General features: G+C 39.3%; 1 protein-coding gene across 6 annotated transcripts; it reads right to left on the bottom strand.

Moving 5' to 3' along the window:
- Positions 1-24,873: 24,873 nt before the first annotated feature.
- On the bottom strand, positions 24,874-43,184 carry NR4A2 (nuclear receptor subfamily 4 group A member 2). Of its 6 annotated transcripts, none has more exons than XM_081051601.1 (8): positions 43,068-43,184; positions 31,111-31,234; positions 29,767-30,632; positions 28,828-28,957; positions 28,271-28,434; positions 27,152-27,354; positions 26,589-26,767; positions 24,874-26,446 (listed from the first exon to the last, which is right to left on the bottom strand). In XM_081051601.1, exons 3-8 carry the CDS (start codon positions 30,628-30,630, stop codon positions 26,190-26,192), a joined length of 1,797 nt encoding a protein of 598 aa, XP_080907727.1. In that variant the 5' UTR covers positions 30,631-30,632; positions 31,111-31,234; positions 43,068-43,184; the 3' UTR covers positions 24,874-26,189. The 6 variants fall into 6 exon arrangements, with proteins under 6 accessions (XP_080907727.1, XP_080907725.1, XP_080907724.1 ...); XM_081051599.1 differs by lacking the exon at positions 43,068-43,184 and adding an exon at positions 42,884-43,024; XM_081051598.1 differs by lacking the exon at positions 43,068-43,184 and adding an exon at positions 32,933-33,173.
- Positions 43,185-72,089: the final 28,905 nt, after the last annotated feature.

Consider the following 72,089-nt stretch of genomic DNA (forward strand, 5'->3'; position numbering starts at 1 on the left):
TTTAGTAGTTATAACCATGTAGGACATAGCATAAGGAATATATTCAATTATATTGTAATAACTATGCATGGTGTCACAGGGATACTAGATTTGTTGGGGTGATAGACATGAGGTGGTTGGAGGGCAGGGTGTAAAAGGTAAAGGGATTAAGAAGTACAAATTGGTAGTTACAAAATAGTCATAGGGATGTAAAGTAAAGCATAGGGAATAAAGTCAATAATAACTATGTATAGTGCCTGGTGGGTACTAGACTAGTCAGGGGAATCGCTTGTTAAATTACACAAATGTCAAACCACTATGCTGTAAACCTGAAACTAATATAAAATAATATTGAATTCCAACTGTAATTGAAAATTTTAAAAAGGAGGGGAAAAGTGAAGGGGAATAAATGTCCAAATTTTCAGGTATAAAACAAATAAGTCACGGGAATGTAATATACAGCATGGGGAATATAGTCGATATTGTGATAGCATGGTACAGTGTCAGATGGTTGCTGGACTTATCGTCATGGTCACTTCTTTAGGTATATAAATGTTGAATAATTATCATGTACTCCTGAAACTAATATCATATTGTATGTTAGCTATATTTTGATGAAAATCTTTAAAAAATAAAATAAATTTTAAAAAGAAAGAAAAATAGGTCAAAGACCTGAACAGACACTTCACCAAAGAAAATATACAGATGGCAAAGAAGCCTATGAAAAGATACTCCACATCATATGTCATCAGGGAAATGCAAATTAAAATAATAATGAGATACCACTACCCACCCGTTAGAACGGCCAAAATCTGGAGCACTGACAACACCAAATGCTGGGGAGGATGTGGAGCAACAGGGACTTTCATTCATTGTGGGCAGGAATGTAAAATGGTACCGCCACTTTGGAAGACATTGTAGTGGTTTCTTACAAAACTAAACATATTCTTACCATACGATACAGTGATTGCATACCTTGGTATGTACCCCAAAAAGCTGAATACTTATATCCACACAAAAACCTGCACATGGATTTTTTTAGCAGTTTTATTCACAATTACCAAAATTTGGAAGCAACCAAGTCCTTCAGTGGGTGAGTAGATTAATGAACTGTGGCATATCCAGACAATGGAATAGTATTTAGCACTAAAAAGAAATGTGCTCCCAAGCCATGAAAGACATAAAGGAATCTTAAGTGCATATTACTAAATGAAGAAGTTAGTCAGAAAGGGTAAATACTGTATGATCCCTATCTATAAGACATTCTGGAAACGGCACAACTATGGGACAGTAAACAGATTAATGGTCGCCAGGGGTTGGGAGGCAGGGAGGGATAACCAGGCTGAACACAGAGGATGTTTGGGGCAGTTAAAATATTCTGTGACATACCATAATGATGGGTACATGTCATTATATATTTGCCCAAACCCAAAGAATGTATACCCCCAAGAGTGAACCATAATGTAATCTATGGGCTGTGGGTGATTATGATGTGTCAATGTAGGTTCATCGATTGTTTCAAATGTACCACTCTGGTGATGTTTATAATGGGAAGTTATGCATGAATGTGACTGGTGGGTATATGGAAAATTTCTGTACTCTCCTCTTAATTTTGCTGTGAACCTAAAACTGCTCTATGAAAAAAAAGTCTAAAAAAATAATAAAAAATAGAAAACTCTGACAAACAGCACTGTACTATCATTATAAATATTTGATCAAAATTAGGCAGCACCCTGTGACAGGTTCAGGATACCCCAGCTGAGAACTTCTAGAACAGAGTTATTACATTTCAATCAGTGATCAGAAGGATTTCAGTGTTCAAGTTCCTAAATGTATCATCTGAGCTGGATAAGTAAAGGCAAAATTTATTTCATTTCCAGATTAAATGCTCAGGTGAGTCATGTTTGCAAATAAGCGTATAGGAAATACTGTTTTCGCCAAAGTAGACTAGAGCAGATTGTCCAGAAGACTAAGATGTCACTGGATCCAGTCTCTCCATCAAAGGATTCCCACCCTCACGCTGAGCCCTGGAAGGCTGGCCAATGCAGTTCAGCACCAATGTTTTCCGCCACAGAAAGTGTGTGAAGTCGAGGGCTCCCATTCCCCTTAAAAATTCACTTGTCCAACAATGAAAAATAAAAAGTGCTTTTGTCTCATGTGCTTTCCTCTTAGGCCCCCAAACTTGTTTAAGCGACAACTAGATTACAGTAATATAATCCACGCTCATGTGATAGTGCATTCCGCAAATTTACTGTTTCCACAGCAAGATAACAATTTGCTTGAGAGGTACCCTCTAGAATTAATCTGCCTCATCTCAAAGGAATAATTTTTGTGGTAAAACTGTCAGGCTCCACAGCAAGTCTCTGAGAGCAATCTGGAAATAAGTGGTCTTTTGTGATCGTCAGATTATATCATGATCATAACAATCTAAACTTTAGAATTTGGAAATCTGGCATTCAGTATAGTGTATTGATGAAGAGCAATGGTGACCATGGCTTAAATGCTGGCTCCAATTTGTTGGCTGTGTGACTTTGGCAAGTTACTTAACCTCTCAGTGCTTGTGTTCTCATCTATAAAATGAGGAACGTAATAATACCCTCTTCACATGGTTGTTTTGATAATTAAATGAGTTAATGCATGTAAAGGATATCATAGTAAGCACTCCATCCACAGTTGTAAATAATTATTCATTCATTTGTAAACTAGCTTGTTCCCAAAAGGTTTAAACAAGACAACTGAACATGTAACTTGATTTATGTCTCTAAATCAAGTCCATATTTATGATGTTATCTTTTGAGGAACAATAAACAAAGGAAAGCATTGCTGAACAAGGGGGGGAAAACAGTGTCACCCATAACTACTAATTATGCTCATCTCAGATTAGATTTTTGAAATGACTCATTACTGAAATTTAACAACTACTAAGAAGGAAAAACAGCAAATTCACCAACTAGAAAAACACAATAGAGTTGCCTGTTGAGTTATCTATATTTCCCATCAGATTTTGTTTTCTAAAGGATCTAGGACTATGTCTTGCTTTTTATTTTAATTCTAAGCTTTAGCATATTGCCTGGCACATACTAGGTGCTCAGTATACGTTGAAATGAGTTAATAATAAGAATCTTGAGTAGCAAAGTATATTATGCAAAACAATAAATTTATATTTGCCTCAGTAATTCTTCCTATGGAAGGATTTTCAACATAGTTATTCTCTATATCAAATTGTGCTAATATCTGAAATGTTCTAGGCCAACCCAAAACAATGGAGATGTGAAGCCCATGTCAAGTTCAGGTGTATAAACATTGTTTCTAAGAAAAGTCTTGTATGTCTTGTAAAGATTGCATATACACATAAAACACTATAAGTATTAAGTAACTTCTACAAACTTACTTGTCCAGAAAAAAATCATTCCCCCAGATTATTTTTCATTTCCTAATAATGTTAAATAAACGTCCTCTCCCTGTGTTCCAGTAATACAATGTACACATTTCTAGCCTAACACTGCTCACTATATAGTGTATCTGTGACTTTTGTGAAAGTTCCATTAGAGAGTAAGCATTTGTGTATTTCATTTTTTATATCTCCCATGCTATCTAGTACATAGAAGAAACCTAATGACTATTTCTTTAGTTAATTAATAACTTGTATCCTATATGAATTTCTTCCTCAGGCATATTTGACCCCACAGAAAAGTCACTTTTACCTAAGCTATCATCTTCAAATAAGAACGATAGCATCTCTTGATATTTTGTGTCAGTGCCTCCCCATCGCTCTCAGGATGATGTCAACACTGCTAGTAATTTCCTATGTGACCCAGCTCCTTCTTATGTCTCCAGACCCATATCCTGTCAATCTCTACCTCACAATGTCACTTCAGCTCTGAGCGAGCTGCATTTTATGAAGTGGCTAACCAGGACTTCTTCACAAGAATCAAATAAAAACCTCAAGACTCTAGTGAATCTATTATTCCAAAGAATAAGTCTAGGTAAAAATTCTTTGTCTGGTTGTGATCAATAAGAAAGAACGCAGGAGCTTCAGTGATGGCTCTTTTCTCTGATTTTTGATTGTTAAGTTCTAAACATAGTATTATCTTCTTCCTGAATTATAATTCATTTTGATTAGAAATTGATTCTTTCTTTGGTAAATATTTATAACTTTGAAATAGACACATGGACAGCTACAAATAGATGATTTTTAACAATAGGCATTACATTTGTTTTTACCATAAGCTTTCGATAAAATGTAAATATATAAATAAAATGCAAATGAAGTATGAAAGTATATGATTTTCATACATATATTTCCATCTTTCTAATCATACTTGAATGCTTTGCACACCTGCAGTACTGATGGTTAATGCAGACTTATTGTTTTAAAGGGTAAAATTCTTACTTTTGCTGAATCTATTGTGCTGTCTACTTCTTTGAAAAACAAATGCTTATTTTTAATATGAGCAATATCTTCATATGTATCAACATTTATATACTCTTCCTCTAACATAAAATATCATAATTTAAATATATCATTTCTTTCCTTAGAGCATGTATTTCTCTTTTTAATTTTTATTAAATTTATTAGGGTGACATTAGTTAGTAAAATTATATAGGTTTTAGTGTGTAATTCAATAATACATCATCTAGATAGTACATTGTGTGTTCGCCACCCAGACTCAAATCTCCTTCCATCACCATATATTTGACCCCCTTTATCCTCTTCTACCAGCCTCCTCCTCCTCTTCCCTCTGGTAACCACCAAACTGTTGTCTGGGTCTATGAGTTTTTGTTTGTTTCTTTGTCTTATTCATTTGTTGCTTTCAGTTTTATATCCCTCATATGAGTGAAATCATATGGTTCTCAGCTTTTTATTTCTGACATTTCTTTTTTTTTCAAAAATATTGAGCATTTACATTACCTCACTTGAAATAGAAGCATGGTATAAATTGGACATTTCTTGATGGATAAATAAATAACTTTGGAATAATGATGACTTTTCTCCCACAAGCATCCGCACCCCTGATTTTTTGTTTAAATTAATAAAAACTTCAAAAGGACAATCATGATAAGCAAAAATAAAAAGAGGTCATATTCCACAAACATCTGTCTGTAGAAGAACTCATAGCCTTCAAGTGGACCATGCAATTTGATGCTCTGAAATGCGACTTGTACACTCAGACTTCCTTCAAAATAAGAACACATCATTACATTGTGGTTCCAGAGCTACCTTCTGCATATTTGTCAGAAGCAAGACACACGACAAATCTGAGACTGAACTTAGACTCTGAAGCTGAGAGTTGACACAGAAAATCCTGAATGCGTCTCTTCTTAAAGGAACCAGGTAACATCAGAACCAATGTTATCAACAAGCAATTTGTTATGAGAGGAAAGAATACCAAGATCCAATAAAATTCTTGTCTCCTTGATACATGTAAGTTACAAAGAAAAGGTATTTTTTCCATGACCCATTATTAAACAAATTTGCATTCTTTGCAGCAGTATATATTTTTAGTTTAAATATGGTTCCTATTTAAATGAGCAAATGTTCTCCTTTTTATAAAGTTTTCAAAGGTGTTACAAATTTGAAGTATTTGTACACTATTTATTCATACATTATTTATTGTCCTGCAGCATCACAAAAATCAAAGAAAACTAAATTAGTCATTCACATGGGAAAAAAATGGACTCTTGTTCATAGTTTGACTCACATGTATGGTAGATGATTTATTCTTCTTTGCTTTTCTCTTCTCACTAATGAAAATAATTATCAGTCATTCCTTAAGACTTACAGCCAAAGGCTGTTGAATCAATCTTGATAGATGATTTTCTTTGTACTCTGTACTCTATGCATTCTTCAAGAAAAATGTTAGAAAATACTAAATGACAAACATATTTTAATTAATAAAGCATAAAACAATCAGCAATAAAATACAGCTTATTGCATTATAAAACTACTTCTCCAACTAGGATATTCATAAGTTTCAAGGAATAAATTAGAGTAATAGAAAATATTCAAACCACAAAATTAAAATGAGAATTAAAATGAGGGGTGGATGTCTCTTAGTTAATTTGATCTGATGGTGAGAAAAATTTAGTTGTTTTGTTTTCTAATTTGTGAACCTCATACATGAGAACATGGTACCTAGAAAAATAATATAAATGCAGAAGTATATATAATAAAATAGGAAAGTTTTCTACACCACCTCCCAGGACTACTCCCCTCACCGTAAGTAACCATTGCCAAATGGGTGATATACAACATTCCAGAAGGTTGTCTATACATTTACATTTATGTATAAAGTATTATATGTAACACATGTATAGAATAATATCATGTATAAATACATGTACTGAGATCATATTATACATATTACATAACTATAGATATTATTTTTAACATTATATCCTAGAGATTTATCATAGCCAGATTCATATAACTTACCCCATATTTTTTTTTTACCAATTATATTGTACTCTACAGTTTGAATAGATCATAGTTTATTTAATGATTTCCCTAAAAGACATTTTATCTGTTTTCTGGCTTCACTCTTATGAACACGGTTACACTAAGCATCAATGTGCCTATATCCTTTGCTTAAGGAAAATGTTTCCAGGAGGGATACTTAATTTTGAAAACTATTGTCATACGTACTGCCAAATTGTTTTCCAAAAATTCTATCCCTATTTATACACCCACCAATAGTTTTAGGAGAAGGCTTATTTCCCCTCACCCTCACCAACAAAAGATATTGCCAATGCACTGGATTTTTACTAACCTGTGCTTGAAAAAAATTGTCTCTGATTATTGCTTGTTAGAAATAATACCAAAAAATGTTAGATTGAAAGATTCATTCAGAAAGTCCAAAATCCTTAGTTTTCCCACAGGATTTCCCAAAAGAAAGAACAAAGAATAATTAAAATGTATTTGGGTGACAATCGTTAGTAAAATTACATAGGTTTCAAGTGTACAATTCTGTAAAAAGAGGAAAATTTTATCAAAGAAATAATTGAGGGTATTTTCCTAAAACTAAATGGCATTCTACATTGAGAGGTCCCACTGAACACATAGCACAGCATAATAAATTAAGAAAGACCCACACTATAGACCAGGATCATAAAATTTTATAATACTAAAGGTTAAAAAAAAATAATAAGATGCTAAGACCTTCCAGCAGGGAGAAAAAGAGACCAAATCCCAAAAGAAGACCGTAAAAAAAAAACAAAAGAAAAAAGCATTAATCAGAATAGCATTGTCTCTCAATAGCAGCGTTAGATGTAAAAGAAAGTATAACAATGCCTTCAAGGTTCAAAGGGGGAAAAAATATTTTTAACCTAGAATTCTATAACCAGCCAAACTATCAAACAAGTGTTAGGATAAAATAAAGATATTGTCAAACATACAGTCACAGAAAATTTACTTCCATGGATTTTTTCTTAGAATGTTACTGAAAGATATGCCACAGCACAGGAGAGTAGAGTCAAGAAAGAGAAAAGCATGAGATCAAGAACACAGGAGAAGCGGCAAAGTAGACCATTGAAGGGGAGGCCCAGGATGAGAGCTGTGTCCCAAACCAAGCAGAATTCAGTCTAAACTAGAATAAAAAGTCTGGGACAAAAATCTCCCTTGGTGAGGGGGTGCGGTGATGTGATTATTAAAGAATTTGGAACAATATTTAAGAATTTAAAAAAATTACAGAGTGCAACAAATCTGAGCACTTAAAAAAAGTAGTGAGAAGGAACACAGGAAACTTGGTAAATGAGTAGTGATGGACAACGTTGAAAAACAAGCAAACAAAGACAAAATAAAAGGGCAAGACAAAATTTGTATGAAAAAATAAATCATATTTTAACTTTAACTCTATAAAAGTCATAATTATGTGCTGTTGATTGAACTAAAATTATGATGTAGCTACATTAAAAGAATGGAGGAAGTAGAAATGAAAAGAAGCAGAGAGGAGTAGAAATGGCTTGGAAGTCAGCAAATTCCTCACTTATCGTAATGGGAAGTTAATAAATAAGTGTCCAAATTTGAAAAATAAAGAAATAATAATAATAATAATTAACATGATTTTAAAAACTGCTGAAAGTGGTTGCCTCTAGGAACAGAGATTAGTGTCATCAAGAGACTTATAAGTCGTTTAATACTATTTGTTTTCTTTGAAAATATATAAGCATATTTCTTTAGCTAAAAGTTATATTTAATTTATATATTAGAATATTGCCAAATACTGTTTTAAAAAGTGTATCTTGTAAAATTGGTGGGGAAGTTAATTGAAGTTTCTACATTGCCCAGTACAGATCATAAATTAGAAAACCAAGTTGGGGTATTTAAAGTTCCTAATAACTACTCTCCATCCATAGCATCTATTGACACCACTCTAATGCTCAAACCTAAAACCTGAGAATCAGATTATACTCCTCTCCTTTTTATCACCCACAGCTAGTCCACTTCCAAATTATTTCCATGCTTCCTCTAAAACATCTCTTGGATGCATTCTCTTTCCCAGTTTGCTCACTGTCACTGCCTTAATTTAGGTACCCGGTTTTTCTCTAGATGTCTGCAATATTCTCCTTGGTGGTCTCCCTATTTCTTAAATCAACATTTCACCCTCATTCCATCCTCCATCTGTAGCCAGAGTGATCTTTATAAAAACTTAATCAAATGAAGTTATTTCCTAGTTGGGATTCCATTAATTGCTCCCTCTTGCCTATTGATCAAAATATAAAACATAAATTCCTTTGTGTGGCTTTGCAGAATCCAGCTTCTGAATATCAGTTTAACATCATCTGCCAATATTGAATTAACACGTTGATATTCTAACCTCATCTGCCCTCCCTTGAATTTCAGATGCCAGCATTTATAAAACAACAACAACAAAAAAGCAATAAAAAACAAGCCTTTTCATATTCTATGCCTTTAATCTTGCATTCCCTTTTTGTCTTAAAAGTAAACTACTTTTTCTGCAAAAGAGATGTTCCCAGCATTCTCGGGTATTCCATCCCAACATATGACTTACAAGTCTCTGTTTAGAGTTATTAACATATGGTGCTTAAAGTGTTTGTTTCCATGGATGTCTTTCTCATTAGACTGTAAGAGACTTGAGGACAGTGACTATGGATTTTCTTCTTTATATTTCCAGCATTCCTACACTTGCACATAGAGAATTTGCTATCATGATTGGTCAGCTAAATGAACCTAGAAGCCCTTCACACTGAACAGCATTACAAACCACCAAATACAAATGCAAAATTAATAAGAAAGGAAGGTTAAATGGAAATAAAATGTATTTGTATTCTTAGCACTTAATAATATAGTAGTAATAGAAATAATAATAATAATAATAATAATAATAACAACACCTTACAAAGGATATCTTGTGCCAAGATATTTTTCTCTCATTTACAGGTGAGGAAACTGAGGCATCAACAGGATAGGTAAATTGCCCAAGGTAGCACAACTAGTAGTTGCCAATCAATGCTCAACAAACATAGGTGTTCTGTTGGTTGCCAATGATTGTTACTTTTATTTCAATGCTAACACAGAGTGTCAGGAATCTTAATCTGTCTTGTACATGATACAGTACATTGGAGTCTTGAGTTATGCAATAACTATTATCTTGTATAGTCAACTCCTTTTTTATATCCAAATCTTCAGGACTATTCTCTAGTATACTTTTAAAAGATTCTAAAGTTACCATTCCACTGGAGTCTGCTTCTTCCCTCTGTTTTTCTAAAACAGGTATAGCTTTAAACCAGGCAATTAATTTAAATTCTGAAGGGCTCCTATTACCAGCACAAACTAGGTTAATTCTTCCCTTAAAAACTCCAAATAGAAAAGAACAATGGGAGCAGGATGTATACACTGAGTATTGTATACACCTACAGAAAATGAAAAAGCTCTAAGACAAGGTTTTTGTCCTATTGAACATGTCATCACATCCTATTTCCACATGCCTCCAGACCCTACACTCTCATTGGGAGTTCAGTGTACTTAGGATGACGCAAAACTGGGCACTATATATCTGTCTACAGGCTTTTGTTTTATCTATCTGACCTAGCTTGTTTTAAGCAGATGAACTTGGAACCTGCAAATAAATAAGTTTTATTTTAATTACCAAACAGATGTTTTGCTTGCCTTTGGTTCGATATGCCATTATTTATGTCCTAATTAGTGTCAGAGCAATTTAGTATCTATATATGTAATAATATATGTCTACTGCCCCAAGTGTTTCCTCCACATTGTGCACATCTTTAGAACATAAGTCATTATTTATAAATCCACAAAGAAAGTGTTAAGTAAAAAAGCTCACCATTGTCAAAAACTCTCATATTCTTACCAACTCAAAGACATCTTATTTCTTGGGGGAAAAAAATCAATGGAAGTTATTCACATATGTTAAAGAATCATTTCATAAAACTACTTTTTCTATAAATAAATACATTTTGTATAAGTAAGCCAAATGTACATAATGTAATTTAAATATACTTGGCATCCTAAAAACACTTGGGAGATTATTCACTAAATCATTCACTAAATGCTATAATATTCTGTCACTGTATCATAATATTTTATATGCAAAATATGCCCTTCCTAAAGTGGGCCTAAAAACAGTCATTTCTGAGACGTTTATCTGGAATATAAATGTGTTAATTCACTATGGGGTAAAACGTTTGAGTGCCTAAGAATTTTCACTAGGTCCCAGAAATTTATCAAAAGATAAATCTTTCATTCCTTTTAATGGCATATTCAAAGTAGTTAGCATCTAAATATTAAAGTGCTCATAAAAATTGTTTTCAAGATTCCCATTCCAGGATACATTACCTTTTGTACAGTTCAAGATAAAACAGGATATTGTCTGACATACAAGGAAAGCAATACAAGATTGCCCAAGAGAAAGAAAGATGGCCCTAGTCAATTTGTGAGACCACCTTAAGCATTATCATTTTATTATTCTACAAACAGACAAGTATTTATCTTCCTAAGAAGATAACAAATGTTAGCTGCCTCAGAAGTAAATCTAATTCACAAAGTAGATATTACAAACACCTAACAAGTTTGTCATAGTTTAATAATAATGCTCTTGTTGCCAAGGAAAATTTGATGTAGTGAATTTGAAAGGATCTAGACGACTCATTCATACAGTCTCTTTGCACAACACTCAGCTTCCTGAACATGGCCCCTCCACCTTGTTGGACTTGTCTTATGTTTTCAAAAGACAAGAAAAAGGAACCACAAACAGCACAGAAACAAAAAAAACAAAACAAAACAAAACAAAACTGCATAATCACTTCAGGAGATTTTGTGGTCAAAAATCTGAGCTCAAAATAATGTAAAGATTAAACTGAATAAAAAGTTTAACAAGCCAATCAAAGGGTTAGGACTAAGTTCCACATTGGAGTCATGACAAGAAAAGGAATAGTAAATGATTAATGTAAAGAAAACAATATCACTTACAACATACTCCTAGTTACTGAATAAATTAGAATAATAAAAAGGCTTTGCCATTAAATAGTTTTAGAACCTAGGTATAAGTACTGAAAATAGAATAATCCAGAATTCAACATTCCTTTAAATGATGAGAAGAACTAAGAATGTTTGAAATAAGCTAATCATAGAACTGAAAAGAAAAAAAATAATCAACTCCTTCCCTTATCCACATGGGTATTTTTAAATGCACAAATAGTTACAGCAGAAATGTTCCTTGTTAGAAAAGTTTATCATTAGTTTCAGAAGAAAAAGTCAATGATAGCAGCTTTGTTTACTTTAATTAATTTTTTGTGCAAAAATAAGGTCATTTTTCCACTAAATCATTAACACAGTAACAAAAATAAAGCAGTTTAGCAATTATAAATGTTTGCTTACAGCATAGTCTACCTGTGTAATCATTTCTCTATTGTTTTTTTTAAGGCAAAGTGGTTAAATTAAATCTTTGGGCTGAAGAGTTCATTAAAATAAAAACAGAAATTATAGCCATATACAAAATTTAAAAATCTACTGAAATCTTATAGCATCCTCTGCGCTTAATAAAACTGTCTAGTAAATATAGTCCATTGACTTTTATTAGAGCAATGCATTTTTTTAAACATTATTTTTAACAAATGATAATAACAATAAAGAAAAACAACTGGGATCTCCTGCAGCGGAGTAAGAGGCTACCACACAGATACTTTACATGTCATCTTGAAACTAAAATTATGTAAGTTTGGTATAAAACAAACCCACTAGAAATTTAAAAATACTCCAGATAAAAACAATTGGCTATAATTGACACAAGCTAGCATGCACTGGCTATAAACAATAACATCCCCTCAAAAAGAAAAAAGAAGTATTTTTTATTTATTTATTCCAATCAACACAACAAATCCACCAGAGTTCAAATATTAGTGTTTACTGCATAGATTAAGAGAAAATACCTGTATGTTCCCCCAATATGATACCTCACTGTTAGAAACTTAAATTATACGTATAGGAAATATCAGTTCAAATACAGACAGTCTATAAGGCAGGATTATCATGGAATCATACACAGAATTCTATCCAGAAATAATTACACGCCCTGGAAGCCTGCATATGTTGGCTTCTCAGCAGCCTGACAGCAGGCAGTTTCAAAGTGCATGGGGAGTGGAGAGCTCATGTTAATGAGATTCTCCTTCTGCATCTCTCTACCTCACATGCTGCATCTTCTAGCACAGGAAAATCACTCTCTTACTAAGACAGAGAAAGCAACAGATCTGTATGAGCCTTGAGTTCACTTCTTTTTTTTTTTTCTTTTTGCTGTTAATGTTTTTAGATCCATTTATATTTCTCATTGACACTGGAAGAAATCTTTTCATTTGCTTGGCTTCTATATCAGCATGCTTTGTAATGTCCTTTTCCTCACTTCCAAGCTTATTATATTTTAAAGTGGCTACTTCATTCCATTTGTACTTTTCCCGTCTGAGCTGAGCCAAGTTTCAGAGGGGCATGCCAGAAAAAATACTAATAAAAGACAAATGAGAACACTTCTTACTCCTTTTATCAATTTGATACTGGGCTGAGTTCCATCAATATCTTTTTCATTATGAGAACAATTCCATGAGCAGAATATTTTATTAAATCAAATATATGGTGATGGAAGGAGAACTGACTCTGGGTGGTGAACACATATGATATATAGATGATATATTACAGAATTGTACACCTGAAACCTATGTAACTTTACTAACCATTGTCACTTCAATAAACTTTAATTTAAAAAAAAATTAAGTAGCCAACAACAACAAAAAGAGTATTTTATTAAAAGAAAACATTAAAATCCTCTTACCCTACTATAGAATATATGGTCAAGAGTAGGTCTAGTGTAATCACTATGCTGTACACCTGAAACTAATATAATACTGCATGTCAACTGTAATTGAAAAATAAATATATATATATTTTTTAAAAGACTAGATTAATGCTAAGAAGACCCATGAAAATAGGAATGGTCCTATTTTTAGGATAGCATCATTTAAGATTCACTTTGACCTTTATTTAAAAGTGTCATATTTAATTTAAACTACATATAAAGTTCTTCACATTCTAAATTGAAGTAAACTATTGGTTTTTCTTATTTTTCTTCCTTCTCATCTAAAAGTTTTCCTAGCAGTGAATAAGCAGGTCTTTTTTCATTAAAAAAAAAAAATAAAGCAATACAGTTTACTAATTCTTCAAAATTGCTGCTATTATTTTGCGAATAACATCCCTGCACACGATTTTTATGATAATCTACCAAATTCCTCTTTATTTTTTTTCTTTCTCTTAGTTTTTGTCACCTTGTACCAATCTAAATAGTTCATCTCCTACCTTGGTATTTGCATACATGGTTTTCTTGTCTCTCTTACCCACTCTACTGCTTGTTTGTTTGGGTATGCAATACATAATTGGTTCTTTTAATCTTTCCTCATAAGTCAATTGCTCCAGCCCTTAATCATTTTTGTTGTGCTTCTCTGAAATCTGTCCAATTTGTCAACATCCCTCTGGTGCTGGGAAGTTCAGGACAGCACGCAGGATTCTGGCACTGCCTGGGTAATGCTTTCTACAGGAAAAGATTAGCACAGCACCTCTCTTATTCTGATGGTTAGCAGTCCCTGGGCATGCAGCTTTAAAAGCACATAAGATTTTTTTTGCTCTAATTTTACACAGAATATTTCTAACTAATTTTTTTTAATCTAGCCTTCACTCTGAGCATTAGCATTTTACAAATATTTCTCTTGTACTCATACTCCGCATTTCAAATTTGTTATGCTGAGACATGTATCAGATATATTTGCTTTCATCTTTCTCAGCTAAGAAGCATTGTGTTTTCTCCATGTATGCCTGACCTCTTTTTGTGCCACTGTATGTCTCCTCTCACCAAGTTCTCCATTCAGTACCATTTGTGAGTGTAATTAATATGATCTTTGCCCATCATAAGGATTGTTAATAATAAGGTTAAATAAAAACCTTATAATGGCACCCCCACTGAATCACTCCACGTAAGTCAGCTTATTGCCAGATGACAGTTCATTTTATTTATTGTCTTTCAACCAATTTTCAACACATGTAATAGTGCTCATGTTAATCTGAATTAGATTTCAAATAAGATTGGGTGAAACTGTATCACAGGTTTCATGTTCCTTTTAGTCACCAGTTTTGTAATTTGATCAAAGTGTTGTTAAGTTTGACTGCTGTGTTTCAGTCTTCAAATTTGGAAGCTACTGTTATTAGCTGGAGGAAAAAGAAATGATTAGGCTATTCATAGTACCAGGAGATTGATTTCTCTAAGTGAAAGCCATAGGAACATAGACTTTTAAAAACAATAAGTATTCATTGCAAAATCATATACATTTAATAATATGCCTAGTTTCCATATTTATGGTCCTGTTCCACTAAGTTATCACTAAAATTTATGAATATGTCTACATAATGCAAGTATTTGTATTCTAGTTACAGAAAGGCAAAAAAAAATGTTTATTTACAGCTTCCTGTTTATAGTAACTTGCCTTTTCTATATTAGACGTTGCTACTTGCAATCTAATGAATGATGCATTTTTCACCTATACTAAGTTTCCTATAATCATCAAATTTCATAACTACTTCATATTATGCTATATTGGAATGCTTATTTTGAATACATGTTAAAGGAAATTAACTCAAGGAAAGACAAGCTCTTGATTTTCTTTTTTTTTCTTTTTTTTTTTTCCTTTTCAGTTAAGTACACACAAGAAATGTAATGAATGAATCAACAGTACATATTTTGATGAAAGCAATGTTAAGCATACAAAACACTGCACATTCAAGAAGAAAAAAACCTTGTATCTTTTCCTAACTCACAACATTGGAAATGAGATTCACAATCTTGTTAGAGTCAGACTATAATCATTCACATTGCTCTACTAGTCAAAATCACATTTTTAAAAGAACAGCACTAAACCTTCGATGTTAAAGTTTTCTTTTGTTTTGTGTTTTATAAATGAAATTTAGCTCAGGAAGATCCTCAAAGGATGTGAAAGACCTAAGGCTTTGTTAGTCAAGAAGGTAAACTGGGGAGACACTCGTAGATACTGTACGCAAGTTGGTCTGTGGATACCATTTGAATTGCAAGATACGACATTAAATACTTACACTAACTGAAAGTAAACTTACGGCATTCTTGTCAAACCTCAGGCAACAATTGCTGTGTGTGTCATGGAGGTGATGTGTTAGTCTCCAGGGAGAAGGCGCAAAGGAAAATGCACATAAAACTTCCACTCCAGAGGCAAAGCAGCCCTGACACCCTAGACAGAGAAACTTGCCCCTTTGTCCTCCCACCTGGAGGTACAGTGCTGTCCTGGCACGTGACAACAGGTGGAGATTAAAAACAGGAGAAATATCTGGGACATAAAAATGTCAAAGCCTTGGAGTCAGTTACAGTCTTAAAGAGAATAACATTTAAAGGGAAGCCATGTGACTAGCAATATCAGCCTTAAAGAGGGAAACAGTAATTAGCAACTTATTAGTTCTGAATTACAAAACTTTCCGCTAAATCTCTCCCTTAGACAAGTGTGAATAGACATTAGAACAGACTTTATGTAGCACTCATGTTTATCCCATAAGGTAAAAAGTGGAAGCAAGCGCTTTTCAATCAAAGTTGTTGCTTTTTCTAACATTCAAAAAACAAATGGTAGTTCTTTTAGCAATATGATACTCGTAAATTTGAAAACTGATTCACCAAAGATAAGCTAAATCTTTTGATCTCATTTACTGAGTTTTATCTAGAGAACTGACATAGAAGATGTTCTAAAGGGAAAATGACTGCAGTATCTAACCTCTATCTTATACAGAGAATGCTGTTGTAATCACTGATTCTATATATATTTAGGTATACGTTTTCATACAATATACTTACCTCAAGGCCATGTAGATAACTCAGTTCAACTGGCAATTCCCTACTAGGGACCCTTTCACTCCTTTCAAAAATAAACAAATAGCGGACAATTTTAAAGGCTACTCAACTGATTTCAAAACCTCTATTCATTACGTCAGATTCTGGTACACAAATTCCTTAGCCTCTGAGGGCATAATAATTCCACAGAATTGCTATTCCTTATTTGCCACTCCAGGACTGTGTCAAATTTGAGATATTTGACACGTATCAAATGTATTTATCACCTATTTTTCTTTAAAAACTAAAAATCAAGTTACCTCATTTTTAATACAGCCCTCTTCTTATGGCCATAGCATATAAAAAAAACATAATAGACTAATCATTATATTCTTTGCATAGATAACATCATTCATCCCATAAGCAAACTTATAGATCCCAACTATAAACACCAAAAGGTGCATTTTAGTAAGAACACATGCACTATTGGGGGGAAAAATGCAAGACAGACAGAGCAGTACACCATACATAAAATGTCAAACATGTCAAAACACTCATGAATACCAACATCTCCCACCACACCATGGTCAATTTTAAAGGTTATTTAGGGCTAACACATCTGCAAGTGCAGATTTTACAGCAGCAGGCTTTCTTTTTCTCAGATATATTAAAAATAAGTCACTGATGTGTCTAATGTTTTTGATAGTGTTTCCACACACGTGGCCCTTGCCCATTTTCCCCAGTGCTGCGTAGAGCAGGCGATTACACAGAACACAGATGCTTGGCATCAAATAGACTTATTATGGACTTCTAGAAGCTTGTTTTTAGCTGTATCAATTCAATATGCAGGGAAGATAATTAAGGAAAAGACCAAGAAAGCAAATGTAGCTATCTACATTCCTCAAAAATGAAAACCCCTGTTAGGGTCTCCATAATTCAACTTTTCAGAACTTCAATTCAGAAAGACACTTTCAGAACATTTCACAAGGCTTCCTTGTCCCTAAGTCACTGATTGTGAATTATTTCCGGATAGCTGCAGACAAGTAAGTTTTATAAAACAAGAAGCATAACACATGCAGAACACACTTATCCTATTCCCAGCCCTCAGATAAGAGAAGCTTAAATTAAATGTCAAAGACGAACAAAATCTATTGTATAAGCAAACAGCTGACCTAAATCCACCATATTTTGTTTGTCAAGTGTGTATATTCTAATAAATTTTGTAATATAATAAGACTATTTTTGCAACCCTTTGACCGTGCCAAGTTAGATGCAGATAGTCTTCTGAAGAAATATTACTCTTGGTTTGACACTCCAAGCAAAATCTATTTATGCCATTTGGTAGACTGTGAGAGTAGCTTTTAAGAAAATGTTAATAACAGTTAAACATTGTAGACCACAAATACAAGAGAAGTAGAAAGAAAGAGTAAATGGCTCGTGTACGGCTGGTTTTTACAAAGTGGTCTGCTCGGGGCTGTGACTAAAGTGAACTTACTGATGTGCAATTTGGTTTTCCTGATAGGAAACCTAGAAACTGGCTAAAAATCAAATGATTAATATAAGGTAATTCAAACAGCTTGAGGAGGAAAAACATTTTTCTTCTTTACTACCTTTAATATGACTTTCTCAGTGACAAAAAACACATGCAGCAATCACTCCCATTTTTTTCTTGGGCAGTAAGCAAGTGACTCAAAACTCCACGCATTTTACTACAAAAAGTGATCTAAGACAAGTGTTCTTCTCTTTAAAAAGAGAGACGAGCACTATACTATGATCACAACCCCACTACGATTTCATGAGTCTGAACACCCCTGAAACAACAACCTCAATTCTCAGTAAAAATCCATAGTCAGTTTCTGCAGAAATGGTGGAGGTACAGTCTGTCTGGGCCAAGTAGCTTAAAAGCAAGGCAGCTGGAATTGCATGCCCTGGTTCTGAGTTCAAAACCCATTACCCCATCTACTCACAGGCCAACCCATTTAACAAGACCTTTGATCCTCATCTCATTTATAAAATGGAAGTAAATATTTGAACTTCACAGATTGGAGTTAAGAGGATTACATCAGATGAGATCTAGCCTTGCAACCTATGGTAGGTAGGTAGAGTTATTGCAATGGACAAACCTCAGAAGCTATGGAAGTTGGCCTTATATGCCACCTAACCCAAATCTTATGAGCCTACATCTGCCCTGCGTGGAGAATACAGCACTTTTTAGGAAATAAGCCTGCTTTCAAAGCCCATCAGCTGGAATGGGATGACAGTGCATGCACATTTCCATGCCGATGGTTTTGTTCCTTTTAATTCTTTTATGACATAACTTGAAATTTCTATGCGGTCCCCATTAGCCCAAGGCTTCCCACACCTAAAGCTATCCTCTCCTTACATAATCCTTCTACAGTGGCCTCCACCATTCAACTTTCATCTCATACCTGACCACCCACCCACCCCCAACATCTTTTATGTGCCTTTTTATTTGCTCTCATTTATCTCTTCTCTTTTCTTTAAACCCATCTACATTATTATTGGTGCCCTGGCATCCTGAATGTCTAGGGCATTTTACTCCTCTCTCCTTCCCATGTCCTCAATTCTAGCACTCTGATTAAATAAATCCTCAAGTTCTCCCGCTTCTTTCATCTTTTCAGTCCCAGCTCATCTGATCATTGACAGTATGGCCCATTATCTTTATCCATCCCTATCTCTACCTGTTTCCCTCAAAAGCTTTTGCTTCTTTCCTTGTGTTGGGCAATAGCATATAAATGAGAAGGCCTGGCATGTGGGGAGTAGACAATTGACATTCACTCCCCTCCCTTCTCTTTAGCTTCTCCAATGAATATCATCACTGTTCACTCTCTTCCCAGGTGCTAGGTTGCCAGAGGAAAGGGTTTATGAGCTGTCCCCTGGCTGGAACTCAGGCCTAGCAAGGGTCCAACCACATTAACAGGCCTGAGGATAAAGAGATGTAGAACCCAATGGGATTTGGGAAGGTAGAGGAAGGAGATAGGGGACAGAAAGAAAACAAAAATGGAAAAGAAGGAACTGATCACAAAACCACAATGTTGAAATTCCCTTCCCTTATCCTTGTTTCTCAGTACAGGCAGGCCCTCCCTCTCCTTCACTTCAGGCACAGTCTGGTCCGTCAGCAGTGGCTCTCAAACTGTTTGACTGAGACTCACTCTCATAAATACATTTTATATTGTGCCCCAAGAAAAGTTTTAGCAAACAATGCTTAGATTTTTATACTTTTGCTACTCTGTGCAAAGCACTCATGATTTCCATTCTGTTATTCGTTCATTTCTTTGACAGAAATTTCTGATCGCAACCCATTATATTGATTTTACAAACCACTAATGGGTCAGAACCCTCAGTTTGAAAAACACTGGCCAACTTGCAGCCTAGTGATGGAGAGTCTTCCCTCTCTCTACCCTGTATCCTTTTCAAAAGTTCAATTTCGCTTGAGAAAGTCAACACAATCCTCTCCTGTAAGCTTCCAGAGGCATAAAATCTTAGCAGACTCAGTCCGTCTGGAAGTCCCTCTAGTACGAGATGGAGGACGTGCACTTCAGCCCCGCAACCAACTTCTACTGACCCAGAGATGTCTCTAGAAGAAACTCAGGCACTCTCTCAATTACGACAGGTGGCGCATATCCTGGAAATCCTAGTTTCTCTAAACATAAGTTTCGAGAGAAATAAAGATATAGGAGTGAGAGAGATTAAATGGGGTTAGAAGAAACCCGAGGCGACGCGTGGAAGACGACTTCTCCAAGGAGCCGGGTCCCTGCTCCGCGCTTTGTCCAGTCCAGCTGAGCACGACAGACAGAGCTGGGCTACACCGAGAAGAGGGCAGCCAAGCTTGTGCAGTGGGCGTCTTCACCCAAGGAAAGAGCGCTCGCGGCGCAGCAGGAGTAGAGGACTGGCGGCCCCTCGGCGTCACCCGGTGCAGCACTCGTCTGGTCACACGACGAGTAGCTAGCCACCTCTGGCGCGCGGGACTAGGGCTCCTAACACGTGTTGCAAGGAGACCTGAAAGCGAGGCCGGGATGCGCGCCTCCTCTCCTCGGAGCTTCGGAGTAGAGCACGTGGCGGGCATGGGTGCGTGGGCCCCTCTCCCGGCCCTTCCCGCTGTGGCGACGCGCCTCCAAATCCCGCCCTAGTGCCGCTGCTCCTCCCCTTTGTGTGCCCCCACAACTAGAAAATGCATTTTCCCCAGTGTGGTGTGGATGGACACTCCCCGCTCACAACTTGGGGAGACCCAAGACTGACCACTGATCGGTGGACGCAGGAGAAGGAAGTGGGGGCGCACGTGCTAGCGCCCTGGGGCACCTGATGTGACCAAGCGGCGAATGGAACCCGTTGCGGCCTGTGGCCCTGTGAGACAGAGAACAGCTGGGAAAGAAACGGAGCCGGTGGGGTGGGCAGGGCAGGAAACGGGGGAAACAGAGTTAATCCCGGCGAGTTCGTCCTAGGATCCCTCGGCAAAGTCTCCGGGTGCAACCTGAAGAGTCAAACTCTAAAGTCTCCAAGACGCAGTGGGCAGAGCATGAGCGCTCGCGTCTCCACCTTCGCCGCAGACGAACCACAAGCAGACACACGTCCTCTCCAGCAATCCTGGGGCCTCGAAAATCAGACCCTGCAGAGAGGAGGGCATAGTGCGAAGGCGCGGGAAGAGGAGTAAGCGGCTAGAGCCATGTTCTCCGGAGTTTTTCGCCACAGTCGGTTGGGCCCGGAGCGCACTTCGCGGTCGGTGCCCAGAGGTGCGGTTCTCCTTGCGCCTCCGGCATGGGGTGGAACCCTGCGTACCTGCTCCTGGACCGCTCCAGGAGGCGCCCTCGACCGAAGCGGGACTTTCTCTAAGGAAACACAGAATCAAAGTCGGAGGAAAGACCTTTCGGGCCCCAGCGGTCGTTTCCAGTCATGCTCAGGAAACATAATAAGGGAAAATGGCCTTAAATGACAGCCTCGCCATCCTAAATGGTTGTGTGTAATATCCAATTTGGGGTTTCCAGTGAAATTAAAAAGTGAAAATGAAAATCGGATTTTTGGTGTTGATTTTATTAAGAACGAATTACTAAAAAATGATGGCCCTGTTTAGAATTCATATCTTGCTTTACCAGTGAAGTCATCCAGTGTCAACTAAACCTAAAAAAAAAAAATGAAGCTACGCGAAACGCGACGGCTCTGGTTGGAGTGCTGTCAGAGAGATGCGCGGATCTACGCAGAATCTTTTCCCGAAGACTGTTGCAACCGGGTGCGCTCATTTATTTAGTCGTGGCTGAGACCTACATGGAGGAAGGGTTGTCTGGATCTCCAACCCCATCCCTCCTTGTGGGACTCTGCAACTGAGTCAAGTGCCAGCTCGCACGGTGCCCGGTCGCCTAAATCACCGAGACATTTCCAGGCGCGCCCACAAAGCGACGGTTCCTGTTCCTGAATAGTGGGGACCGGTGGGAGGCATAAAAGCCTTAAAACCCTTTTGGAGGAAGATGTCTTGGAGATACTCCCAGATCTCTCTTCAGCTGTCAAAATAATACTGGGGGGGGGGGAGTTTTTTAAAATCCGCAGGACTAGATACCCTCCTTCTGCCTTGGTAGAACCTGGTCTCCAATTTTGAGGTGGCTGCAGGCACACACTGCTTGGAGACAGGTGCCTTTCACTGAGAGAGGCGAGGCAAGTCTGGGAGACCCCAGCCCTTGCTCGCCGCAGCCACCTCCGCTCTGCCGCGCCGCGGATAAAAAAGGAAACGGACCTGTGCGCGGAGCTAGGCAGGATGCTGATGGCGCGTAGATGAGCAGCACGCGCTCTGACGAGAAGTGCCCTGGCGTAGGCACTGCGTGCAGGCCCTGGCGGGTTGGAAATGGATCCAGGGCTGGACAACTCTGTGATCAAAATAGGACAATGGAAGAAAACTTTTCCCTCACAGACCTGTCTGTATCTTAGAAGTATTCACCGCCGACGCCTTGGTTTAAGAGTGTTAGATAATTGGGTGTTCGTATGGACGCAGTGACACCCGCAAAGCCAAGAGAGTATCAAGGCAAAGTGAAATTGAACCTTCAATTGACATTCTTAAGTTGGCAAGAATATGTTTCTCTTCGTCGGGCTCCTTACACGCTGCTAACCCGTGTCGCCGAAGACAGGATCCGTAGTTTTAGTGGAGGGAGCACCCGAACTCTTTAGGGATGGAATCGAGCACCAAAAAGAAATACACAAGATAAGGTCATTGGGTGCGGCTGTCATTTCAGGGTGCTATCTATCAGCTCCCTGATCCAGCGTCTTTCTCGTTAAAATCAGGACCAAAGATTCAATCTCTCTCTCTCTCTCTCTCTCTCTCTCTCTCTCTCTCTCTCTCTCTCTCTCTCCCCCTCCCCCACTCCCCCACCTCCCCCCACAAAGCGGAAGGTCAGAGAGGGACGCCAGGGCACCTAGGGAGACCAGCGGTCTCCTGCACATTGGAGAAGCGGAACCCAACAAGTAGCAGGGGAGAGCTCAATTCACCAAAGCTTTGAATTAAGGGCATCTCTCCATAAAGTCACGGTGTTCTAAACCACTCAAAGTGAGTTCAGACACCGTCGAGGCACCGTTGAAGACTTAAAATTAGACCTCTCAGAGCTGAGAAATGTATTGTCATGTATTCAGAACAATGATTATGTATTTTCAAAGGCTGGAACGATACATATTAACTGAAATTCTCACGAGGACTTGGGGAGAGGAGTGAGATAGGAAGCCCCCATTATAAAGTTTTAATCTCTTTCTGAAGAAGTTCCATACAACGTCTGGCTTTTGCAATATAGTGTGTCTGTTGGTTTTCCTGAATTTTGCTCGTAGAAAGACTAGGACAGGAAAAGTCCTCAGCTGCGCGGATCTCGGAAGATCCAGAGAGATGCGTGCGAGGTTTTTTTCCTTCACAACCGGGATGAGCAGTTGGGAGTTGGAAAGCGACTCGGTAACTGTGAAGCAGAAAGAGCACTAACCACTTTGCAACTTAGGTATTACAACTGAACGTACGTGAAGGAGGTGCAGTCTGCACATGGGGCATCCCTCCCTCCTTTCACCCCAAATTCTCGGGAGGCGCACTCCCGGACACCCCGTTGGCCTCGGGTGATGCGCTGCAGCTTCCTTAAGGGAGAACCCGCAACAGAGTTCGTTTCTGGGTTCAACTCTCGGGGATTCTGAGTTGGAATGTAATTGTCTCCGGGCTGCAGACACACCTGGGAGACGAGAGCTGACGGCTTTGCAGACTTCCAGCATTTCTAAAGAGCTTTCTCTTTCTCTCTGCTTATTAGAGTGCAGCTTTGGTTGGGCAGAAGTTGTGAAAATAAAAAAATAAAAAAAGCAAGCCTCATCTTTTCGAAAAAGCCAGGGCATTGACCATTGCGCTTATTATTTAATCGTTTTTCATAGCCACTCACTTTCACCCCTCAAGGTTACCTGCAGAGAAACGCATCTCGTAAAAATAACCTAAATTACCACCGAGATTTGCCTTCTCTCTTTCCCCCCCGGATTCGCAAAACACGCCTTTTTTAAATGAGGGGGGAAAGGCAAAGTAAAAAGAACCCCAGAACTCTCATGGCAATTTACTGTTCTAACTCTGCATTTTAAAAACAATAACACTGTAAATTTCAGTGACGGGAGGCGGTCGGTAATTCACCAGGGTCAGCGAAGAAGACTGTCCCCATATTCCGCTCCCTGTGAATTCATAGCTGTTCTGAGGCGAAACTCACTGGACCTCCACCGCCCAAGTACCAGGGCGCTGCGCCGCAGCTCAGACCGTAAGCGGCTTCCACAGCGTTATGTTACTTTCTCGCTAAAAGTTGGTGCTGGGTGGAATCCTAGAAGCTGTAGTGTAACTTATTTATACCAGATCCAGGACCTGACAAATGGATATTTTACTGTTTATTTGAGGAACTTTTAAGGCAAAATATTATTCTAAAACTACAAATTGAACCTCATCACTATCCACCAAAGGAAGAAAAAAGTAAGAAATGCGACTGAGTTCTGCTCCATACCAAAGAGCACCCATTCAAGGCCCAAAGGGCCTGAAAAGCTTGGGCCTTTCTTCAAGGCCCTTTACAACAGTATTAAGTAGGGAGGAATTTGAAAATTCTGAGATTAAGTACAACACACTTCACAGTCCTGTTGACTTCCTGAGTCTTAAAAAGGTGCTTCCGAAATATTAGGCAAGACAAAAAATTGACAGGACTTTGGACCTTGCAAAAGTTCAAAAGCTTTTAGTCTCCTGAATTTCTCTTCCGAAAGCAGCACTTACTAGCAAAGTTAACAGAAAAGTCAAGATATTTTCAAATGATTATGATAAATGTAGGTTGCTACACTGGAAAATTCTGGTTAAGAAAAAATATTGTACTGAATTCTCTGTAAATTAGTTCAATTCCCCAGTTCCTTTTGTCAAAATAGATCTAGGCTGTCAGTTTGAAATTCAGACGTTGAATGAGTGACTTTTCCCAAATCCATCTTCATCTCTGTCTATTGCTGTTTAGTCATCATTTTTTCCTGACCCACAAAGAAGACAAAATTCTGTTTATTTACATAGTTTATTGTTGTAAACATTAAAATTGTCTTTCTCAAAGAAAGAATTTATCAGAAAAAAAAAATCAGCGTCTCTAACTGTCATACACCATAGAAAAAAAGGCAGTGACTCATATCATGTGCCATACTGGAAATATACAAAGAAAAATACTACAGAATATGGCAATATTAAAATTCTTACTCAAACATAAAATAATATATTAACTGACAATTTTAGACATTAAAAAAATTCAAAGTGCTCAGTAATTTCCAGGGAGTTATGTATATTATAAGCACTCTGGAAACAGTCAAAAGCTGCTGCATGCAAGTTTTGTTTAGCTTTAGACAACAAAATAATCAAGATATAAACTTTCTTTTATCAACATCAACGGTACATACAACACTTACAAACAAGGAATGTTGGACGGTGTTACAAACACTATGTGTCCCTTTTGTCAGGATTTTCTGATGTGTAATACTTGTGCCCACCTATATTACAATTGAGAAAATGTTTAAGCTCAGATAACTACCAATCTTTATAAAATCTAACAGACTACATAGTGTCTGAAATACTATTTATATAATATAGACATTACTGAAGTAGCAAGTGCCTATAACATTTTCAGCCTAGAATCAACATGCTGGTCCCTTTATTGTGTAGTTATTATTATTACTTTTTTTTTTGCAAACACACTTATCTTTTAGAATTTGTAATATTTATTCATAAATAGGCACAAAATAATTTAAAAAGCCAAACTGCATTGGGTAAGTTTACAAGCCTTTGCCTTCTTCAACTCATGCCACCCACGCAACATTTAGTTTTACTATATATTACAGCTTTCTTTACAGCAGAAAACTTTGAAGTCTTTTAAAGGGCAATACTTGTGGGTTCCCTTACGATGTATGTGTGCGTGTTTGTTTGTGTGTGTGTGTGTGTGTGTATGTGTGTATTACATTTGTCTTAACTGCAACAACCAAACGTGGCCAAACATTTCCCATACATTAGGTATCTTTCTTCTGAATATTAAACTGAGTTTTAAACTGATAATAAAAAGTTTATACCACTGTATTGTGTGTAGTCCGTGTTCTAAATCCAGGATCCCCCGAGCCAAAATGCCCTTTCAGGTTCTGCCTGCAGGTTAGGAAATAGCAACAGTTTTTTGTTTTGTTTTGTTTTGTTTTTCTTTAGGGATCAAGGGGCTAAGGGGTTTTTCGAAGGGGTGGGGGCCAGCTAGAGCTGAACAGCTCAGGGGGATATCTCTGCCCTTGTGACTTGCCCCCTTTGGATAGTTTTAGGTTTCTTTCCAGTTCCTTTGAAGTGCATGGGAGAAGATCTTAGAAAGGTAAAGTGTCCAAAAAAAGTTTGTCAATTATTGCTGGCGGTGGTACCAAGTCTTCCAGTTTCAGGTAGAAAATGCGCTGTAGCCCCTGTGTGCAAAGGGTACGGAGTTCTGGGAGCTTCCCCAACAGTTTGGACAAATAGTTGGGGCGGTTCAACCCCCCATTATTGAAAGTCACGTGGTCTTTGAGACAATTTACAATCTTGTTTTGCAGTTCTTCCACTCTCTTGGGTTCCTTGAGCCCGTGTCTCTCTGCAGAAAACAATCAGAAACAAAAGAGGAATACAGAGGCAGTTAGCTAGCTGACAATACCAAGGAGGATCGATGGCAAGGGAAAACCGGGACAATCTTGCTGGGCAGTTCTGGAGAAGTGCCCTGCACCTGTGGTACTGACCTGTGACCATAGCCAGGGCAGCAATGCAGGAGAAGGCAGATATGTCGATGTTCATATTCTGCAAGTTGGAGGAGAATTCAACAATGGAATCAATCCATTCCCCAAAGCCACGAACGCATTGCAACCTGTGCAAGACCACCCCATTGCAAAAGATGAGTTTACCCTCCACTGGGTTGGACCTGCAATTAATACCAAAGAGAGAGAGGGAGAAAAAGAGAGAGAGAAAGCTAAACAACTAATTACTTGAAGAGCAATAAATGAGGGATTTAAGAGGCACCTAATTACCGAAGAGTTAATAAAATGTAGACCAGTGGACCTTGAATGGGTTTAATTTCATATCAAGAACGCCCCCTACCCCACCTCCATTCCATTCATCCAAGACTTCTGGGCTCACTCCTTCCCTTCTCTTCCTTTGGTCTACTCTACTTTCCCTCCTTTTAACCTCTTTTATTTCCTATTCTGTTCTCTTCTTCCCCCCCTTTGTTTCCTTTTTTCTCTTTCTTTTCTTTTGTTGATTCCTCCCTTCCTCCTTTCCCAGCCTCCCTGATTGCCTCTTCAGTTACCTGTATGCTAATCGCAGCACAAACAGTTCTAAGAAAGCCGATTCAAAAAGAAGGTCCTGGTCGGCTTTGGGCAAGTCAGCGAAGCCGGGTATCTTCTCGGCCCAGCCCCTGATGATCTCCATGGAGCCAGTCAGAAGATCATAGAATTGTTGGATATGCTGGGTGTCATCTCCACTCATCTGATAGTCAGGGTTCGCCTGGAACTGGAATTTCATTTTTAAAAGCACTTAATGAGGTTCTCTAAAATATATAACCCGTGAAATTGCTAACCCCAATTCTAGTAGGGGAGCCAGGTTTTTATAACAATTAAATCTCTCTCTGACCAGTACGGAAATTAGATGTTCTGGGGCAATTAATTCAATTAGGGATGGTGCTATGAGGTCGCTGCTTTAAATATGTAAATTACCATTTCCATACAAACTAAATACAGTGTCATCCAGCCCTGGGAAACGTTCATTCTTATCTCCACAAAACAATTGACACGTTAGTATTCATGCCAGTCCCAGAGTGGGTCTCGAGCAGAGACGCCCTTTGCAAATCTTAATAAAATTGTGGTGACTTTTAGGTTTGCCTGACATACTTCCAATTAAAGCCCACACATTTCTCACAGCTGGGGTAAAAGCTGGGGTAAAAGAGAACTCTACTTGATCCTCCCCGCCCCCCACTGCCATTCCTCACACCCTCTCTCTTCCCCTTCCCAGACCCCCAGGCAAGCCCCCACCCTGACAGTGCCAGACAGGATGAGGATTAAAGCGTCTCAGTGTAAGATTAGGGATAAAATCCAAAGGGGGTCCTTTTGCACCACCTCTGGTTTGGGCATCAGAGGCATTAGTGTGAGTGTGCGTGTGTGGACGGTGGCAGTGGGAAGAGGGCTCGCACGGATTTTGACCCCTGTAGCCTAATTTCTTCTCTTCCTTCCTCTGCCCTGTCTTCATGTCCATACCCCCAGCAACAGAGTTTGAGTGTCGGTCTGTCTCCTGTGGCTCTGCCCAGAGCAGTGAAACCACAGCCTTGCTTGTCTCCTTTATCCCTTGAGTCTGGGGGTTACTGATGGGTGTGGGGAGGGGGATCCTGCCCATCCGTCGGTTTGTCCACATGATACCCCCTCCAGCTTCTTACCCTGGAATAGTCCAGGCTGGTCATAGCCGGGTTGGAGTCGACATGGGCCCTGACGAGGGCACTGATCAGACTCACCGGGGGCGAGGGGGGAGAGGGCTCCTGTGGGCTCTTCGGTTTCGAAGGTAAACGACCTCTCCGGCCTTTTAAACTGTCCGTGCGAACCACTGCAAAGAAAGAGCCGGGTTAGCACCGCTTTTGCAAGCGGGACCCAGCTGCTACCGCAGCCCCTCCCGAGGGAAGGCCGCAGCCGCGGGGCGCCCGGCCCGGCGGCGCAGGGCCCCACTGCTTGTAAAACCTTTACTGTCGAGAAGCATAAAAAATGCGGGGTTGTTTTATGTCTTCTTTCAGATGGTCGTATAGTTAAAGAGGAGAAGAGCCTGGCGGCTCTCTCTAGTGCTGGCTGGGCAAGCAGGCAGCTAGCTGCTGGGTCGTGGAGGCCGGACATGGATTGGGGGAACCGGGAAACCTCTGGCTCTGGTAGTGGAAAGCAGGGTTGGGGTGGGAACCGCGTTTTCACAGGGCACAGACTGAGGAGTCGGCTGCTTACAGGAACCTACCTTCTTTGACCATCCCAACAGCCAGGCACTTCTGAAATCGGCAGTACTGACAGCGATTCCGGCGCCGCTTGTCCACTGGGCAGTTTTTATTTGCTAAACATACATATTTTGCGTTTTTTTGCACCGTGCGCTGCAAAAAGGAGACAATAGAGGCCTAAAATTATTTTTCTCTTTAAAATCCAGCAACCCAGGGAATCCAGAGACAATTTCTAAAAGCTGAGGTCTACACTCCCTCCCCACAAACAAACACATACACACACAACTCCTTTTATTTTTTTTCCTTTTCCTCTTCCTTCTCTTTTTCTTTTTCCTCCCCCCCCCCACCCCCAACCCCAGGGCATGTTACAGAAGAAAATTGATAGCGTTAACATTTGAGCTAACCTTGCCGCTCCTTGCTGTGTTTTATATGCCAAGAGAAGGAGAAGGAAACGCTCAGTAAATACAAATCCGTGGGCATTCATATTATTTACATTCCTTGGAGACCTTCTCTATTTAAAATGATAAGATTATTCAATCAGGATGGCGAAATAAAGAGATCACTTAATTTGACCATAGGGAATTCTGTTCCACTTGGTTAGCTCAGACACGGTTCTCTGTCCTAACCAATTTCAATCTGAGCAGAGAAGACAGCTCCGAGCACATGCAAATGACCCTTTTCCAACTCCCGCTGCAGCAACTTGGGGCGGAGGCCTGCGGGGTCGGCTACGTGCGGGGGATGCGACCCCGAGTCTCCCAGTCTTCCTACTTCCCTTTATCGGGCACCCGGATGCCCCCGCCTCCGCCCGTGGGTGGCTGCAGGGCAAACTGTGCGGACCCCGGGAGTTGGACACTCGGGAACCAGCTGGGGCTGGACTGTTTGGACCCAGGCAGAGCGCGCCCGCTGAGGCTCCGGACACTAGGGGGCCCCTACCTGTCTCCTCTGCCCCTGTCCTTGCTCACCTTAAAGAAACCTTTGCAGCCCTCACAGGTGCGGACGCCGTAGTGCTGGCAGGCCGCGTTGTCGCCGCACACGGCGCATAGCCCCTCGTTAGAGGGAGAGCCCCGCGACGGCGGTGAGGGCACCTGCGTGTCGAGCAGCTGCGACGCGTGGCCGATCTGCAGGCCAGGGAAGCCCATGGACGCGGGCTTTCGGATGGGGTTGGGCACAGCGAAGGTCTGCCCGTCCACCACGTGGTGGCTACCCGCCGGCTCCGGGTTCATGGGAACGTGCAGGGGCCCGTCGAAGCGCATCTGGCAGCTAGACACCGGGGTGCCAGGGGGCGACTGCTTAAAGGAGAAGAGGGAGAGGCGGGAGACCGGCGTTTTCCTCTGCTCGATCATGTGCGTAGTGGCCACGTAGTTCTGGTGGAAGTTGTGGAGGGAGCCTGGGTCGTCCCACATGGGGCCGTGCTGCACCTGGAAGCCCGGGGTGGTGGGCGTCGGGGGCGAGGAGGGCTTGTAGTAAACCGACCCGGAGTGCGGCATCATCTCCTCGGACTGGGGGGGCAGGTGGCTGTGTTGCTGGTAGTTGTGCATCTGAATGTCTTCTACCTTAATGGAGGACTGCTGTCCGGACAGGGGCATTTGGTACAAGCAAGGTGGCTTGACGTCGTAGCCTGTGCTGTAGTTGTCCATAAAGGTACTGAAGCTGGGGAGAGAAGTGGTGGCAGTGATTTCAGTGTTGGTGAGGTCCATGCTAAACTTGACAAACTCTGGAGTTAAGAAATCGGAGCTGTATTCTCCCGAAGAGTGGTAACTGTAGTTCTGAGAAGCGGGGCTGGCTCCTTGAGGCGAGGACCCATACTGCGCCTGAACACAAGGCATGGCTGGAAATGAAACAGGGTAATATACACTCAGCCTGGTCAACTGAACACTTTCTCCCGGGCTCGGGCACACCTGGAGCTACACCAGCAGCTTGCCGCGATCAGAGAGCATGTAGGGGCGCGAGAGCAGGGGTGGCGAGCGAATGCCGCGGAGCAAAACAGTGCAGGGCGTGGAAAGGCTGATCAAATAAAGACCCAGAGCTAGAAAACTACTGAGGGTCTCCATTCCCGCATATTTCCAAATGCCTCCCCCTTCACCCCCTTTTATGGACAATCCCGCTAAAATGAACCTTTCAGTCTGAAGCACAGGTTCAGCAAGCTCATTCTAGAAATGAAGTTGAATTGCCCAACGAGAAAGTTGTTCCAAAAGGCGATGGGTCGGGGAAAACCTTAAGTTACAGGGTTCGCTGATCGTGTAGCCCTGTGTCTTGATACTTAGGGAACTCCCGGGAGGAAAAGAAAGAAATCAAGTTGCACTAACCTTCAGCCGAGTTACTGGCGTTTTCGAGGAAATTAAAGGTGGACAGTGTCGTAATTCAATGAAGGACAAAGTTTCCAAGATTTTTAGAAAAGCAGTGGGAACTCCAGCCTGTCAAATCTCCTCCCTGAAATACAGACACAGAAAGCTTCAGGGTGATTTTCCGGACAGACTCCGCCAGGCATCTGTGGACTCACCAGGCAGGCCCTTCTATGCCTTCTGTGATTGTTTCATTGGAAATTTGTGTGCAACCTTCACCAAACTTGGCAGTTGAAATGAATGGTAAAAGAGGTGGCGGGAAACAACAGAAATGCCACCTATTGCCCTATGTAAATCTTTCAGAGAGAATTCTGAAGGAGCAAAGGTATTCCATGTACTTACTTAATACTTATGATGTAATAAATTAGCCCCTTTGCTAGGGTGTATGGGGGTGGTGGAAGAGGAATGTCATTTCCATTTTAGTTTAATTCAGACCCGAATAAGAAGCAACTAGAGTTTAATAAAATATAGCATTGGAACCTTCTCAATTTTTTTTCCTTTGGTGAAATTGGTTTTTCTTTGGGGAGAAGGGAAGAACGTAGAAGTCAAGAATATAAAATTTCCCCCTCCACACGAGTTCCAAAATGTTAGCAAGGCCTGGGCAGCCCCGAAGGCAATCTGATTGGAAGCGGCTGGCTTTCCTAAATTCTTTTGACAGGGCACTAGGATTAGGGATACAGGTGAACTGGCATTCACTTCTCCAGGAAGCTTATCTTTCAACATCTTTAATGACCAAGGGGTTGGAACATAGGACCCTACTTTTCCAAGAGCATCTTAGGTCAATCGCAGAGGGTGGGCAATGCTGCTTATCTAGTGTTGGCACCAAAGTTAGAAGCGCTTCCAACCATAGCAAGCTGAACACCTTCCCTATACAGCCTTCCACAGTCTGCCTACTTGCTGGAACAAGGCATTCTTGTATCCTAGTAATTTTCAGATGTTCGCACTTGGAAGGCATTCTAAAGCATAGACAATCTTACTAGTAGTGAAAAAGAAAGCCAAACATCCACTCCTTCTGTTCTCCTTATGCCCCCCTCCAGAATCTTTCTTCATGGGGGTGGGAGGTTAACCCGAAAAAGTAGAAAGAAAGAAGACTCTTGACCGCGCCCCTCCCCCCTCCCCAGCCCTTGAGAGATAAGCCTGTGCTAGATATTAACCCCCTGGTAACTTCACAGCTTCATAACTGTGGTCTTTACATATTCTCTGTTTCTCTCCGACATATTCACATACACAAGCGCGGCATACGTCAAAACCAGAAATTTCAGGCAACTTAGTAACAGGACACTCTACGCTCCGCTCCCCCCTTACTCAACAATAGCCAGGAAACGCTGGCACGCTGGCCAGTCGCGGTGACACAGTTCCCAAGCAACACGTAAAGAACTTTCTCTCTCCCTCTTACTTTGTGGGCAGCGTTCAGGCCCCTCTTACACACAGGACTTGGAGTCCCTGTATCCAAAGGCCACAATCAATTCCGCACTAAGAGCAAACTTTGCGCACATTTCCGCGGGCAGGTCCGCAGCTCACCGAACTATGCAAGTCTCTTTTCCACGTCCACCAATGAGGAGCGTGGAAGCCTATGTTGGGAGCCAACTCTCCGCTAGAGCCACAGCTAGGATACGGACAAATGCCCTCCGTAGCGGCGAGCAACTACTGCCCATTCTCCGGCCCCACTCGCGCTCCGCGCTTCTGGCGCCCACTTCCAGAGAACGTGTACCACACATATGGAAAGAAGAGACGTGCAAAACAAGGATAAAAAAAGAACGCGAGCTGCACAGGCTGCACTACTCACTTAGGAGTTCACCGCGTCTCTCTTCATTCATTCAACTCCGCCGAAGTGTAGTTCCCTCTGGGAGTCCGGGTGCAGGGTCGGGGAGGGGTGGGCGAGAGTGGCTAAGGGACCCGAGACGCCGAGAGCTGGGAGGGAGCAGGGGAAGGCGGCCAGCTGGGCTGGCGTGCGGGACCGCGGAGCCTTGCGCTAGCCGCCGGGCGGACTGGCCCTGGCCGCCAATGTGCCTTTGTTTATGTGGCTCGCACTGCCGCTGCCAACATGCACCTAAAGTCTCCGCGCGTCAGCGCGCGTCAGCAGCCTGTCGCCCAATCGCCGCGCCGCGGCTCTCCCCAGACTCCTGGCCGGCGCTCGCTTTGGTATATTTCCGACCTGACGTCACGAGCAGGGCTGATTTTAAGGTGGGAACCGCTCTGGGTTCACCTTGGTAGCTAGCTTGGTTTTTCTTTTTCTTTTCTCTCTTTTTTTTTTTTTTCCGAAAGAGGTGTGACCTCTCCACTCAGGTCCGCGCAGCCCACAGAGGCGCAACATCTCACCCACCTCCCTAAACGTGCGCCACCTTTGCCGCCCCGCCGCTCACACGTGGGGGAGGGTGCAACAAAAGCCGACCGGAAGGGAACCCTGGCGTGAGCCAGGTAACCAGCACCTGGAATCGCATGTGATGGGGTGCGCGTGGCAGCGCCCTAACCTCACCCACCCACAATCGTCACCACCATTAGTGGAATCGCGTACACATGTCCGATGACACGAGACGCTCAGAGGGCTCAGGCAATTGGGATGGGATTTCCCTAGCCCGGTGCATCTCCCTCTTCTCCCTTTTCCTGTCCCTGGCCGCCTCCTCCTCTGGCATCTCTCTCTCTCTCTCTCTCTCTCTCTCTCTCTCTCTCTCTCTCTCTCTCTCTCTCTCTCTCTCTCTCTCTCTCTCAGACACACAGACACACACACACAGGGAGTCAAAGGTGGAAGGGACTAGGTAGGGGCTATTTCTGCTCCTTTCTTTCCTTTCAGTACCCATGTGCGAATGAGGACTTGTGCGTGGGAAAAAGAGTAGAGGGGAAGGGAGGGGGTAGGCAGTGGTCCAGCCCTTCAGGGACCCCAAAAGTCAGAGTGAGGCGTCGTCCACTTTCAATTTTGCACACAATGCAGCCGAGCAGCGGGCAACAGGTGCGCCTTCTGCAGAAAGATGCTCCAATCTCACCTTTTGCCAACTCTAATACTTTAGACACTCCTCGGTGCCCTCCAACTCCAACCCTTCCACAAGTTTAAGGTAAATAAATCGACCCTCCTCTAAAGCACAAGGGCTCTCGCGGTTTCCACCTGAGAGCCAAAAGGGAAAGACAAAACATGGGAAGAGAGGGTAGAGTAGCTCCGCTGAGCCCTGCCAGTAGAGGGGCCTTGGCAGGCTGTGGGAGCGTGTCGCACCCCCACAGCCCTCCCAGTCGCCGCCAACTCCGTTTAGCAAGTCAATCCGCCCGCCACGCTGAGGGCGCAAGGCGCTCTCTAGCAAAGAAAACGACGCTTCTCCCAGGAGCGAACCCCCTTGCGGGTCCCTCGGCCGTAACTGGGCGGGCCTTTGAGGGCTTCTCCCGCGGGGCTGAAAGAGGCAGGGATGAGGGGAAGGAGTGTTCGGGGGCGTCTTCCCTCTTTGCAGGCACGGTTCCAGCCGCCCCGCCTCCCTCGTCGGGGCTCGCTTCCAAGCTGCTGGGGCGCTTTTGTAACTCCCCTCCCCCATCCTGGTATTCCTGGTATGGGCCGAAAGCGCCATGGCACTATCCGCGCTGCTGAGCTGCTCAGTTCTAATCTGCACCTCCGCCTTTGCGGGTTCCCCGCCTCCTCCAGTTCCCCTGAGGCTGGAGAGGCTTAGCCATTAGGTGCCCTGCGACCGCCCTGGCAAGCCGCAGGCTCTTCTGCACAGCAATTTCGGGAAAACCTACGTGACCACCTTAAGTTTCCCCCAGATGTTGCGACTGCCGCTACTGCTACCACCGCCGCCGCGGCTCAGCGATGCCCTAGCGGGCGCGAGAAAAAATAAGACCAGGAAGTGTGTGTGTGTGTGTGTGTGTGTGTGTGTGTGTGTGTGTGTGTGTGTGTGTGTGTGTGGTGGCGGGTGAGGCTGTGTGAGTAGGGAGGTTAGGGGAGGAAGGCGAAGAATAGCTTATTAGCATGAGCTCGGTAGCGTCAGAGACCCGTGGGCAGAAGCGATTCCACGCGAACGAAAGGGAAAAAGTGAGAGTTTGGAGAGCAGGGGAGAAGGAAAGGGGTGGGGGTGGCGGTGACGCAGGGGCGCAGGCATTGACGCACCCGCTCGGCTGGGCCCAAAATAGAAGCAGCTCTAGCTCGGTGGCGCCCTCCCGGGTTCCCTTCCCCTTCCGCCAGGGAGCAAGCCGGCCACGGCCAGGGGAAGCTTTCCTTGATCCCAGCGGAGGGCCAGGCTCCCGGTAGCTATTTTCAGGCAAACTCAAGCGCAGCCACGCTGGGGTGGCAGTTATTATTTTTTAATATATTCCTAGGAAAGCGGAGGCCAGGAGAACTTTAAGGTTGTGACTGTTACCCTCTATACACAAATAGGCACATCTAAGTAGATACATTTCCTCCTCATTTTCCCCTCCCTTAATGCCATTACAAAAACAAACAACAAAAAAGCACTTGGCTTTTAGCGTGGGTTGAGTCTGGGGACAACTTGAGAATTTTCTCCCAGAGAGTGGAAAAGTGTTCTGGAGTTCTTAAAATGAACTCCAAGGAAGACATACTGTGATGTCTGTGATATTCTGTAACAGCAACCTGTCGAAAGACTGGTTTCTTGATAACAGAGCCTTTGCTTAAGTCTTAATGCACTCAAGATGGAGAGGCAGTTTCCACAGCAGCTTATTATAATAATTATTTTTAACTGGGAATGAAATGATTAAATATAACATTAAAATAAGAGAAAAGGTGAACTTTTTCCTTCTATCCTGCAATCCGTAAAAGAGTTCTCTGTTCTCTTCCAAGCCCTATTCTAGTTCCTGAGAAGAGTTACTTCTTAGGAAGACACACCGGACGCAAGACTGAAAAACTCACTTAAGCCAATTATTGGATCAGCTACTTCTTAGGCTGGCGTTTTTGGTAGGACTCGGGTGTGCTCGAAGTGATAAGGATCTAGCACAGGCATTAGAAACTGTGAAGACGAGCCGCGCCAAAACTACATACTCTTGTTTCCCCACCAGATTCTGATGGAACAAAGTCTCAGTAGAACCGCCCATGTCTGTAATTGATAGCTGCTGACAGTAGGGGGCCCGACTCCACAACGTTGGGGAGTATCACACACACACACACACACACACACACACACACACACACACACACACACCACCACCACCACCACCACCACCACCCTCCCCCCACCCCCCAGCTATTTACTACTTAGGCCAAGCCAGAGGAGACCATGCTGCAGGCCCAAATATTCATATTGTGGTGGAATTCATAAATAACTACAAATCTTTGATTCTCTTCTATTTTTTTCTGGGAAATGGAAACAGTTTAATACATCTTATTAGGTTCACAATAGATTTTCTTTATTTCGTCCTGCTCATGTTTCACTTACTGTTAGGTCACAGGGGGAAAAAATCAAAATGGTAATAAAATTTCACATTTTATCACCAAGCAGTTCAAACTGGCATACAGTTTGGAAAAATGAAAGCATGTTTTAAAGTCCTATGATTACATGTTTAAATAAATTATAGTTTAGAAGAGGATTCCTGTGGGTGTATTTGCTAGTACATAAGAGAATGCTTTTGTGCATAGACATTTAATTACACACATAATGGAATCAAAATGTAGAATTGAACAACCTTTTAGAAAATGTTAAAATGATGCTTTAGGCTAAAAGAAACTGAAATTCTGTATTTATATGACTGCAAGCCTTCAAGATTCTTGAACATAAATAGATTCCTGAATATAAACTATTTTATAACTCAATTAAAATGACAATAATGTTTTTGGAGGACCCAGAATCTAATTTTAAATTATTGTCATGTATGAATGTGTAAAGTTACCCCAAAATGATGGTTTATTTCCTTAACAATTTAAAATAAATGAGAGTAAAAATTGACCCTATCTGTAAGTAGCTCCTATTTTTTGAAACCAACTAAAATAAATTTAAAATTATTATTACTGTCAATATATACTACTATTACATAACCTGAGAAAAGCATTTAGGAAAGTAATGCTACTATATTATCTTTTATCATAGTAACCAATATTAAGCAGAACATACTGGCACATGCATGGAAAAATATTTGTATAAAAAAATCAATATAATGAATACATACACTCACATATAAACCAAAACATTTTATTTTGCACATGTCTAGGCAGATTATACTTAATAAAATTGAGCTTTTGGTATAATTTAAAAAGCAAACATGGATGTAATCCCATAGGATTTTCTAACTTAATGCATGGAAAAGAGGCCTTTAGGGATTTATTTCACTAGTCTCCCAAAATGAACTCAGAGTAGCCCTTAGAATTCAGATATAGTGAATATATAGTACATACATGTTATGAAGTAAGAGGCGGGGTAACTTTAGGACATTCCATAATAAAATTACTTAATAGAACCTATTTTAAACATAAAAATGAGATATGTATTTTAAGTTACATTTGGACAAACTGACATTTATGGCATTCGTTGCCATTTGGCAGGAAGTTTTACTTTAGTCATAGAAGAAAAATATTTTTACTCTGAAAAACTCAGTTTCTGAAAATACAAAATCCTTTTCCTATATTGAGGGCTTTTGGTTTTTTGCTTTTGCCATTTCATTTGCATTAACAGAAAATTAACCAACTAATAGTTTGTTCTGTTCTTATAGGATGCTTAGAGAACAAGTTAATTGCTTAGCTGATATTCACATTTTGGATAGTTGTGGCTTTTATTCATCTCATTTTTCACCAAAAAATCACTTAACGCAAAGACTTTAAAAAGTCTTTCTTCCTTCTAATCAGAACTCAGTTCTAGAAATGTGTAAAGATGTGCAGAAGAAAGCTGGACTTTTTCTCTAGAAGCATCTACTTGTAAATTAAAATTATAAAACCGAACATATGGTAAAACCTCATGCCACTCAAAAAGTAGTTTGCATAATAAAAATCCTTCACTTTTTTCTCTACTGCTTGACTATCAGAAACCATCTCTTACATACTTGCTTTTAAATTAAGCACCTAATATTTTCTTTTTTATTGTGGTAAAATACACATAACATAAAATTTAACCATCTTAACTATTTTTAAGTATACAGATCAGAGGTGTTAAATACATTCACACTGTTGTGCACCGATTACCACCATCCATCTCCAGAACTCTCATCTTATAAAATTGAAACTCTATAGCCATTAAACAATAACTCTCCATTTTACCCCCTTCTCTGACGCTGGCAATTACCAGTATTTTCTTCTGTAACAATTCTTTTTGATTAAGCGAGTTTTGGGTTTAGATTTCATTGCTACTTTCAGTAAACATGGGAGTCATTACAATGTATGAAGTCCTAAAAGGCATTTTAAAAATTGTGAAAAATAAGTTGCTATATGCTAAAAAAAAATATCTGGGACACTTGAAATTTTAAAAATAGCTATTAACATTAGTAACCATTACAGTGTTATATAGCATTTTCTTTAAGTAGATAAAGAAACATACACTTTGCAATAGTTTTTATGTGTGTATCTTAGCTGGCTAGTTGTTGTTTTATTTTTAACGATAAAATAACTACTTTATGATTCTTTCCTCAAGCAAACTGGTGGATAGGAACTCCTCAGTTTAATAAGAAATAAAGGTATGATATTGATATATTACAACAAAGAAATATATGCCTGTTTTCTCATCATAATTCTGCAATTATCAAGCCTACAATTTTAACACTACAAAAGTAACTTATAGCAAGGACCCTTGTGGTGATAAGTAATAAATCTAATTACCATTTCCTTTGAATAGATGTAATACAAATTTCATTGCTCACTTAAAAGTTCTAAAGTTAACAGCATAAACTTGAAGTTGAGTAATTAAGTAATCCTTATATAGACACTTATTAAAGTATTTATACATATTATCTTAAATCTACATCTATCATTTTGCCAATTAAAATTAGGACTTTAATTGCAATTAAGTAATTTAATTGCCAATTGAACAGCAAAATTGCTAAGTGACTAATTTTAATGCCTATTTTAATTACCAATCATGACTGGGGAGGGAGCTAATCAAGTTACATCAAGCAGTACCAGAGTAATGATGTGAAGAAAAAAAAAAAAAGTAGAACAAACATTCAAGGCTACATGCTTTAAAAAAAAGCATAAATTAAATAAATGCAAACACAATCTTATAAATGTATAAAAATACTGTATTTCAATATCTGAATACAGAACATGAAAGAGAGAACAAGGTTAATTAAAGAAGCCCCTGTCAATCTTCAAAGTAAGGAAAACAAGGTCAAATTTGTATGTGGTATTTACACGGCACTCACACTAACCAAGATAAAAACAAAACTGCATATAGCTGAGAAGAAAAGACTGTTTCCTGCTTGCCTAGTTAAATATTTACAGGTTGACAGTTAAAAAAAAATTCTTTAAAAAATGAAATGCTATAAAAGAGAGAAATAAGTTTGCAATGCAGCAATGTGGGGTTTAAATCTGAAAAGCAAACAGGGCCAGTGCAGTGGGACTATACACTCTTTCCTGCTGGCTCTCCTCCCCACACCCTTTAATTTAAATGAAGAGTTCTATTAAAGGCCTAATGCCTATCCATAACTTGTCCCATGTCACCTTGAGAAATGCAGAAATCTGCCCTATTTTAAATGTTTTAAAATATTCATGAGTAAAAACCATAAGAAAGCAACTAAGGTTATATAACAATCAAAATTACTTAGAGCATGGGGGATATACCTTGTCCTAATAGTATTTCTTCATTTTTCAGTTAAAACAAACATGCCAGCTGAAGATAAAGGCAGTAAACCACCAGCAGGCAACCAGAAATACTAGTGAAAATCTTCTTGGCAATACAAACACATTTTCAAAAGTTTTCATATCCAAACTAATTCTCATATTAGCAACATGGAAGGGCAATATTGAAAGAGGGAGGTGGAGTGGAAAGCTCAAAAAAATAGAAAGCGATTCCCTGATAGACAATAACAATGCTAATATTTTCCAGCTATAGGGATCGCCTTGCAGACAGCCACCTCATTTAGAGTAACAATAGAAATCCATCAAATCTTCATATAAAATAAAAGCCAAGATGCAAGATACATATCTTGGTTTTGTTACTGTATATGTATACCAAAAATACACATAGTTTATGTCTACAAAAGGGCCGGAAATTATTCATGAACTAAATGTAATGTTATAACTTGAGAAAAAGCAAATAGTCCTGGTTAGGATTTTATTTACTAATGGACTTGAATTCCAAAATGAAGCACAGCAGAACTTTCGGCCTGGCTTTTGAAGGAGGGACACGTTAACAATCATAAAGCCTAACAAAAGGCTGTAATATCTGCTCATGACAATAACAGCTTTATAAGGTGAGTTCTGTGTGGCTGATTGGAGCACACAGTCACTGTCTATTCAGAAGTCATGGAGATGGAGTCATTATTGAGAAGATCACTACTGATCAAGGCTAAAATTCATTGAGTGCTGATGTTACAGAAAGAAATAAAATCTCAGCCATTGAAAGATTACCAAAAATAGCCCCCAGAAAAGGTTGCCAGAACTCGGATATATCTTAATTTGTTCTGTATAAGATTTTCAGCTATACACAAAAGATCTTATATTATTTGATAATAATTATCAAAATTATTGCTCAAGCACTAAGTATTAGGTTGGTGCAACAGTAATTGCGGTTTAAAAGGTTAAAAATAATTGCAAATACCGCAATTACTTTTGCACCAACCTACTAAATTACCAACCATTACAAAAGGAGAAACATCTTGTAATTTCAAAATGATTCTGAAAGGACATGACAAACTTTCAAAATGTTAACCTTCTGAAGCTTGATATGACTGAGAATATGTACTTTTTTAGACGGTTTATGTCTATTTTGTGTATTTTGCTACTCTGTCAGTTCACATGAATGAATGTGGTTTACATATTGTTGGAAGCACGATCTTTTAAAAGTTACCATGTCTATAGCTTTCGGATATTCCTTAATAGGTAAAAGTAAAAAATGTTGTAGTGAGTTATTTTACTTTTTTTACCCTTAAGTTTCATGTGTTTCAGCATTGCCTCTGCATTAGTGAAGGATAAAGGAAGGATACAGTAAAAGACACCATGTCTATAATTTGAAATTAGAGACAATAAATTAAACATATTGTTAATCACCAGGATATTTAAAAATAAGACCTGTGAAATATTACAGAATCATTTCACTAGAATCTAAGCAATGACCTCAGTATGCTGTCACAGACATGGGGGGGAAGGGTGGTGGTGGTGGAAAAAAATGACCAGTACCACCACATACATGATTCAAGTTGAAGTAGACACACTGCATGTGTGGGGGTGTGTTTAGAAAAGGGTTTGCTGAAGAGGTCATCCTCATATTTCATATTTCTAAGCACTGTTTTCTGTAAGTTACTTTCCAAAGTTGAAGAATGAGGTTTTGTTTTAAACATAATTTCAAATAGTTTCATGAATAGATTTAGGAGTTATATTGAAAGGACCCGCAGAATACCTATTTTTCCTAGGAGTCCTTTAATTTTTCTGGGTTCCAAAAGTATGGTGTTCCTAAAAATTGCTAACTCTTAAGTAACTAACTCTGGGAATCATATTTTCCATTTCTTCACACCCTCATAGATTACTAGTTGGTGGTCTGATTGGCCATTTCCAAGACAACAGTTTTGCTAAACTTTATAAACTTTGTATCATCCAGAGGTGGGAGGGGGGGAAGGCAACACAGAAACAGATTTCACACCAGAATGATTTGACAGATCCCCTCAAACTACAAATAGATGTAGAATTTGAAATGTGGCTCTGTAGCTCAATTTATATCACAGAAACTGTGAGATGCTATCTTCATGTTGTTACAACGTATCAGGTCAAGGGATATAAATTGTACCAGGTAATTCATTTTGCCGTTCAGAGAGCCATTAAGTTCCTCCCAGAATATATGTGATTGATATCCCTGGAGGTGAAAGGCTAAAAGAACCATATGGCAACATGTTGCATTCCGTATGCTATCTGCCCATCCGTGCTTAAGCTGCCATTAGCAACATCTGTACTTTACGGAAATCCAGCTGCGCCGACGCCGGCTGACGGAATTGTACTTGGGGGGGAAATCTAGTTTAGCGCCATTAACTTGAGACTTAGAGTCTATCTACCAGGACGGATGGAAGCTTTCACAATTAGACGAGACGACACAAATGCTTTATTAAAGTTTAATTTTGAACTCCCAATTAGCGAAACTGCGTTACAAATCGATTGCAATTTCCTAGAAGGCAGAGCAAGTTCTCTGCCTGCCTGCCACGTGCGAGAAGCTCCAGAGTAAGCTTTCCCAGCTCCCGGCAGCTGAAAGGGGAGGGTTCAGAGCTGGTCACCGCATCCCAGGATGTCCCTAAAATCCTTGCCAGCCCCTCCTTCCGCAGTACGGGGGCGTAAAAGAACAAATCCCGCAGTGGGGGTGGGGGGGGCGAGAAGGGAGGACTCGAAAGTCCCAGGCTACCGGAGGGAGGCAATGGGTGAGTGGGTGGGGGAGGGGCGGCTGGAGGCTGCTGGGGGTTGGGATGCTCTCTAGCATCTTGGCCTTTCGGGAGGAGCCTCATCTAGTCACGCAGAAGTTTCTCTTTCGCTCTTCGCGCTACACACCCACATTGGCTTCCTGCGCTCAGGCCAGAAGGACGGAGGAGTTCGGCGATAGGAGTCCCGGAAGCATTGTCGGGCGTTCACACCCACCCCAGCTACCCTCCCCCACTCCAAACAAAGCCCCGTTCTGGGTGCAGGATACGTTACCTGCCCGGCGCTCCCGGCCCCTCGGTCACCGCATCCCCCGCTGGGCGCGCCTTGTGAGGATCCCGCTCCCCGGGACGCAAAAAGTGGTTGCCCCCGGCAGGTTAACCCCCCTCACTCACCGTGTTAGGGGGGAATGGGGGAAACGGGGTAAGTGCAAGCGGAAGCTGGGACAAAGGGAACTTACTGATAAAATAAAAAATAAACGAATAAATAAGAGCAGCTGGCGGGGTCCAGTCCCGGCCTGGGGCAGAAAAGGCAGGTCACCTTTCGGGGGGTCGCAGGCGGGAGGGAGGGGTGTCGGGGAGCGGCCACCCGCCCCCCTCCCCCAGCTCCCAGCGGCGGCGGCAGCTGCACACACAGGAGCCCATTGTCGAGGGCGCCCAGCGCGCAGTCCCGTGGACTCGGCCCCGCGGCCAAGCGCGTCAGCGGCCCCGTCAGCCCGGCCGGGCTCCGTGACGCGCGCGCAGCCCTCTCTATAAATAACCCGCCGCCGGGAGGCTCGCGCGGGCTGCTTTCCAGTGACGCCGGGGGCCAGGCGCGGGAGGAGGAGGGCGAAGGAAACAATAAAACCGCCCGCCGACCTCCCCAGCCTCCCTCCACCCTCCTGCGGCCTCCCCCCGGCCTCCCCCCAGCCTCCCCGCCGTGCTCCCCAGGCCCCGCACGGAGAGGTCACTCGCGAGCGGGAAAGACCGAGCCGAGCCAGCATCCTCCCATCCTGGTGGGACAACCGAGGGTCGGCACCTAACCAGGATGACTCCACGCGGGGGAACGGGAGACAGGAGGGAACTTGGCCACGAGTTTAGAAAAGGGGTCGAAGTACTTACTCCCAGATTGATTTAGAACACTTGAAGCTTTTTCTCTGGTCTCCCACACCCATTCTAGTATGGATAGGCTGTGTGTGTGTGTGTAAATCCTCGATTCAAAACAACAAAAAACTTGCATCTTAAATGTCCTGATCTAGCATATTTTAAAGTATATCCGTGTGTTTGCATCGCATGGGGTTCCTCCTACATCCCGTTCTATATCTGGACCATATCCTTTCTTTCCTCAAACTCCACTTGAATTCTTCATCTAGGTTTTTGTGGGGCCAGGCCCCACGTTACCCTGTTAATTTGGGGAGTTTTCTAAAGGGTGCCTAGTAGAAGCAGCGTGGGCATGCATTCCAGGACTCATGCTCTCTGTCCCAGAGCATTTTGTATGTCTTTTTGGTCTTGAGCATAGCATAGGCCTTGAACATAGAACAGGCCTTGAACATAGAACATTGGAATTTTTCAAAAGTCTGTAATCTTTCAATGTTCTGGAGTTTCATCAAAGCTGACAAAGGGGGCTTTCTCTATAGGTAAAATTTGGGGGAGAATTTCTGTTTTAGCTTCCATACTTAGGAAACTCTATCCCACACCCTGACACTTTTGCCCATTAAGGTGCCCATATACAACTGGAAGTAGTCTATTTTCTTGGGAGTATCAGTTAATGGACTAGTAAGACAATATCTCCTGGTAAGCAAAATGTCTCAGATAGATGAACTCCAAATTTTCTAGGATGCTGATATATAATTGCAAGCAAAGTTTGGAGTGAGCTGGCATGGATAGAGTTAAAAGAATTGGGGAAATGATTCACAATGGAGACAAAATGGTACCATGAAGGGTTCGCTGGGCTGAGAGGTAGAAGACTAGGGAATTCTGGTTTTAATTATGTCTTCATTGTATCTCTCTGTGCCACCTTGCAGAAGTCACAGCCTTTCTCTGCCTCAGTTTTCTCAACTTCAAAATGAAGGAGTGGTGTTTTCTAAGCCCCATTTCAACACTAACATTCTAGGACACTAAAGGACATAATTGTGTACAGGTAAGAAATTACTAATATGAGCACCCAGTGTCTCATGGAAAAAGAATAACCAAATGTAGAATAATTCAGCACCTGACAACTTACTATTTTGTACATCTTACAAAAATAAGACCTATTAGGGTCACATCAGAAAAAGAATGAATTCAACTGTACCATTAAAACTATTTTAAGAGGAAAAATAGTTGTTACTATGTGCTTCCTCATTTTCATGACAGCAGATATAATTATTGATGTCTTAGGCTCTTTTCAACACTGTTTTTTTCACATGAGTAAATGAATTATAGGTACCAAAATATATTAGGGCCACTTTCTCCAATTTTGCTCCCAAATCTGGCATGTGTGGTCGTTAAGACAAAGTGTTCAGCTGAAAAACACTAAAGTGTTTATCAATGAGTGGTATTTGTGGGACAGCCAAAAATCTTCTGATTGACCCTCATGAGAGAGTCAGACTCTACGTTATTCTCCTGTCTCCAGGTTGGTGAAGGCAGAAAACATAAAAGCTACAGAAACACATTTAAAGCCAAAACATTTGCTTCACATAGACACCACCAAAGTGTGATCACAACTAAAAGTTAACCAGTATTTTCCCGGTTCCAAAAGCACATCTGTCTTCCTTTCCCATAAAATGTTTGGTATCTCTAATTTAATTTTGTCTTAAAGTTCTTTTTTCCGCAGCATAGAAGGAGGTATTTTTCTTTCACTGCTACTTTCCTGACACTCCCAGCTTCTCACATAGTTTTAAATCAAAACTCTTTTGCTTACTTCTTATCTCTTTTTAATGTGATCAGTTCCATTCACTATTGTCCTTACCTTTAAAAACTTAAAAGAGGGAGAATTAAAGTACACATGCTAAAATTGAAACATGCCCAATTTTATAGGGGGGAAACAAAGTTTGGCTCTAGGACCAGTAGAAATATAGTGAAGAAACCAGTTTCTTCAAAACAAAAGAAAAAACAAAATAATCACACGGAAATTTATGAAATAGAAGACTGGAAATATGGAAAATCTTTTATTTGGAGCTCCTTGATAGCATAAAGCTTATTACAATTTTTCAAACATAGTGAAGGTTTTAGAATGTGGACATTTCTCAATATTTCCGAAGTTTCTGTCTACCTGAGGTTAAATCCTTTGAAAAGACTCCTCTACAGTAACAGTATTGAAGAATTTATTAAAGAAACTACTGTGCACTCTGCTTTATTACTCAGTTAATCCTGATCTATATTTAGAGAGTGGTGCCAGCCAGGTTGAGGCTTCAAAGGAATGAACACAAATATTTGCCATGTCCTGTGCAGTATAGTTTTGGTGATAGAAAATTCATTTTGGAAAATATCATTGAAGTTAGAGTATAAGCAAATCTCAGCAACCTTCAAATGGATAAATAGAAGTTTAACAAGAAAATCAATAAGGGATTCTCAGTATTCCAAATGAAAGGAACAACAGAGGTTATAGAGGTAGGGGCCTTCTGCATTTTAAGAAAAAGCACAAGAATTTAAGGTAAGTTGTCTTCTTATAAAAATTTAAAAGAAATAAATTCAGCAAAATTAACAGGGCTCCCAACATCAGTTCAAAATATGGACATAACGTACGTAACCATCCCTTCTAATAAAATCCTGATTTTAATGGCTCATCCCCCAAACTGCACAGACTTTGGTAACTCAATGATGGAATCCATTGCAAATAACTTTGATCTTCTAGTGTAAATTATAACATCAAACCAAGATTTGTTAACAGTGAATTTAAAAAAAATAAATAAAATTATGAGGGTTCAAAGTCCTAGGCCTGTTTGCCCTCTGATCCATTCCTGGCTCTTCTTTCCCCTTCCTTGGTCAGTATTGTGGGGAGCTGATCCTGCAAGCAGCTTTCTCTGCCTTCCTTAGGAGTCGGCTGCCAGCCAGGTATGACCAATGGGAAGAAAGAGTGGCAAAGTATAGAACTAGAGGACGAGAAATGCAAGATATTCCTCACCCTGCCCTATTGCTCTAGCTCTTGCCAAATGCCCCATAACTCCTGACCCAACCCACCAATGACATTGCCCTTTCCCTTTATTCTTCTAGTTTAAGGATTGTAGTAGCTTTATTTAGTTGAAAATCACTGCCTCTCTTTGGTTTCTCAACGCTTCTGTCACCTGTTTTAAAAATGACATGTATTAAATTCTCCCTGTGTTGAATACTTATAGCTGTTTCTGTTTTCCTAGTTGAACTTGACTCCATGCATCCTATTAAAAGGCATTACTGTATTCCTTGATGTGGGGACAGAGCCCCAGAGAGCAGTTTCCAGGCTCTTGGCCTCACATGGAAAAGTGCTGGCTCGGGTAGTAGATGGCCGTCAGCTGTAACCAGTTAGACATTGGCCACTGATATAACTACCATGGCTGAGCTAGCAAGCGCGGATTGCTAGTAGGGGTTAGTAGGCTAGTAGTACTAGCTAGTAGGCTAGTAGTAGTCAGCAAGTAGGGGTTGGTTGGTTGGTTGGCAGAGAAGCGGACAGCAGGCTGTGGATCATGTGGATCCTGCTTCCTGTGTCTCCAACCCAGCCACCACCAACTCTATAGTGGTATGAGCCCCCCACCCATGGCTCCGTTGGTGTTCCTTTTTGGCCTCACCATATCCTGTGTTTTTATGTGGGGAGCCGGACCAGAGACCACGCATGACACCCTGCGTGACACTTGATTTCCTTTTGTTAGACATTCCTTTTTAAAATGTGCTATTTAGAAATATTAATAAAAGATTCAGTCCTCAGAAAAGCAGAAAGAAACTCAATGTATTTTTAAAAAATCAATTTTCCATGGACACAATATTCAAAACTATAAACCAAAAGTATTATAAACTGTACTGTTCATTAACCAGAACAGAGCTAATAATTAACTGAAACTGATACATAAATTCCTTGTTAAAAGGAAGGGTGGCATATGATACCTGTCAAGGCTTAATTTCTATTACACATCTTCTGTAAAGCCCACTCATTCAGCAGCCTATTTGCCGGTGGTGTCTCTGCCCCTTAATATCTTAAAAAAAGATGAAAAGAAAACAAAATTTTTTTGTATTACTAATTTGAAATATCATGTATGTGAATCCTTGGGATAATATTTTGAAATCTAAATTACGTTTATACTTTTTTTCTCCTTGTATTTTCTTCTATTGATTCTCTCTTCCGTCCCCACTCCTGTAAGCAAGTCTCCTGTGAGATGTTCATTGTCTCAATAAAAGGCAAAAAACAAACAAACAAACAAAAAAGTAAACAAAGGTGGTCTGTGGGTATTTCTGACTTTGTTTTATAAAATCCTATATCCTCAGGGAAAAGGGTTGCAGGACTCAGCCTAAGTACCTTGAAAAAACTTCAGAGGGTAAAGGGTTTCCCTGAAACCAGGAAGAGGATCCCCATGAGCACATAGAAGTGGAAAGAGAAACAGAACAATCAGTGTTTCCTGAGGGAGAAACAAGGAGCTGGGACGTGATACTGGAGGAATGGCCCAGGGTAGACTTGGCAAAGAAATCCCATGAGGTGATGGTTCTAGCATCCAAATGTGTCATGGGAGATGAATCATCACATAAATACCACCTCGACCTCACGTATCTGTACCAGGGATTACACAAATTCTTCCTTCCATTCATCAATCAGCACTCCAGATAGCCACAGAGACTGGTCAGGACTTGTGTGGGAACCACCAGGAAGGATCTCTCCCATATTTTTTGTTCTCTGTACTTGAGCATGGAAAGATGTAAACCGCCACCACAGGCCGGAGTCTGCTAGAGAATACAGCCAACACAGAGAAAGTGCATCCCAGGGATGGAGAAGGAGAAATTGGGTGTTGAAGACATTTGAATCTGGATCAAGTTGTTCCCGGAGCTAGACCAATCATCACCTGGCTCTCAAGGTATGTGAGTAAAGCAGTTCTCTTAGCGAAAGTCAATTGGAATTGAATTTTCTGTTACTATCATTAGAAAGAATTCTCATTGATACACTGTCCCTGTAATACCTATTAAAGACCTTTGTGTTGGGGCATAAGAAGTACAGAATTTATCTGATGACTAATATTAATGCATACACATAGGATATCTATTTATTATGCTCCTGGGCAGGGAGAGGGGGGTTTTAACATTATCACATAGGGAGTCACATGTAAAAATCAAATGGGAATGCCTATTTTTGGATAAACCTCCGGGGAGGATGAGACTTCTTGTCACAGAGACATTAAACCCTTCTACCACCACTACAGAAAACTTAGTAGTCGAGATATGAGACATAGCAGCCGTTGATCCCTGTGTATCTCCCACCTCTTTATTTATTGCTGCACCCTGCCTCCAGCTTCCAGTCCTGGTCAACTAATAGGAGTTTCCCAAATTGCCCATGTGGCTTCATGTATTAATATTTTTGCATTAGCTCTTTCCTCAGGCTAGAATGAGCTTCCCTTACTATCGACCCTTCAATACTGAGCTCACGTGCTCCAGCTTCTGTGATTTTTTTACCTGACACCAGCACGTCCCTGCTCCTCGTACCTTCCATCCACACACTTTAAAATGGATCACTTACTTGTCATTCTGTACATCCCTCTATTGCAAACTATGTGCAATATTTAAATTTCTCTATCTCCCCTACTAGACATGAGGGTAGGAATTCCCTGCAGTTCTTGGAATTTTCAGGAATCTGGCCACTAGGCTATCTACAATTATTTGTGAATAGTAAAAATAATTGGATACATGAAATTAATGAATGTTGAAGCAGAAAGAATCATAAATTTTTATAGCTGCAACCTTGAAGTTAACCCAATCTTTGTGAATCAAATATTTACCACAACAACAAGAATAAAAAACCTATAATTTCTAAGAGAGGGGGATGTTAAATTTCATCAGAACTCATCATATGACAGCATTCTTTATTCTATTCTGGCACAGATATAGGAATATATTAGAAAGTTTAAGAATTCTCATTTTTAAGGTTTGGCTACCTTCCTTCTCTCTTTCAAATTTAAGACTTTTTTCTATTCCCTTTAAGTATTTTATTTTCTATGCATGTCTGTTTGCTCCTCAGACCTATATAGTATGCAAAACATTATGTGTACTGTTATGTATGGTATTTTATTATATAGACAAGAACCAAAACATTTCTTCAAATAGCAATTCAGAAAAGAACCAAGCTAATTATTACTGGAAAAATGACCCTCCACCCACTTCATACACACACACACACACACACACACACACACACACACACACAAACACACACACTCATATCCATACTCTTTAATAATTCCATGATTTCAACATCTTTGTGTAGGAAGGGACTTGCTGTCACTTGAAAAGGTTACTGTAATGCATCCTGTTTCTTACAGACCTATAGGAATCTGGGCATGGTTAGAAGCAGGAGAACCAACTAAGTGGAAATCGACATAGCTCTGCATAAAAATGTAGCCAGCTATCTTTATTTAGGGGAGACTCAGCGCAGATTATGTTATATTTGGGGAAACGTTGCTCTTCCTTAATGTGAATTGCCTTTGATAATTATTATTTGCCCTTGGGAAATATATATGTGTAGAATCTGATAGATGATAAAGAAGAATGAGGTAGTAAATCTTCGCTGATCATCAAACTCTACAGGGACTGTGCTGTTAGAGACCATCTGTAGTGTTATTCTAGGCTGCCTAACTAAGGCTTTTGGAAAGACATTACTACAGATAAGATCCTATGGGTTGCAATGGTTGGGAAAAGGGAATAGACCCTCCATGAGACCAAACTATGGTGAGTAGGGTGTAAGATACTGAGGATGTGGATTGAAGAGATATAAACAAAAGTGCTTTCTAAGAGCAAAGTAATCAATGGTGGACCTTGAGACAGGGGACTGGAGATAAGGAAGCAAGGCTAGGAATCAGGGTTGGCTCGTAAGGGATCCCTGTGAAAATATTACATTTTTTAAATTGTTCCTTTCCTTTTAACTATTGGGAAAGTTGAACTTAGTGAACAGTTTTTCATCTTTCCTCTGTGTTATAATTCCCCTCATTTGTTTCTAATCTTCAGTTGTTATTAATACCTGCAGACACTTGTATGGTGGGGGTATGGGACAATCAAGGAAAAGAAAAACATGGAGAAGTATAACCTTTTGTCAGTGTTGCAGTCTCATCTTCTGGCAAATAGCAGGGAAATGAGTGGTGGCCTGAGAAGGAGCATGGAAAAGAACAAGGCTTCTGAAAGGCTGTGGACAAGCAGATAACTCAAGAACAGATATGGAGGTGGGGGGAGCGGGAAAACTTTGTCAAAAGTATTAGAGCTTCCTGTCCACTCTACCTTTAAACACTGAATCCCTGTACTCCCCACTTTCCTCCCTCTAAAAATGCAGCTATTTCTTCCCTCTTCCTTCAATTCATAATTTTTTATCTGGATTTTGGCACTTATGTTGTCTCCTGTGATCTGTGGCTTTCTTTTTTTTCCTTTTTTTTATTTTTGAGATTTTTATTAAAATACAGCTAACATACAATATTATATTGGTTCCAGGTGTACGTGCTAGTTACTCAATAGTACTCACCTTGCACTATTCATAGTTATTACTACATTATTGATTATATTCCTTATGCTAAAGAAGTGATCACCATGATAAGTCCAGCAACCATCTGGCACCATACCATGCTATCACAGCATTGTTGGTTGTATTCCCTATGCTGTACATTGCAACCCTGTGACTTATTTGTTTTATACATGGAACTTTGAACCTCTTATTCTCCTTTTTCTTTTCCCCAGTTTTTAAATTTTCAATTACAGTTAACATTCAATATTATTTGATATTAATTTCAAGTATACAGCATAGTGCTTAGATATTTACATAATTTACGAAGTGATCCCTCTGACTAGTACCCACTTATTACTATACATAATTATTAACATATTATTGGTTATATTCCCTATGCTTTACTTTACATCCCCCATGACTATTTTATAACTACTAATTAGTATTTCTTAATCCTTTTACCCTTTTCAACCTGCCCTCATCCCCCTTCCCATCTATCACTCCAATAGATCTAGTACCCATCTGACTCCATGCACACTTATTACAATACAATTGACTGTATTCCTTATGCTATACCCTACATCCCCATGACTACTGTGTAACAACTATTTTGTACTTCTTAATCCATTCCCCTTTTCAACCAGGTTAGAGAATTTTCCCGCCATTATTTCTTCAAATAGATTTTCAAGTTCTTGCCCACTCTGTTCTCCTTCTGGCACTCCTATAATGTGAATATTGGTACACTTGGCATTGTCCCAGAGTCCCCTTAAACTCTCCTCATTTTGGGAGGTTCTTTTTTTCTTTTGCTGTTCTGATTAGGTGTTTTCTGTGACATTGTCTTCTAAATTGCTGATTCAGTCCTCTAATTTATCTAATATGTTGATTCCCTGTATTCTTCATTTCCATTATTGTATTCTTTATTTCTGACTTATTCTTTTTCATGTTTTCTATCTCCATTTTTATGTTTCCTATCCCTTTGTTGAAGTTCTCCCTGAGATCACTAAGCATCCTTATAACCAGTGTTTGGAACTCTGTGTCTGGTAGATTGTTGTTAAGTTCTTTTTCTGGAGTTTTGTTCTGTTCTTTTATTTGGGACATGTGTCTTTGTCTCCCCACTTGGCTGCCTCCCTGTATTTGTTTCTGTGTATTAGGTAGGGCTGCTATGTGTTCTGGTCTCAGTAGAGTGGCCTTAGGTAGTAGGCACCCTGTGGGACCCAGTGGTACAGTCTTCCTGGTCACCAGAGCTGGGGGCAGTTGGTGTGTCCCTTGTGTGGGTTGTGTGTGCCCTCTTCTTGTGGTTGAGACTTGGTTGCTGTTTGCACATAAATGGGAGGGATTGACCCTTGGGCTCATTGATTGTGAGGACTAGCAGTGACTACAATTGAGGAGTTGTAGAGCAGGGGTTGACCCTATAGAGCAGGATTTGCCTCGCAGGGCTCTGGTGCCTGCCTAATCTGCCCCTTGGGTGTGTTATACTTGGAGGCAGTTGGGTGATGTTCCAGCTTGTTTCAAAGCTGGTCATTGGGCATGCCAGCCCCAAGGCCACCTGGAAGAGAACCTGCTGCAGGTCAAGTTGAGCTGCAGACCATGACCTACCCAAGGCCATCCAGCAGGAGCCACAAAGCAATCTGCAGAATAGCCGCTGCCTGCACCGTGCTTGGACGTGCCTTGACAGGTCAAGCCATGAACCAAGGCCAGCTGCCGCTTGTATCGGGCTTGAGGCTGCTCAGCCAGAGGTACAGGACGTGCTCAAGCCAGATGCTCTTTTTCTGGGTTTCGCAAACTTTCGAGAGACCTTGCAGCATGAGCCAAAGAAGGCAGTTTGTACAAAAAAAGCCATTAGAAGTGGCTTGGGTATGCCCAAAAGTTCTGTGGGGTCATGTCTCAGAATCACGAAGGTGTGTCAGTTGAATGGTGTCAGCCAGTTTGATGGAGACTCAGATACTGTGGCCACCTGTGTCTGCATGCAGGGAAGGGGAAGGGTTCAACAGAGAAACAATGGCTTCTGCCAACTCCTTCATCTGGGAGAATGCTGCCTCTAGAGCCCTCATCCTGAAACCAGACAACTCAATTCCCCTCTGTGTGTCCCTGTTGCCTCTCCAGCTGCTGCCCCAGCATTAGAGCTCAGAGCCAGTGATTCTGTTGGTGAGTAAGAGCATGTGTGGTGCCTTTACAAGGAGTGTCTGGGACTGCAGCTGCCCTCTGTCTCACTCACCCACAATCTCTGCTTGTTTTCACAAACAGAAGTTATGGGGACTTCAATCCCTGGTACTGAGACCCCTTGCTCCTTCTGGGGGGTACTTCCATAACCGAGATATCCCTCCAGATTTTTAATAGTCACACATGGGTGTGGGACCAGCCTGTTCTGCATCTCTGCCACTCCTACCAGTCTCAAAGTAGCTTCTTCTGTATGTCCTTAGTTGCAGGACTTTGGTTCAGCAAGACTTCAGGTGACTCTCAATGATGGTTGCTCTGCAATTTAGTTGTAATTTTGATGTCGTCATGAGAGAAAGTAAGCACAGTATTTGCCTACTGTGCCATCTTGACTGACTCATCTGTGGCTTTCTTACTCTGCTCTGGTTCTACTCCACACCATCACCATGATTGTCTTTTTAAAGAGCACTGGACCATGACCTTCCCTGGTGCTCTGCTAATAACTCTGGTAAAAGCCTTCTTTCTGCCTATTTATTGTCTTCAGGATGTCTATTGAAAGTTGCACCTTTCATTTGGAGACTCAGGCATTCAAAGAAGTACCATTAACATTATTTGTTATGCTATGAGGATTCCACTTAAAAATTTACCCATTTAAAGATTACCCAAGTTTTCAGTATTGAGACAGATGGCACCACAGTAGAAGCAGCAATGTCTTTAAAAATCTGTTGAATTTGTTTGAGAAAATAAATGTTCACACAGTGATCAAAAGTCTTGTGGAATATGCTTCTTTAATAGTTCTATAATTCCATCAAATATTTATGGTCTTGGATGAATTTGGTTGGGAAGAGATGATAATATGGGATATTTATAGAGAGTGTGGTATAGCCTGTGGATATAAATTTTAGATGCAAATGGACTAATTTGGGGGCAAGTCTCTTCACCTCTGCACCTCATCTTTATCATGTTACTTCTGGGCCTTATGACACAGAGCCCACTGAATTTCCTGAAATTAAGTTATATATAGCATTTTCAAAAGTCTTCTATGATGTTAAGTTCATGCCCAAATTTCTAATATGCATAATGGTTTATAAACGCATAGAAGAAAAAGGAAGACCAGAAAACATGCTCCTCTATCCATCCCAGTAAGTTACGCCATTGAAAAGGGACCCAGACACAGCTTTGAAATTCAGTCTGGAGTTCCCATTACCCCTCTCTTTTCATATATCTGGTCTATCTTGATTGAATGGATAGCATAAAACTGATATATAGTCTTGTCCTCATGTGTATTAGAAAAGGACATCACTGACAATGTCTTCATAAATGTCATTAATATAAGATTTCTCGGACATCAACAATAATGTTATAATACATTCAACTTTGGTATTTAGTTTATATGCCTTAAATTCAAAAGCTCTTCACCCACTGCTGCCCACATATGCTGACAACTGTTCTGATCCCAGCAGGAGTAACAGATTTTATTTCTTAAGCATTTCAGAACTACAACCAGAGTGTTATTATTAGATGAAAGATCTCATACTGACTTTGCAATAGAGAAAAAAGAAAGAATCAAGATGAAAATAATCTAGGCTATTTAAAAATGCCCTACATTTTCAAATATTGTAATTCAATTTGGTGTTCAAAGGTAACATATTCAAATGGCTCAAAATTCAAAAGATACAACATTGTATGTGGAGAATAATTTCTGTCATTTTCTTGTTCTCATTCAGTTCTTTCCAGGCTAACCCATTGTTATAAAATGTTTGTATTTTCTCCGAGATAGTCTATATACATACAAGCAGATATGAGCACACTTATATGTTTAGGAATGTATCTTTTCCATTTTCCCTTAACAACTTACTTTAGAGATAGTTTTGTATCAATACACAAAAGGATTTTAAATTATTTTTCTGGTTGCATACCATTCCATTGTAGGGATATACATAATTTATTTCACCAGTACCAAGTGAATGAGCATTTGAGTTGTTTCCAATCTTTTGTTAACATATAGCTATCCCCACACCTATATCATTTCACTTATAGACAGAAATATGTATATATATATATATATATATATATATATATATACATATATATATATATATGATAAATTTGTTTACTTCTCAGAATTCAGCTTTCTCCTTGATATTCTTGGATAGATATTTATTTAGTATACACTCCTGGAAGTTGAATTTCTTGGTTAAAACTATGTGTTATAAATTTTTAAGGACTGTAATTTAATCATTTTTAAATGGTGATAAAAAATTTCAAAAGGAACAAAAGGATACATTTTGAGAAGTCTTCCTCAAACCCTCTTTGCTCAACCACACACTTCCTTTTCCCAGAAGCAAATATGTCTCCAGCTTCTTGTATATCCTTTCAGAGATTTTTACACATACAAACACACGTATGCACAAGAATGTGCATATAGGAGAATTTAATTTATTTAGGCGGATTTGAATTTTCTTCTGCATTGTAGTTTACAGGAATCAGAAGCCTGTTGCAAAAATGGCTGATTCAGTGTACCCATTTAATTTAGGAACATAACTTTTCTATTGCCTCATACAAACTATCATCACTTAAAGGGATAATTCCACCAATTTTCTCTATGCACATCTGTTCTGTGTGGTAGGACGAGAGGCTGTAGATAACGAGCCCTGCACTGTCCCTCAGCCAAAAATTGTCTAACGAGATGAGATCCAGGCTGGAGTTGGCCCTGCTTGCCTAGTGAACAGCAGTTACCCTATAATCCTATCCTTCTTATCTAGTGGTACTCTTTCTCTTTCTCTTATGTTGGAACCTCTGTTTCTTCTGGACCATGTAATCCTCCTTTTCTTAGTGATTCCTATATCCTCCCCTCCACACACACATTCCCTCTCTCTCTCTCTCTCTCTCTCTCTCTCTCTCTCTCTCTCTCAGAATATATCTTTCAGTAGCTTCAGAACAAGAGTAAGAAGGTAAAAGACTAGAAGGTAAATATTTTGAGACCTTGCATTTCTGAAAATTTCTTTATTCTTCCCTCTCATCTGATTAATTGTTTGGCTGGTAATACAGTTTCACATGGAAAATACGTTTTTCCCCAGAAATTTATAGGCATTGCTCCAATCTCATTATTAAGAAATACAATGCCATTGTGATTTCTGACACAAATTTTCCTTCTCTGGAAACTTCCGTGATCTTCTCTTTGCCACTAATGTCCTAAAATTTTCCAGTGATATGCTTTGATGTGATTTTATTTCTATCCATTATATTGAGCACTGGATATGATTTTCAGTCTAGAAATTAATGTCTTATAGTTGTGGGGAATTTTCTTGAATTGTTTCACTAATGATTTCCTCTTTTATGCTTTCTGTTTTTCTCTTTCTGAAAATTACATTTATATAACTCCTGGATTTGTCCTCCATCTTTTCCCATGATTTTTCTACTATTTTTCATTTCATTTTGTTTCTCCTATTTTTGAGAAAATTCCTCAATTTTATTTTTCAACTGATATTCTCATACTTTTATTTTTTGTTTATTTTTATGATGACAAAATATATATAACATAAAATTTATCATTTTAATCAATTTTAGGCATACAGTTCAGTGACATTAAGTATATTCACATTGTTGTACAACCAATACCACCATCCATCTCCAGAATTTTATCATCCACTGAAACTGAAACCCATTAAATAATAGCTTGCCATTCTTCCTCCCAACACCCCCCCGACAACCACCATTTTATTTTATTTCTTTATGACTTTGATAGAATATATGTGTCTCATATAAGTAGAATCACACAATATTTGTCTTTTAGTGTCTATCGTCAATTTTTTTTCCTTAGTATAATGTCTTCAAGCATCATCTATGTTACAGGATGTGTCAGAACTTCATTCATTTTTAAGGCTGAATAATATTCCATTGTATGTATACACCACATTTTGTTTATCCATTCTTCTGTCAGTGAATCTTTGGTGTATTTCCATATTTTAGCTATTGTGAATAATGCTGCTATAAATACTGGTGTATCATATTTTAAATTTATACTATTATATATATTTTTATTTTTCAAGAGTTCTCAGAATGTTCTATTTGTGTTCTTTTTTCAAGGCTATAAAGTAATATCTTAGTTTTCTGAGGATATAAATGGTAATACAGAGGGTGCCAAAAAAATGTACACATATTTTAAGAAAGTAAAAATAAAAACTGTATCAAAATTGTAATAATATATACTGATAAGAAAACATGAATACAAGTCTTGAGTATATATTTTTCGTACCCCAAGTATCTATATCTATATATTTATATACCTATATATAGATATCTGTATCTATATGTATCTATCTATCTATCCATCTATCTATCCATCTATCTATATACATATATATGTGTATGAATTTCTCCCTGAGTGAGGGTATCCATTTCCTTCAAGGTGCATTTGATTGCTTGTTGATTTTAGTCTTTCTTTTCCATGTTGAAGGTTTTCTTGGATGTCTTATAATCATTGACTTTCTGCTCTTGATTAAGAATGAAAGGCTAAAGCTTATTTAGATCTCAATGCATGTGTACACATGGGGCTCACTGACTTTGAGGTTTACAGCAGACTGATCTGGGAAGGCTGTCTGCCTGGCATCCTTCCTTGTCGGCAGTATATTTAGGTCTTTCCAATTGTGATGGTCAGGTTGCCAGAGAAAAGTCCACCTATCTCCTTCCTGGAAGGTTGAGATGTGGCTGCCCGTGTCCTGGGAATGAGTGTAGGAAAGAGTTCAAGGGGATGTGTTTAATAGAATATCCAGGTCTTCAACTGTGCCTGGCCTCCCTCAGTCCAAAATAAAACCACAGACTTATTCCAAGATGGGGAGAATCAATTTCCTAGTGGTGTGGAGCTGGGAAGGAGATCAGAGGTGATAACTGCTTCTCCTTTTAGCTTTCACCCAATCCTCCTTTAGCACTGTCCTTCCCTCCTTCACTTTCAGTTCCAGAATTACATATGGTTACCATTTCTTGAACCTTTTGGGGACTCAGTTGTATTAATGGGGATGTTTCTCAGCTTTCCACATGAACAGTTTTAGTTTCCATTATCTGGGGTCTGCTAAGTAAGTCAGGTTTCATCTACTTATTTTCCCATTTTCAAAAGTATGTTGAAAAGTATTTCTTCTTTTCCTCCCCATCATTTCATGTTTTTTAAAAAAGTGTCTTTAAGATTGTTTTCACCGGATTTCCAGAAGTGTGTTAATGTGCCAGAATTCAGTTAATGTGTGTGTGTGTGCAAATCTTACTCTAACCCTGCATTGGCACAGCATATTTAGTGTTATCTGGAAAAGAAGATAAGGATCTCCTGATTCACCAAACTTCTAATAGATTTAGGGATTTAGAATTTAGTTTAATGCCATTAACTTAATGTTGCCACTTCCTCATTTTGAGGTGATATTTAGAAATTGGTTTATTTCTCCACAACTAAGGCATTAAAATTAGGCCTAAATCATATCAACTGCCCATTCTGAAAAGGTAGTTGACATGTCAGCAAATAAACCTTTTCTTTTTTTAGAGGTGCAATTTGCCTATAGACACTTTATAGGAAGGAATAATCTTTGAGAAAATCATATTTACTTATGATGGATTTTAAATTATAAATGATTTGTGTTATTTGGTCCCCATTTATCAAAAAAAGGGGCTCCTTTAGGTGGTCTTTTGAAGAAGTTTCATATATTTTCTTCAAGGTCATTGCAATTGGTCAAATTCAAATAGTGCTGCCGCAATCAAAGTGAATCTGTGAGAAAAAAATAAACTTAAAAATAAAAATGGCACCTGTTTATTACCCAGATATATCTGTTCCCTCTGCTTCACTTTCGTCATAGCTATTTAATTTCCTGAAACAAGAAACAAACAGATTTTCACTAATGTCAGTACTGCAGAGCTAGCATGGGACAGAAGAGCCAGCTGTACGCGATTTCGTCTCAGGCATCATCAACAAAATTGGCATATAAGTTCTGATTTCAGAGCCTTTATGGTTAATGGTGATGTACAAGCTGTGCTTGATTTTCAGATACAAGAATGATCTTTGCTGACAGAAAAATCTATTTTTGATTTGTAAATTGAGCAAATTTGATGCAAAATTATTGATGTGGGATAAACGCAGATCATGAAGATGTCATTTTTAGACTCACATTTCTAACCCTAAAACAACTTCAGTTTATTATTATTATCATCATCATCCTTATAATTATTAGCATTATAATGATGGTAACTCAGGATTTAACTAAAATTGCAATTAAGTATTGTGAGTGAGTCGTATACTGACAACTCTTATATTCCCTTAAGAATGTGACTGCAATGAAAAAGAGCAAAAATCCTAATTAGCAATCAGTTTTATTAAATATCCTTATGAAACATATTGTTTGGAAAACCAATGTTCTGGGTGTAGGGCTAATTCAGTATCATATGTTGCAAGTGATCATGGGTACAAATCTTCTGATGTTATGTAAAGAATGGTGGAGCAAAAAGGTTTGAAAGGGTTAAAAAATGCTTCCTTGATTATAAACTTTTTGACAACAGAAATTATGTCTCAGTCATTGCTTAGAGCAGCTACTATTTTTTTAATTCATGCAAATCAATTTTATCATTCTTGCTAATTGTGTACCATTGACTTTTTTTTAGAAGCAGCGATAATGGCCTTGTGCAAAATTACGTAGCTATAAAGTATCATCTTAGATGTTCGTTCATTTTCCCCATTTAGGAGCCCCCGTCACACATTCCCAGTTCTTTCATGCTGCCTGCTTTCTGGAAGTAGTACTCCCTACCCCTTCCCCCTATTCTGGCTTGCCCCTTCTTTATTCCATACCTGTTACTCATTAAACTTCTCAAAACTTATCTGTCCTTTGTCCCATTCCTTTAAGATTTTGCAAAGATATACATGTTAAGAGCTTGAAAGTGTTTATTTTTAAAATATGTTACCCTTCCAGGAGTATTAATTTTCATTTTTAAGAGGAACTCTTGAAAACCTATTGCCAGCAGTTGAAATGTCACATCTTTCTGTCAAGAGTGGCAAAAATTCATAACCTACAATAACTAACTTTTACTTATTGGTTCTACCCATCTTAAAATGTGTGTTTCTGAAGCATAATGAGATAGAGATTAAGATCAAGCGCTTTGCAGTCAAACGGATCTGGTTTTTAAATTCAACTCTAGTACTCAACCCTTTCAAATCTGTTTGCTCCACCATTCTTTATCCAACATCAGAAGATTTCTACCCATGATCACACTTGCAACATATGATTCTGAATTAGTCTTGTACTGAGAGCAGGGATGCTAATAGAATTGATTATTAATTAATCACAATTTGCTTATTTTTAAGATGGGATATGGGTACCCACCTCATAGGGTTGTTGTAAGAATTAAATGAATTAATGCATATAAAATGATTACATGCTTATGTAATCATGTTGAGCAATAGTAGGGCTTCAGTAAGTGTGAACTACTATTATTATTTGTGTGAGTGATATTGTATAATTCAAGTATTCTTTCTGAATTGTTCATTTTTTTGGTGTCAAATATGGGTCATATATACATATATAGATATAAATATATAGATATAAGCCAACAAATATACATATATATTTGTATCCTATATTAAGGATATATAAACTTTAATAAACCAAGGCATCAAGGCTCGTTCAACTTTGTTTCCCCAAGATTTCATATAATAATTGCTAAATGAGTATCGAATTTTATTCAATCCACCAGGAAATATCTTTGATTACAGTATATATTTCCTATGAAAAAGAAATGCGTTAAATAAAGAAAAATGATAGGTTTTCACACTAATGTACTGTAATTGAATCAAACCATTTTCTTGTGTTTCTTCAATAAGATCAAATGAAGCATTCTCTTAAAAGATAGGCCCATCTCTTTTGCCATCAGTATAACAGAAACCTCACAAGTTATGAGCAATAAACCAGTATCCCAGGGCTTAATTAACTATCAAGAAGCACATTAGATACCTTTATATTACTAGCAAAATATGCCAAATTATACTCCAGGGGTCTTAAAGAGTTAATATCTCCCTATAAAGTTCTACATGGTTTATTTTCAAGGAATAATTTAAACATTTGGAGAATGTTTTAATAATATCAACAAAACAACAACAGCATCGATGATGTTGGGTCCAACTCTGTAGGGTATACTAGGGGCTGGGAGTTAAAAATCTTTTAGAAACAAGGGTGAAAACCTGTTGTTCAAGAATCATTAAAGAGGAGCATCTAAGAGACCATCTCCGGGTACAGAGTTTACTTAGAATTTGCAGTGAACTCACCCAGGGATCTTTTTTTATTGTTTCCACATATTGAGTTCAAGATGTTGTTATAATGAGTGACTCTAAATGAATGTGATGCAAAATACCAGGCCCTCAAATAGACAATTGGATGCCTAACAATATCTGAAAGCTTGCTTGGCTGGAAGCTGTTGAATCATTTTCAAATATTGGAGAAACCCAATGTGACTGAGTGACTTAGTGGCTGAGTTTTGGATATAGATATCAATGGAGTAAGAAAACTTTGCCCATTCCAGTGCTTGCATCTTTTTTCTTTAGAAACTCAAGCTGTTCCCACCTATATGAAGCCTTGCCTTGACCTTTCCCCTTGAATTGGAGTCAACTCATCAAAGTCAACTCAACCAAGTAAGCCAATGGTGTAAGTTCTAGTCTGAGTCCGAACCTGAAGGCAGGAGAAGACTGATGGTCCAAGATAATCAGGCAGAGAGAGGGAATTTTCTTTGCTTCAGCCTTTTTCTTCTATTCAGGCCTTCAGTGGATTGGATGAGGTTGACCTGCACTGGGGAGGATAATCTGCTTTCCTCGGTCTACAGATTCAAATGTTAATCTCATCCTGAAACACCCTCACAAACACACCCAGAATGTTTAATCAAATATCTAGGCACCTCATGGCCCAGTCAGACTGGCATAAAATCAACAGTGGCAGTAGTCAAGAGCAAGCATTTTGCTTCCATAGGACTTTTGCATTCCCACTTTCCAAAATGATATTTCACATCTTTTCTTTACCCCTTATATCTCCTAACCCCTTTTACTCTCTGCTTATAACACAGTTTCATAAGTCATTGAGAAAATGGACGTAATTCAGTAAGAATTCCTCACCTTTCCAATCTAAAATGTTCTACCCACCTCACTCTATACCTGTTCTCTGCCTGCCTTGTTTTATTATTGAGCAACTGTCTCTGTTGCCTTCACCTTCTCAATGGCTTCGTTTCTCAATTATCGTCTTATCCTCTCCTAAATCATCATTTCTTTACTCAGTTACTCCTATTTTCATAAATCATCTCTAGTAGCTCCTTTCTTAAACACACACACACACACACAAACACACACCAAAAACTACAACAACTGCAACAGTAATAGCAACAACAGTAGCAGAAAGACCCTTACTTCACCTTACATCCTCTTCCAATGGTCTCTTGGTTCTCTACTAAAATGATTTTTCAGGGGAGTCTTCCCTGTCCACCCATTTAAAAATAGTCACACAGTTTCTCCTTATTATATATTTCTATTTGAAGTCTCTACATTGCATTTATCACACATATATCTATATATCTCTATCTCTATCTCTATATCTATGTCTATATTTATATCTATATATTTGGTGTCAGTTTACTGTTTTTTCTCTCCCCAATATTACATAAGCTCTATAAAAGCAAATAACTTCTCTGTCTTTCCACCTCTGTATTATCAGCACATATGACAGAGGTAGAGGGCTCTCAATAATGATTTTTTTGACTGATTGAATGAATGGACTATTTCTTGTTTTTTTCTGTCTACTATGAGACCCTAGGATTCTCAAGGGAAAGGACTTTATGTCTTATCTGTCTTTGTAGTTGGTTTCATAAAGACTTGTTGAATGAGTGAATGAATCATTGACATAAATGAGCAATAATCTAAAGATAAAAGTTATTAACTAACATGATATTCTACTTTTAAAATTTGCATTGGCATTTTTACTTAAAAAAATCAGAATGATTTCTTTTAGGGTTGTACTAACTCCTCTTAAACTAGTGCTAATTTGTATGACTTATGCATATGCATCTAAATTAATTTTTCTAACTTTAACTAAGGCTTATAAATAAATAAGTACACATATATGTATGTAGATGGATGGCTATATATACACCTACCCACACATATATAAAACATATGTTAGTCCTGTTCTAAGAATCTGCCAAATTTTCTTGGTAAGACTTGCCAATTGCAATCATGTGACAAGATGACAGTTCTCTTCTCTGGGAGAAGTCCAGACTTCCAGTGTCTGGGATAGAAATAATGCAGACCAAGAAACATATATAGCTGATGATGGGTGATTTTTTGGCTCCTATAATGTGAGGTTTGGTCTTCTTATTGCAAGACTTTGAAAATTATTAGACCAGAAATTATTTTTATTTCTACTCAGCTGAAAATTTTCCTTCTTTTGTTTCTGTATTCAGACACACTGTAAAGACAATTTGCCTGGTCAATATGGGTTTATATTAAACTCTGCCACCCAATGATAGCATGAGATCTTTCTGCCAGTGTAGCTGTCATATTTTTATCAGCATAGTAAGTATGTATACAAATATACCCAATTATAGATGCTTTCCTGTTGTCAATAATAAAGTACTGCTTAAGAGTGAAGATATTTTCACTCTCAAGCAGAATTAATTCTGAGAAGATGATAGGGACAGTTCAGTGATTGCATTTATTCACACAGAGGAGGTAATAGTTAGGAATGCTTTCAGCTGCAAGCAACAAAAGAATCAACTAGCAGTGGCTTCAACAAAGTTGAGTTCAGCGGCGCAATGTCAGTAAGGCTGCCATCTCTGTAATTCTACTGGCCTTCTCCTCAAAGTCAAATAATGGCTGGCACACAATAGTCCTAGAAAAAAAGTGCTCAAATGCAGCAAGAAGGAGGTGGTTGGAAAGTGAGTTTCTTCTTGTATACTGTCCTCTTATGAAGGAGAGAAAAATTCTTACTTGAAACCCTTCAACAGAGTCCTCTTTACATCTTATTGGCTACCAATTGGTCCCAAGACAGTGCTTAGACCAGTTGCTGGAGCCATCTTTCCTGAGAACTAGGAGTTGTCTGATTTATGAACAAATTTAGGGATGTATTTGAAAAAATAAAAAGATGAATGAGTTTTCTGTTGGCAAGGAATAGTGCCTCCCATAAAAGGCCACCAAGAACACTCATGAGGCTTCATGGCCAAGATCATGTTTATGTTGAATCTTGAGTTCAAGTAGAAACTGGCTTAGAGAACAAAATCTGGAAAGACTGAAAGGCAGAGAGAGCTGCTTCTGCAAGTCTACAGAACAATCAGAAAGCTACAAATAATTAGATAGAGCTGGGCATTCTGTATCTGTGGGATAGTAAAAGAAGGCATTGCAGAGATTGACAAGAGTCATGTCATGAAGACAGTGTGGAAACAGGAAATCAAGTTCTCATACCTTCAGGCATTCATCCTGAGGTTGTTCAAGTTTCCAATAAATATCTGACTGGGCTTTTCCTCCATATGGGGCTGAGAAAATCTAGACATTTCAAGGACAATATTGTCATCTATTTTAAGGAAGAAAGGTGAGAGCAGTCATTAGGATCTCTCTCTCTCTCTCTCCCCTTTCCCTCCTCCCCCCAGTTAAATCTTACTTGGGGATCTATCAGCTGTTTGCTAAACCAGATTGTACTCTGGTTTATGGTTTATGGAGCCTCAGAACACTTGCCAGCTACACTTCCTCTACTAAAACCTTTGAAGAACTGAAGCTGAGTGCTTGGAGTGATACCAGTTCTGCTACCTTAATTATTATTTATTGGATCAAGGGATCAATACCTGAGCCTAAAGCTGCCTAATAGGAATTCACCTTATTGGGTAATCACAGATCGACATAATCAGATTTTTTCACTTTAGAAAGATTAGCAGAGTGAGGGATGGATGAATGCCAGAAATGTAGTAGTAGAGACAAGGGGCAGCGGAGGACGGAGGTAGGGGAGAGAGAAAGAACTAGAGAGAGACTAAGAGAAAGAGGGAGAGTGAACAATATCTGAGCTCTAGCAATTAACACAGCAAGTCTTTGATCTTGGAAACTGGAGTGGTGGAGAACATAGCAAGTATCAACTATTGAACAGTTCTTCAGTGACCTGGATCATGATCCTCATTATCATCAGACCATAGGAATCATCGAATGTCTTTTCAAGATATGATCTAATCCTATTCCACTAAAGAATACAATAGAGTCAGATAAAATTATTGATGAAGGTTGCAATCATAAGTTACTTTGAATCAGGTTGAATTACTGATTACCTTCTAGGGTAAGTATGTGAGGTGTGAGGCGTTTGGGAACAGTCATGTTAATATTTCCTTTCTATCAGCTTGTGGTTAATGGCTCACAGAGAAGCCTTTCTTTCTTCTCTGGGTAGTTCTGAATAAGAAAACAACAGTCAAATTGGAACCAAATAATCACTGGGGCAACAAGAGAAAGAGAAATAATGTTTAGATTTTAGAAACTGAGGGCCAGAAGAGACATAATTAGTGGATCTGCCAGGCTGAGGAGTACAGCATGAAAGGCGAACAGAAGCAGGTTGGAAAATAGGAAAGTAATTTCCAGGGAAAGCAGGCAATAGGGAAGTATACCCATATCTCTCAGAGCAGTAGTTCTCCATCGTAGCTATTTCACAGAATTACGTGGAGTACTCTTGAAAAAACCCATTTCCAGACCTTATTCAAGTCCTGCTGAATCAGAATATGACTTCTAATGCAACTGGGCCAGCACCCATGATGGAGCTTTCACCTGTCCACTTGAAAATATTTGTGTAATGGTGGCAACGGTCCTTTCTTGAGAAGGAGTGTCTTTTGTTCTCAGACCATGGCTATCCTAGTTTTTTATTGGAATGTTCTTCCTTTTTATGAAATTGTTGTGATAAAACATGGTACTTTTAAAAAATGATGGTAGCAAAATAAAAATTAGCAAAACTATTGCTCGGTTTGACATTGGGAAATTTACTAACATCACTATCACTTAGTTTGCTGACTTTGAAATGAGAGTAATAAAATGTAACAACATAGTTTTGTGTAAATTAAATGAGATAATATGTATAATATGCCTAGCACATAAGAAACACTCAAAATTTTCTCTTCCTACGTTATCAGGTAAAATACGTCGTTTCCAGAGTTTGACTCTTTCTGCCAAAACAATAAAGATGATTTTTTTTGTTTCATTAAGTGAGAAGACTAGATCTATGGTGGGCAACAGGTATTGTTCAACTGGGACTCTGGCTCTGTTTTTCTATGATGCTTTCTGTTCTACCCTCCTTTGAGTTTTTTGGGGTTTGCCTCTAGGTTAGCTTTTCACGATGCCTTCCAGGATCCACATAGTGAGAGAGAATACTGTTCCTGAAACCAAGCACAAAATGCCATCCCTAAGGCGACTGGACCACCCCTGAGCCAATGGCTATAGCAGAGAATACCAGGTGTCAGCTGGCTCAGCCCTGAGTTAGTGTGTGCCTGAACCAATGCTGGGAAGGGAAATGGGATTACCCTAATCAAGTTAACATACCAAAAGCAGTCCCTGAACTGGAGATGCTGTAAATCCCATCAAAAACAGAAGGCTGCCATACAAGGGGCAGGAGGAGTATTAATGTTGTAGGAATCACCACAACTCCCCTCATAGCCTTATTCTCAAATTTACTTGCTATTGGCTCCCTGCACACAGCAGCCCCCTTCACATACCCTACTGCCTGCCTTAAGGTAGCTTGGGTTCAAATGAAAGAAGCTAATAGCATTGTTTTAAAGGAAAGTGTTATTTACTTAATACTTACAAGTACTAAAATGTTGTTACTGAAGTGTGAAAAATACAAAAAACTAGAAGGGAGAACAAAAGTTCTTATCCAACCAGAGAAGATAACCATCAATAAAATTTAGTGTATATTACAGAATTGTACACCTGAAACCTATATAACTACTAACCATTGTCACCCCAATAAACTTTAATTAAAAAATAGTGTATCATTGTTGTCTTTCTCGTATATGTGTGCATATTGTATGTTATATACAAAGTTTTGTATGTTTATATTTTATTTTAAGTTACATTTTAAACACTAATATATGTATTTCTTAATTATAAGAGAAATATCTAGTCAAGTTTTTAAAGTAGAAAAATAAAAAAGTGTACAATGAAAAGGAAAGGGAAAGAAAAAAGGAAGGAAAAGAGGAAAAGAGGGAAGGGGGGGAGGGAGGGAGAAAGAAAGGAAAAATATAAATTCATTGAGATACCATTTCTATTTTTCAGTATACATCAAATATTTGTTTTCTGTAGTTGAGGTAAAGCTATTTATACTTGTGTTTTAAGCATAATTAACAAAGGAATGCTCATTTGTCTTAGATGACAGATAATATTTACCACTGGATGGTTTATTAGTCCTTCCCAATTAAAAAAAATGACTCAGGTAATCAATATGAGTTTTAAAGATGTGGAAAATCGTAACTCAAGCTTCCTAGCAATTAAAAATGACCATGATTTCTATATGTAGCTCTATTTTATGGAAGGGAGAAAAGGGGCTTATGTATAATTTTTTCAGTATGGCTCACAACTTAGTAAATAGTTTACCCATTTTAAAATTTTTTAAATCAAAGTAGTATGTGCATATAATTTTAAAAGACAAATGCAAACACAGAAGTCCTCTGCTCTACCTCTTTTAGCTAGTGGAGCCACTCCTCCTAGTCCATCTTCCCAGAGATGACCACTTTCAATTATTTCAGCTTTGTCTTGTAGACATGAGTATCGTGTTTCTTAATGCTTTTAGTGTCATTTATAATTATTGATTTAAAATATTACTTACTACCTCTGAACTCTAGAAGATGAGTATTTAGCACTCTTCCACTCCTCCTCTGACCCTCCAAATATTACTATATCACAATTTTTGGTGAAATCAACCTAAATTATTTATATTGCTGTGTTCATATAAATATTGTTTATAGTTGAATATGTAATTTATTATGATTGCATTTTCTTTGTTCTATAACTTTGCTTTCCAACATTACTTATTGTCTGGTTTTGTTATTACACATTTTCTTTATTTTCTATACACTTAACATTACACCCCCCAAATTTTAATATTAATTTTTCAAACTAACTACTGAAGTGAAAACCATATTAATAGAATCAAACATATCAAGTTCCTCTTCCTTCCTTACTTTTTGTGTGTGTGCTACTCCTATCACCCCATCTGTCCTCCTGCTCCAATGACACAGACTGACTTACTTTCTAGGTCCCCTCGCCATTCCTTTGTGTTGAGTATTTTCTGAACCTAAGGCTTCTCTTTTTTCAGTGTATTCCTTCATTTTTGCAGAGCAAATCATGTGATAGAAGGCTATTTTTTTGAGAACTTGTTTGATGAATTTTTATGCATTTACACTCAATTGATAGGTTGGGTGGATAAATAATTCAAGGCTAAACATTTTCTCTTGGAGCAATAATGGCATTTCTCCACTCTTCTGGCACCTTGGGTTTGCAGTTACCCTTCCCGAAGGGCATCTCTGGTTTCTCTCTGGAAGCACTCTATCACAGGTGTTCTGAAATCTTCTCATGTGTTTTGACATCTGTGTGGGGACAGAGTCCTAAAGAGCAGTTTCCAGGCTCTCGGCCTCACATGGAAAGGTGCTGGCTCGGGTAGTAGATGGCCATCAGCTGTAACTAGCTGGCCATCAGCTGTTACCAGTTAGCCATTGGCCACTGATATTATTGGCATGGCTGAGCTAGCAAGCGCAGATTGCAGCTAGCAAGTGGGGTCAGTTGGCAGAGAAGTCAATGGCAGATTGCGGATAGTGTGGCTCTTGCTTCCTGTGTCTCCAACCCAGCCGCCAGCATGAATATAGTGGTGAATGACTCCTCTATCTGTGGCTCCGTGGGTGTTCCTTTTTGGCCTCACCATGTCCTGCGTTCTTGTGTGGGGAGCAGGACAAGAGACCCCCGCCTGACGCCCTGAATGACAGTCTTTCTCTTCATTCATTGTACCAAGAGCTCACTGGAAACCTTTTCTTCAGTAATAGGATTTTTTCTTATATTATTTCTTCGATCATTTACTCTTATCAGTTCTCTCTCTCTCTCTCTCTCTCTCTCTCTCTCTTTCTATCTCTCTATCTCTCTATCTCTCTATCTCTCTATCTCTCACCACCCCCCCTCCCTCCCTCCTTCTGGAATTCCTACTGTTCTGATTTTAGACCTCCTGTTTTGGCATGCTTGATTTTCTTATTTCTCCCTCTTCTGTAGTTTGTCCTTTTGTCTTTTATACTTTTCTTTTTTTTTCTGGGTGATTTCCCCAACTTTATGCTCTAAACATTCTATTAATTTAAAAGTTTTCTGCTGACATTTAAAAAAAATTATATGAACTTTCATTCTTTTCTTTCTTCTTTTCCAGTTCTTTTTCTTTAATAACACACTCTTCTTGACCTATGGATATAATATTTCTCTTAGCTTTCTGGTTATATTAATTATAGACTTTTAAAGAATTTTTCTGTTCTCCCCATTTCTGTTTGTTCTGCATTCAATTTTATCTTTAAAAAAATATTTGTTTCCATTTTCTGTTTTGGAGATTGCACTCACATTCCTGAGGATAGTGGGCTGTCTGTTCAGGTGCAAGATAGAAACTCTAAATGCTCATTAGAGGCTCAGTGCATGAGTGTGTGAGGAGGGAAGTTTGAAGTGAGGGGGACAGTTGTTGATTTAGGGCTTTCCTACCACAGGGTGAAAGGAGAGGGACCTAGCTATCCAAATCTCTGTATTTGTTGGTCTTTTATTTTGGCCAGACTCTTTGTATGCTGTCACAAATTGCCACAAACTTAGTGATTTAAACCAACACAAATTTATCTTATATTCAGAAGTCTAAAATGGTTCTTATTGGGCTGAAATAAAGGTATGGTTAAGGCTATGTTTCTAGAGGCTCTACAGGAGAATCAGTTTTCTTGCCTTTTCCACTGTCCGGTGGTTGATCACAATTCTTTGCTTGTGGCCCCCTTCTGTTTTCAAAATTAGCAAAGGCTGGTCTTTCACGCATCTCATCACTTGACACTGACTTTTCTGTCTCCCTCTTCTATATTTAAAAGACCCTATAAATGCTTTGGGCCACTCAGATAATCCAGGATAATCTTTTTACTTTGAAGTCAACTGATTAGCAACCTTAATTCCATCTGTAACCTTAATTCCCCTTAACCATGTAGCATAACATATTCACTGGTTTGGGGGATTAGGACTTGGACATCCTTCGAGGGTCACTATTCTGCCTACCACACAATTCAATTTCCTGTCTGATGATCACTTCTCTGAGAAGAGAGGGAAAAGGGCCGAGATGTCTTGAAATATTATAGGAATTTCATACATCCCCGTTTCCTGCAGGGACTCACTTTCCATTCTCCTGTGTGCATTGTGTTCCTCTAAGTGTGGGTTACCTATGGTTTAATTTATCTGGGAAACGAATCTCTGGTTCTTGCCAAAGATAAAAAGAAATTTATCCAGAAGTCTGAAATCTGCTTGAAGAGGTAATAATTCCTGAGACAAGGTGGTGGTGGACTTTGTGTGTGGGTAGCTGTGCAGCTGGGTAGTGTGGGTTGAGGGGATGTGGGAGGCTAATGATTGATTTTTCAGACCTTTAATAATCTTTCCATTTTGAATTTTAGCTACTACTCCCCCCTTTTTAGATACTTGGTGTATTTCTGAGCCTTCCCAGGATTCATCCATCTGCTTTCCTTCTAACAAATTTGTTGACCTTGTCTCTTTAATAATTTGTTCTCACATTATTTTTCTCCCTGTGGGTTTACACCATATTTTATTTCTTTATTTTTATTCTAGTGGGATTTTTGGAAAGATCAGAGATAAACAAATGCAATCATTAACCAGAAGTTGTTTATCATTTTTAAATAAGTGATCAAACTAAAGAACAACAGATATTATTTTATGTTGTCACTAAACATGGAGAGAGTTTCTGTACAAATTGAGAGGTACAGATTTGCAAATAAACATCCATGTTCAGTTAAATGGGAAAGAGAAGTAAATAAGAAATAAGAGGAAAGAACAGATTAGGGAAGCATTGCAGGTTAAGATTATTCCAAAACTGCGGAATTCATCTGATAATCACATTTTCAACTGAATTAATGAGCAGAGTCCAGACCAAGTAAGAAAACTATACAGGTTTTTTCATATCACTACTTCTACATTTTAAATCTTAATTTTGAATCATCTCCAAATTATCCATATTATAACTCCACGATATGACATTTTCTGAGACAATGCATATCAAAGAATCTCTTCCTTTACCCATGCCTAAAAGACAGCTTATTCAAGTATAAGTATATTTAGTTATTTTTTTCTTTAAATCTCTTTCAATATTTTTCCATTGTCTTGAGAAGGTGGTTTTGTGCAAGCATGTGAAGATGGCTTCATGTTCATTTCTATACAGCCTGACTAGCTGCTACCGAGGCTTCTATTTTCTCAGTTCTTGAAGTCATAAACGTAGAGAACTTTGGTTTATATGCCATTGATAATATAAAATAAGAAACACTGAGTTGCTTAAATATACATATTGACATATTTCTGAGATTAGGGTAAAATATGGAACAATGTTATTAATTAAGGGTTCTTTGAATCAAATACAGATGGTCCTGCTTAATGATCTGTCCTAATTAAAAGCTATCTTAATTTTTAAATCAAATTTTCCAT

Source organism: Rhinolophus hipposideros, assembly GCF_964194185.1.
Source record: "Rhinolophus hipposideros genome assembly, chromosome: 6".
Taxonomy (NCBI): Eukaryota; Metazoa; Chordata; class Mammalia; order Chiroptera; family Rhinolophidae; genus Rhinolophus; species Rhinolophus hipposideros.

Excerpts from the sequence above, each read along its gene's own strand:
- NR4A2 (XM_081051601.1), bottom strand. The coding sequence starts at position 30,630 with ATGCCTTGTGTTCAGGCGCAGTATGGGTCCTCGCCTCAAGGAGCCAGC. Across the intron at positions 28,958-29,766 it reads GCTGCAAAGGTTTCTTTAAG|CGCACGGTGCAAAAAAACGC; the intron begins GTGAGCAAGGAC and ends TCCTTTTTGCAG. Across the intron at positions 26,447-26,588 it reads TGCCCTGGCTATGGTCACAG|AGAGACACGGGCTCAAGGAA; the intron begins GTCAGTACCACA and ends TGTTTTCTGCAG.